Genomic DNA, 72,089 nt, shown 5'->3' with positions numbered 1-72,089 from the left:
TTCAAAGTAAGTTCTTGCATGATGAAGAAAAGATAATGAAAAGTATAAGTAAACCAACATTTAAGAATATAACTAGATATAGAGATTATAGCCAAATAGAATATATAAAGAAAAAAATAGAATATGTTTCTCCAGTATATGTAGGTGTTACTATCTTAGAATTAAGTAAATTACACATGAATGATGTATTCTATAATATTCTACAACCATCCCTCAAAGATCTAACACTTCACTATATGGATACGGACAGTTTCGTTTTAAGTTATAGTGAAGGTAAAGTTAGTGATGAGCATATGGACTTAAGTAATCTAGACATACCTATAAAAACTAATAATAAAGTCCCCGGCAAGTTTAAGCACGAGCTGGGAAGTAGGATTATTGAGGAATTTATAGTATTGTCCCCCATATAACATATAGCTTCAAAAATTATCCTAAAAACACTAAAGAAAAAGGAATAAAGAAGCATAATAATGCTAGGCACATAGATAATTATGATGCATTAATGAATAATACACAGAGAACAGTAGATGAAAGTAGAATACAAAAAGTTGGTGATAACATGACAACAACAAAAACAAGTAAGATTAGCCTAAACACATTTGATGATAAAAGATTTTATGTAAATAATAATAAAAGCTATCCTCATGATGAGAATCTATATCTATTTAAAAGAGATTTAATCAAAATGATCCACCAAGCATCAGTGAACGAGCAAAGCTCGCGGTTTACCAAACTGCTTCGCAGATCATTAGATGGAGACAAAGACCTACTGGTTAATAATATTCTAGAACAAACCATTAATGATGATAGAAAGTTAATTGAAGTTGCTATTATATTATATAACGAGCTTAGCTAATTTTTATAACAAATAATTATAGACCTATACAATCATTACATCCATATGGTTGGTAGTTAGTATATTATAAATCATTATCTGAGCCATATATTTTTCCATAGTGTCTCCCATGATTGTATTCTTATGTAGTGTAGCTCCAGCTATTATATTTTTTGTTATATTCTAGAAATTTTATTATCTTCCCAGCCCCATCTACATATTTAGAATAAGTTGAAATTATTAAATCATCATGATTTGGTTCCTTAATATGATCAATAAACTCATCTATATAATTACAACGTCTTTCACAAGCTAAACATCTTTTTAGATTAAGAGAGAAGCTGTTTTCATTATCCATTTTTTTTACTCTTATTATAATTTTTCAATACATATAAAATGACTAAACTAGATAAACTTATAGAATTAAACAATCTAGCAAAACAAAACAGAAGAAATAGATTAGAAGATAAATTAAAACAACAAGATTATTATGGTGAAAGAGAAGAGTTATTTGATCCTCTAACCAAAACTATCAGTGAAAACAACGAACGGAATCTAGCATTAAGTGAACAAACATTAAGAGCAATAGATTGGCAAAATCAAGAGTTAGATAAACAAACTAGGATGATTGGTGAAACTGCTTCGCAGATGGAGCAAGCTGGTTCCCAGTTTAAAGAAACTGCTTCCAAGATGGATGAAACTGCTTCGCAGATTGGTGAAACGGTAAAGGGGACCCTAAAGCAAACTCAAGATATAGCACCAGTTTATGTTGATACAAAAACAGCCAAACTTCTTCATGACATGGGGGCTCAAACTAATCCTCAATTAAAATTAGAACTCGTAGATTTACCTAGTAGGAGATATAAAATGAATGGTGTTGATATAACTCTAGAGCAGGGTGCATTTTTAGTTAGGGATAATGTATGTGAGTTTTCAGATGGATTTACTGATTTTCCTACTAAATCAAATGTAACATATGATGATAAGGTTGAGGAAGATGAAAACAAAATTAAAAGGTTTTTAAAGGATATTAGATATGATTTAGGAAAAGGGGATAGGAAAAGCGCTAGATTTAGAACAATAAAACGTATAATGGAGGTAAGAGATGATATATTTGGCAGGGGATTAAATGGCAACCCAAATAATTTAGTAGAAAGACTAGAATTATTAATACTAGAAACAAAAGCTGTTGATGATGGATTATATGATGAAATGCTAGATATATCTAAGCAACTATTATCTATGAATATTATTAATCAAGACCAACTAGATAATTTTGTTTTTAACTATGGTAAATGAATAATGATGGAAAAACAACAACAACAACAACAACTAGCTAAAGAAGTATTCAGTCCTCAAATAACAAAGTTTAAAAGACAAAGAATAATACCACTATATAAAGATGAAACCTGGTCAGCTGATTTAATTGATAAGTCATCTCTAAGTAAGTACAATAATAATTATGAGTTTATATTAACAGTTATAGATTTATTCACAAAATATGCATGGACTATTCCTTTAAAGAATAAATCTGGTTTATCTATAACTAATGGCTTTAAAACAATCCTATCAGAAGGACGAAAACAAGAAAAATTATGGGTAGATAGAGGTAGTGAGTTTTACAATAAAACATTTAAATCTTTACTTAAAGAATATGGAACCGGCAAAGCCGCTTCAGGGATAGAGCTATATTCTACTTATAGTGATTTAAAGGCTGTGTTTATAGAGAGATTTAATAGAACATTATTACACATAATAAATAAAGCAATGTTCATCAATGGCGATGGTAATTGGGTAAATATATTAAATGATGCTGTTGTAACATATAACAATAACATTCACTCAACAATTAATATGACACCAGTTGACGCTTCTAATAATCCTGATAAAGTTAAATACACTTTTAGTTTTAAGAAAATTAAACCTTAACTTAACGTTGGTGATTATGTTAGAAATGTAGATAAACCTAATATCTTCTCTAAAGGTTACACTTCTAATTGGAATAGAGAATTGTTTAAAGTGAATGAAGTTCTAAAAACACATCCACCAACATATAAAATAGAAGATATTAATGGAGAGATAATAGAAGGCAAATATTATGAACAGGAACTATTGAAATCTGAGTTTGATTTTGAATCTAATAATAAAGTTTTAGAATCATTAAATATAGACCTACGGCCCTGAGCCGGCAAGCCGGATTTATTTCTTAATATAAATAATGACAAGAAACAGATTCAATCAAGCGAAACATCATATAGGGAATGGAAACAACTTAACACTAAGTAAGGCTCGTGGGTTATTCCTAGAAGATAATGATAACGTTGATATGAAGGATACCTATAAAATTACAAATGTTCATCCTCCTAGAGATGAAAAAGATGTTGTTAATAAAGAGTATTGTGACAATAACTTATTATCCTCTTCTAATAAAATAGACATTTTAAGTGGAAACATAACTGAACTAAGAAAGGGTGACTTTGATAAAGTTACAACTAAAACATTAGAACTAAATGAAACACAAGTTAATGAAGAACTAATTAATGAGTTTATTGAATCAACAAATGAAGTCAGAAATACTGTTAAGTTTTTTAATAAAGTTGCTGCAGATACTATCTCTAAATATAATCAATTAAAGCAAGAATTTGATAATAATAAGTTTAATCAGAATATAACTAACATACAACTAGATGAAATGTTTACTAACGGTCTGAGAGAAATGAAAGAATACAATAAATCTCTTAGAGGTGTTATAGTACAATATATAATTGCTATACTTTTACAAAGTAAGTTACTTGATAATAAAGAGAAAGACAGACTTGAGATGCATTATAGTTTTAATCAAGAAGATATAATGAAAGAAAAAGAAAGAATTTTTACTAATGAAAATAAGCAAAGCAATGACCAATCCAACAGCACCGAGTGAGAGATTACTATATCCAGATTTGTCATCAGTATCAGAAAGATTGATAAACGAAAAGATTCAAGCTAATAATAAATTTAACAACAATATTAACATTATAAAAGATATTAGAAATTATTATGAAACTGAAACCGATAACTATAATAAGAAGTTAAGTAGATATAAGATTAACATAGCTGAGATAACAGAAATAGTATTATCATCAATAGCAACAACTGCAACAACAACATCATTTTCATAAACAGGCATAGGATTAGCTTATTCTATACCAACAGCTTTTGCTACAGCAACTGTTTGTGGTTAATTATCAAAAACAATTAATACTAAAATTAGAAATAAAATTATAAAGTATTCACAAATGTATATTTTAAGTAAACAGTTTAGTGATAAGTTTAATAAACTATATACTAAATAAATGAATGATAATAAAATAGATAATGATGAGTATAATGAATTTGTTAAGTTATATGAGGATTATAAGAAGAATAAGAAAAACAAGCTGAGTATTTTTTTAGATAAAAGATATTGGTGCTTATTAATAACAATGTTTTTAGTAATAATAATATTAGTATTAATATTTATCCGCGAACAGACTTCGTCTGTGGTAAGCCAAGCGGTTACACCAATCGATAAATATATAATCATAATCTTAGTTATAATCATAATCATAAACATAATATAATCATAATATAATCATAATCATAGCTATAATCATAATCATAATCATAAACATAATCATAATCAAATAATTATCTTTTCTTTGTACGTAAGTATAACCCTCTTCCTTTTTGTACTACCTTTATACCCTCTCCAGTTGTTGCAAATTTAATTAAATCAGGTGTAGCCGCTAGAGCTGCTTTAGGGTTTCTAGATGCAGCTGCACTTCCTATTTTACTTGCTATTTCTAATGCTCTTACTGGATTATTAGCAACTTTCTTTCCAAAGTTAACCGTAGCCCTACCAACACTTTTAAAGAAATCTTTAAGTCCTTCTGCTTCTATTGTTGCATCAGATACTGTCATTGATTTATTCCTTCTACATAAAACACAATTACCTTTTAACAATTTAGTACCTTTTGAAGTGATAGCTCCTCTTATATTAACAGTACCACTATAATGTCTACCTCCAACACAATATGAATTAGTTTTGAACTTATTTGAAAGACTCATTTCTATATATAAAAAATAATGGAAGTTAAAAAGTATAATCCCTTTGTTATTATTAAACCCAAGCCTAGGTCTAAGCTTAATTTATAAGCTGACTTAAATTATATCTATGATATTATGTCTACCATCTTATTACCATCACTATTCACACTAATAACCTTTCTAGTTAATACTAATGCATGACATATAACATCTGCAACTGCAGCACTAAATTTAAAATTAAGTTGTATTGGTTGTGGACCTATATGATCCCTTTGATATCTAGTATCGAATACATATATTCTATAATTACTTTTGAATGTTCTATGATTTATGTACGGTTTTATATTATGTGGTAGCCCATTATAATCTTTATTAAAGCTAACAATCTCTTTAAAAGCCTCATTATAATTATTGGTACCATAATTAATATTCATTCTATCCTCAGGATAAAACTCACTACCAATCTTACAATAACATTCAGTAACATTCATTATATCAAATGTACTTGCATCATGAGTTTGCTCATTAACATTATTATTTGCAAAACCAACTATAATATATTGTGGTCTTTCCATACCACTTTCCATACCTAGATCAAACAAGAAGTTAGTAGAATTGGGTGCATTCTTATAAAATGTCTTTCTTTCATAATAACTAAAGTCTAAATTATTCTTTTTACTTAAACCCTTTTGCAGAATAATTCTATTATCATTACTAGGATCAATACTAGGTACACACCATGATATATCGCTAATTTCTATATTACCATCATTAGCAACTGCACCAGGAATAGCATTAACTCTATATAGAGCTCTATCATTATTATTCCTTTTTAATATTAGTTTAAATCCTAAACCATATATAATCTTTTCTAAATCATTTACGAAACCAAATAGATCACTCATCTTAATCATCAAATACATATGTCCTCTTTGTGCAGCAATATGGTCACCTTTAAGTTGACTATCTCTTTTGCCCTGATTTCTAACAAAACCACTCTCATATTCATCACCAATACTAGTTAATAACTTATACATCAATAGATTAAGGTGACAATGATCTATATATTCAATAGTCCTACCACCACTAGTTTCAAGCTTAATTGAACTAAACAATGCCATCATACCATAATTAACTAATCTAATATTAGCATCATTAGCAAATACACCACCAGCATCATCTGATACAACAAACTCTATCTCTAGATATGAATCACGCAAATTTAAGTGATTCTCTTCTCTATTGAGTATCATATTAAAATTGGTATTAACCGTATTCATTGTTGCCAGATTATTAGGTTTATACTTTATAATCTTACTTTTATGTATATAATTATTATAACTCTAAGTTGTATCCAAATTAAAATCCATTTTTATTAGATAAAAAATGACAGACAACTTGATATTATATGAACTACAAAAGATACATGAAGCTTTAACTAAAATTAAAGAAGAGCGTACACTTAACTTTAGAATGATGAAACCAATAGAAAAGTTTAACTTTAGTGAACCTATACTTAATACAACAAAATTAGGTTTAATTGGATTATCTGCTTATAATTCGGTTTTTAATGTGAATAGGAGAAACAATCAATTCTTATATGCTAGTACTGTTATAGAAGATGATGAAGCTTTACCTCGGGCTCTTAGCTCTGACCGTACCTTAACCCTATCTCTACCTCAAGCCCAAACATTACATCTATACTTAATCATAATTATAAAGGAATCCCATTGCTATATTCAACTATTACACCGGGAGCATATGAGTTAACTGATATAGCAGAATTAATAAAAGAAGAAACTGATGGTAATGTTATAATAGAACCCGATAAGAATACGATGAAATGTTTAATGGAAATAAAAACAAGGAGCACTCAGCTTTGATATAGAAAACTCACTAGCCTCATTACTAGGGTTTAGAAAAATAATTTATAAAAAATGTGGATATAAATCTCAGAAAATTATTGATATTATGGGTTTTAGTACTATTAACATTCATTGTAATGTGATATCTGGAGCTAAAGATAATGGTAAAATTACAGACATACTATATACTTTTAATCTAACTGAACCACCAGGTTACTTGATAAATATTATACCAACTAATATCTTATATCAAAATGTAACTAAAGATAGAATAGAATATATTGAATTTCATATTAAAGATGAGCATGGAAGACCTATAGAAATTAATGGCGATGTATTAAGTTTTACTTTACATTTGATTTCGACTTATACTTGTACTTAGACTTAGACTTATCTGCGAAGCAGGTTCCCTGATACTTAAACTAAACTACAAAACTCTCCGATCCCAATTAATTCTTAGTTTACCATTAATATTTTTATTTTTAGTTATATCAATGACAATAGAATTATAAGGCTCTTTCCATACCCTATTACATATATTAGCAAAATCATTATAACTATGTTCAAAATTATTAAAGAAATCTTGATATATCGATGCTAAGACTTTACCTCTCTGTTCAAATAAAATAAATAGATTACAGTTCTCTCTTACACTCTGCCTATCCAGAGAGAACAGGTTTTGATTAAGATATATCATATTACAGTTATAATGTCTACCTCTACAAAAGTATTCATTAATAACTGGTTCTTTGGCTCTAACATCATCGAATATCATTAGTTTCTTTAAGTCTTTGGGTAGTTTATCGGGAGATGGTAAATCTTTTATATCTTTAATAAATTCAACATCTGCTTTGGGGTTTATTCTTTCTATACCATGGTACTGATCACCAGTAGGTCCAATGATGTATAGCTTATCAAAGTATATATTAGCTAGAATTAGTTTTTTTAATAAGAATGTCTTACCACAGTCACTAGGACCAGATATTATACTTCTAAAGTTATCTGGGAATGCGGCTTCAGTAATTATATCATCATCAATTAGCCATGAATATAGATCATCATTTATGTTTACAGATATCGGTGAATTTGCAAAACAACTCTGTTGAACCGCTTCATGGATATTATTAGTAGGACTAATACTAATGCTATTACTATTGCTATTCCTATTAGATTTACTCCTTTGATATTTTTCATCAAAGAGATCTGCGAAGCAGGTTCCCTGATATATAAAATTATCTCTATCATTATCATTATCATTATCATTATTAGCAAAGCTATTTCGTAGATCATTATCATTAACATTATCATTATCATTATCATTATCATTATCACTATCCTTAACATTATCATTATTAGCAAAGCTACTTCGTAGATCATTATCATTATCACTAACATTAACATTATCATTACCATTGAAATTATTAGCAAAGCTACTTCGTAGATCATTATCATTATCATTAACATTAACATTATCGTTAACATCACCTCTACTGCAATTCAAACAAAAACACTCATTAAATATTCCTGGATATTTACATTGATTAACTAGAATATTCAAAGCAATTTTAATTCTAAATCCTCTATCAATAAGATAAATCATGTATAAACAATAGGCCCCACAATAAGATTCATCATATTGTTGTATTCTTTCATTAGAGCCTAGATCAACATATTCTTCTAGGAATAATGGTGGAGTTTCTACACCAAAACTATCAAAGTAATATGTTGGACCACCTTCTCTTCTTATAACTATAACCCAATGTGTACCTTCAGTTGGATGTAGATTTACAATAATGTTGAAGTTATGATCCCTGATACTACCTGGAGTTTGATCTCTCATTACAATTTCAATTGGTGTTAGACTTATATCTTTACCTATATCTTTTATTCTGATATCACTCATAGCATTATTATCAATATTAAATTTATTATTGAATTCCTCAAAAGTTAGGATGAGCATTTTTATATAATAAATTTATTAAATCTAAGTCTAAGTCTATGTCTAAATCTAAATCTAAATCAAATCTATATTTATTATATAAAAATGGAAACAGGTAGTGCAGTTTTTATTTTTATTATCATAATTGGAATTTGTTATATAATATATGATTGAAGACCAAGTAAATATACAAAACTAGAAGAAAGCTTTGGTGGATTTATGAATAGGAGTCTAGTTAGATTTGAATATGAAAAGTCACCATTACATACTATTGTTTATGGTGGAACTGGTACAGGCAAAACATATTTTATTAGACAGTATTTAAAATTATACTCAGTCCAAAATCAAAATCAAGATCAAGATCAAGATCAAGATCGAGATCAAGTTCAAGATCAAGCTAAAATTATAGTTATAGTGTGTAAAGATGACAGAGACTGGATAGATCCTGAGTCTAATAAGTTTTATACTGGGTTTAAAAAATGTGATATAAATATGATCACAAAAAATAATATGCATAAATTTCAAAATTGTGTAATAGTACTTGATGATATGGGTGATAGGTTAAATAAGGATATAGGTTATTATTTTACTGAAGGTAGACATTATAATATTCAAATGATTGTAATGTGTCATAAACCAGCTCAAATAATTAATACAGCAAGAATGAGTTGTTATACTATTTATTTAACAACTTATAATGGACCTGCCCTATTTAAAAACTTTAATGAGATATATAAATGTGAACATGACTTCAATAAAATAATTAGTGAATTAAATAGTAACTATTATAATTATACAGATAGAATGTCAGATGAACTTCGTTATGGTATAATTAAATATAATAAAAGGGAAAATACTTTTATTAATATTAGTAGTAATAGAACAATGATATATGATTCAAGAGTTGGTTTCCTTGATTTAAAAGCTCTTAGTTTAAAAGATGATTTAGAGAGAGAAGATATAAATAAACTTATAGCATATATGAAACCACTAATGATTAATGCAACAGATAGAAATGTTATTAATCATTATAATTATCAGTTTTTTTAATAAACTTCTTACTTTAAATAATATTAAAAATCAGAATGATGTTCTAACTAAAGAAATGATTATGGGAAAGGGTATGAAAATTTTATCAAATATTGGTGGAATTATAGGCGCAGGTTTATTTATATTTAATTGTTTTTATCCTAATTCAATATCAAGAAATGCTGGAACTGTAGCAATGGGAGCAAGTACAATGTTGAGTAGAGTAAATAAATTAGTTAATGTTGGATATGGAGAAGAGTTGGAAGGTGAAACACGAAGCAGTTATACTGATAGTGAAACATGGTCGAAGACCTATCAGGGAAGCAGTTTGGTATACCACGAACTTTGTTCGTATACTGATCAGTGTAACTATGACTTCGTCAATGAAGAGATGGGAATTTTGAATAGAAAGGGAGGAAGGTTTTTAAACAAACTATATATAAATAAGGAAGAATTTAGAGAAGAGATTATAAATTTTGTTAAAGATAAAAAAGAATTAGACCTTGATTTGATTTTAGATAAGAGATGTAAAACTAATACACTCAATACTCTAGGAAATAAATATTTAGCAGAGTGTATCACATCTAAAGATAATACTAAAGATTTAATTGAAATCATGGCTAAATATTACCCTGTGAAGGATTAGGTAAATATTATCTGCGAAGCAGTTTCACTGATAGTTTACCCTATTATAATTGCTTTTACAATGTTTAGAGTGTAACTATAAATGTGGAAACATTGCTGTTTTAAAATATCATTATGAATCATTTCATAAAGATAAAACTGATAAATGTATGTGTGGTAATATAATATTAAGTGGTATTTGTGCTAATAATATTTCTCCGTGGGGTTGTTCTTTAAAAAATGAATCTAGTTCTAGTTCTAGCTCTAATTCTAGCTCTAACCCTAGTTCTAATTCTAGTTCTAATTCTAGTTCTAACCCTAGTTCTAGTTCTAACCCTAATTCTAACTCTAGTTCTAACCCTAGTTCTAGCTCTAGTTCTAGTTCTGGTTCTGGTTCTAACCCCAGTTCTAGCTCTAGTTCTGGTTCTGGTTCTAACTAGACTATAACTCTAACTCAGATCCTAACCCCAACCCTAACCCTAACCTTATCCACAACCCTAACCCTAACCTTAACCCCAGCTCAGAAGTATTAACTAGATGTTGTAATAAGTGTAATTATATAAAACCACTAAATAATTTTGATGAGGGTAAGTATACATGTAGAAGTTGTACTTCAACTAAAGTTAATTGTCCATATTGTACTTCTGTTGTGAGATATGATGGGATACGGGCTCATGTAAAGAAACAACATCCAGATATAGAATTGACTAGAGGATTTAGTAGAAATCTGCAAAGCAGGTTCCCTGATATAACTGATCGGTGTAACCGCTTCGCGGATAAAACAATTAATCCTAGAGCTGTAAGTCCTTTAGTTATTAACCAAACAGAAGAAAGTTGTTCATGTAAATACTATATTTTTGTATCATTTCTTATTAATAATGGAATAAGTATAGAAAAAATCAAAGAAAATATAATTTTATTGAAAAGTATAGATAATTTGAAATAAAAAGTATAAAAAAATAAAAAAATATCAAAAAAGAGGGATTCACTCTTTAAGAGCGAAAAAGAGCGATCTTTTTTACTGGGGATCACTCCGAATAAGAGTGAATCACTCTTAAAGAGTGAAATATAAATTTTGCTTTGATTTTTTGATTTTTTGTTTTATTTTTGATTTTAATTTTAATTTTTATCAAATTTAGAGCTAATTTATAGTAGTGGATAAAACAAGGCTTCCAGAAATCAGTAAAATTTGGCCAGATTCACATGCGTGATTAGCGCTTGGAGAAGGGGTCAAATTTTTGCTGGTGGCTGAAAGCCTTGTTTTATCCTCTACTAAATTGGTGTAATTGGCATCCATAGAAAAATTATATATAATTATTGTTAATCATACGAAGATCATGTATGATTCTTGCTAACGAACAAAAGATCATATATGATTCTTACTAATCAATGAAAGATCATAGAAAGGAATTTCGTATGTCTTATAAGGGACCATATACGTTGGATAATTACCATGAAAATTCATCACAGGTAATGGCATTCAAATTAATGCGTAATTAAATTCAGCAGCATCGCACGACCATTCATCGGAGGCTCAATTCGTCATGAGCTCCTCATTTGGCCATAGAAACCATTTGGGAATCTTGTACGACAAAATATTTACCATATTCAGGCCCCATAACGATAACAATCAAATGATAAAAATTGGCCTTATAGTTGATATTTTTTAGAATCCGCTTTTTGATCAATTACAGTGCTTGCGCGTGAATGGAGTCGTGAAAAAGTGAACTTACTTAACCTTTTTTTATAAAGAAAAACAAAATTTTTGTTAAAAATTTTTGACTTGTCTTTTACATTCAGCGATTTGGCACGAAAAACTATGATTATTTAGAAGAGGCTTCATATAATATTGGTTTCTTTTCTTTTCGCCGTCTAACGACGACAAAGCTTACTGAATATAAACGTTTTCCGACAGTTCCTGAATATGCGTCTCTTCTGACAGTACCTGATTTTAAGTATTTTTTGAACTCATGTCGACGACAGCTGCCTTCATATTGGCATCTGTCGCCCCTTCCCAGGTTGTGGTGCCACAGAGAACCCAGGTTGAGGTGCCATCCGGAAGTGACCCCTGATCAGACCGTGCCAGACGAAAGTTACCTCTGATCAGACCCTCCCAGACCAAACTATCCTCTGATCAGACTAAAGTGCGCTCGAAACACCGTGTGCGCTCTAAGTGCGCTCAAAACTGTCTCTGATCAGACCTTCCCAGACGGAAAGGACCTCTGATCAGACCATAATCAGACCATTGTCCAGACGATTGTGCGACCATAGCCCAGTTCAAACCCAGAACATTGTCCAGACGATAGTGCGCTCAAAATCACTTCTGATCAGACTATTGTCCGCTCAAAAGTTACTCCTGATCAGACTATTGTGCGCTCGAGATCACTTCACCGCACGAACTTTGTTATAATATATTCATTTCATACAAAATGGTGTTTGCATTATTATATTCATCTAAAAAAAGACCATTCTAAAAGTATTATTGCTAAAGAAAAGATAACCCAACTGCTGAGTAAAAAATTATTTAGTATACATTAGTGCATATTTCCAACTCAATGGATAAATTTGGACAGTTTTCCATATAAAACATCGTATTCTACAGTTAAACAAAGTTTCCTCGTAAGGGGACTGACATGTTCAATCGGTTGGACCCCTTTGGTTCTGATCAAAGACATCAGACTCTAGATCTGTCTGTGATCAGAATGCTGCTTTTTGTTGCCTCTTGACAGAGCCGACATCTCTCTGCAAAAAAAAATCAAAAAAAATTCCGCTCGAAATGGTCTCTGATCAGACTAATGTGCGCTTGAATCCGCCTCTGATCAGACCATTCCCATCCTGAAGTGACTTCTAATCATACCATCCCCAGACCAAAGTGACCTCTGATCATACCATCCCCAGACCGAAGTGACCTCTGATCATACCATCCCCAGACCGAAGTGACCTCTGATCATACCATCCCCAGACCGAAGTGACCTCTGATCATACCATCCCCAGACCGAAGTGACCTCTGATCATACTATTGTGCGCTGGAGCCAAATCCCAGACCCTGTAATTTTGGTCTGGGAACACACCGTGTGCGTTGGACGTGGTCTGATCAGAGGTCACTTCCGGATGGCACCTCAACCTGGGAAGTGACGTCTGAAGACCATGCCAGTGGAAACTGACCTCTGCTCAAACCATCCAAGACCAAAATGTCCAATGATTAGACCGAAGTGAGCTCGGAAAAACCGTGTGCGGTCGGAGTATGCTCCGATTTTGTCTCTGATCGGACCGTGTCAGACGGAAATAACCTCTGATCAGACAGAAATCAGACCACTGTCCAGACAATTGTGCGACCATGGCTCATAACAAACCTTGTCCATGGATCCTTGTCCAGAAGATTTTGCGCTCAAACTTACTTCCAATCAGAATATTGTGAGCTCAATAATCACTCCTGATCAGACTACTGTGCGCTCGAAATCACCTCTGATTGCGCTCGAAATAGTTTGATCAGTGAAGGGTTTTCACTTTTAACGAGTCTCTTTATTCCGCTACAATATATTCATTTCATAAAAATTAATGTTTGCAGTATTAAATTCATCTGAGGAAAAGGCAGTTCATAAAGTATTGCTGATGAAAATAAAACCCAACTGTTGAGAAGAAAAATTATTTAGTTTACCAATAGTTCATATTTCTGACTGAAATGATGAGCTTAGACATCTTTCCATATAAAACGTCGTGGTCTACAGTTAATCGAAATTTCCATTTAAGGGGACAGGAATTCTTATCAGAGCTATCAAACTCTGGATGTTTGTCTGGTCAGAATGCTACTTTTTTGTTGCCTCTTGGCAGAGCCAACATCTATCAGCAAAAAAATTACTACAAAATTGAAACAAAAAAAATTGCGCTAGAAAAGGTCTCTGATCAGACCCAATCGCGCTCGAAATCTTCTCTGATCAGACTAATGTGCGATTGAATCAGCTTCTGATCAGACCAAATCAGACGGAAACGACCTCGGATCAGACGATTACCATCCGGAAAATACCTCTGATCAGACCATCTCCAGACCGAAAAGACCTCTGGTCATACTATTGTGTGCTCGATCCAAATACCAGAACCTGTAATTTTTTTCTAGAAACACACCATGTGCGTTGGACTTGGGTCTGATCACAGGTCACTTCCGTCTGCCACCTCAACCTGGGTTTCAATCTCATGTTATGGGATTAAAGTTTTAAGCAGGAGCTGAATACAGTGAGATTTTGCTATAAAAAAACAGGAATTGGAAATTTTTGTCACTGATGACACTGATGACTGTTTTTGGTGAAACTCTAAGAACCAGGGTTCCAGTTCAAAAGCATCTCTTAACTTGTTTATTGGAGACTGTATCAGCAGTCTTAATTATTCAAATTGTTCGTTTGATTTCGCAAACGTTGCTTTCAATGTTTTGACCTAATTTGTACAGAACACTGTCATATACTTAATTAAAAAAATCTGCTATTGGATTTTCAATTTCACCATGACGTTTAAAACTTAAGCAGCTTTAGAGACATTGCACTTAATTTTTGAAATTTGAAAACAGAATGATTATTGATAAATGAAACTATTACAGAAACAACACAATTTTGATGAGCCCAAATTGAAAACATGATTATTGTAAACGAACGATGAAACAAATGGAGCATCACCAATATTCGACATAGTTGGTACCATTGTTGCATTTAAAATTCAATGAAATTACTTGTCAACTCACTTTGTCCGAAACCACATTTTTGATATCGATTAAAGCAATTGAACAATGAGTCGATGTCTTTTGCGACTCGAAGTGGAGTATTGCTGGAGCGTCTTTTTTGATCGATAATTTTTTCAAGTACATTCGAAACAGGATGCAGATTAGCCACACGTGAAAAGTTGTTGTTTAGGTCAAACAATTTTGTAATTTGAAGAGCAAAAAGAACAGATCATTTTTCAGCGAGAGCGATTAAATTTGGCGTGAAAACTTTTTGTATTCTGGACTCTTTTAATGATTTTCTTTACCGTCTACGGTTATATGCCGTCTTAGATTAGTTTTCTGGATGGTTTTTCTGTTAGTTTTGATAACTTTTGATTCATTTGATATCAATTTGAATTAATTTCAGTCAAAGCTGACTTCAGTCTATTTTTGCTTGATATTTTTTTGAAAATTTTTTTGAAAATGCCTGTTTTTGAGTTCTTGGGTGGTGTAAGTAGTATTCATATAGCGCACTAGGAAAGGGGGGTTATCATGCCATGGGGATAATAGGGTATAAATCCCATGCATGATAATAGGGTATAGATTTGCATGGGGATAAAATGGAATGATCCTTAGTCATGGGATAATAGTGTATAAACCTGAGCGGGGAAATACATGTATAGCCGCCACTCAATTCTTTGTCCGTCCGTTTAGTGAACTTAGGCTAAACTTAGTTTCGTATAAATTGAACTGTTATTAAAATCTGAATCAAGGCCTTTCAAATTGAAAGCAGCACACCAAAACAAAATCAACTCTAATTAAACTGAAATCAACGCGCAGTAAAGTCTGTATAAAAGCATTAGAAATGGAGTTTTACGTTGAAACTACTGTTCGCCGCTACTTTCACTGGCTTCATAATCAATCAGAGAGCAAACACTTTGCTCTTCTTCTGAGCTGCTAGCTCTATCAAAATCAACTAATTGGTCATCGGGGATGTCTTCGTCTCTGATATTGCTTGCGTTAATCAGTCCAGGATCGGGCGGCGAATAGTTACTGCCATTGTCCAGTAGTTGATTTAATCTCTCACTGCAGTACCTGCGCATTATTTTAGCAGGGGGTGGTAATGCATTACTCTCAAAGTCCCAATCAACTTGGCTGTCTTTCAACAGTTCGCTTAGATTATCTTCGCTAAAATCCCAACTTATATGACTGTCCGCTTGATTGGGATCGAACCAACTTAGTGAATCACTATCTCCATCGCTCTCTACATATGATTGTAATGAACAATGCCCGAATGGAAGGGTTGATAAACCGTCCGAACAAATGTACCGCTTATTATCAAAAGCAGAGAGTGAAAATTTATTAGCTGTTGCTGTTTTCAAGACGTGATTTTCTGAGGTGCTCGTATTGGTTTTGACGATAACAGCGTATCTTTATACAATTCTAGGGTCAACAGTCTTTGCGCCGCATTGGTGACGCCTTTTGCTGACAGCTTACGACAACCTGAAACAGGTAAATTTTTTTAACTTGAAATTTAACAGTTTTGTCTAGAGGTTACAGTGTTAGTTTTTTGCGTAATAAAAAAATCATTATACTAAAAATATTTATACTAACCCTTAGAAGTTATAGAATAAATTTTGGGTTTGATGCAGATGAATTCGAAATAATGTCCCCACTAAACTCATCTTTAAACTTCAAGACTTTGCACTTATTTGTATCATTATGGAGTGCATGACTATCAGGGTAAGAGGAACTCATTTTTCACATCCTGGGTTTGCTTTTCCAGTTCGTAATATAGATCGTCTGCCTCCACCTTGTATAGCAGACCAGACTGTCCGTATCTGAGTAGAGCAATCGACAGGAGAAATTAGCCCACATAACATAATAGTGGAATCTGTACATGTAAAGTTTTGCTAGGTTGAGGACGCTTGCACCAACAATTGTTGTTGTGTTCCAGTTTATCATTTTCGGCTTCAAGCACATTGCCGCCATGTTTTCCCAAAAAATTTTGAATCCTTGAAACTCGAATTTGGACACTATTTTTTCGGCTCTTTCAGCATTGCGAGTTATTTCGACTTTCAAGCGGCGCTTTTGGATTCTATGGTTTTCCCATACACCGAATTGTTCATTAGTTTGTAGTAGTTTTGCTGGAACTTATTTGTTGCACTTTTGCGCATATTACTGTTAAGAGTAATGTAGGGTTCCAGCCACTGTTCTTGATTGAATTGTAGCACGCGGTGCAGCTTAGTAATGCGCATTCCAAGTTGAACATATAGCAGTAGCAACTTGAAGTGCAAAACATAATGCTTCTTGTCATACATTGTCTGCAGCAATTTAGAAACCTTGGCCTGGGGTATATTGAACCGCTCTTATATGTCGATTTGGAATTCGCTTAGCCAGGCATCTAACACTATCTCCTTCACGGCGCAATGGGATAATCTTTATGTTGGTCGTGAACGCTTACCGGGTATTCAAGGTCCAGCTCAACGAAGTACCCAATGGTCGAATTTGTTAGCATATTCAATATTTCACTGACCGATACTTCATTTGCAAATCAGAGGTCGCCTATGGGGAGAAAGTCTTATTGCATTACATCGCCATATAAATTATTAGCGTCTACGCTAAATCCAAGCGTAGATGGCGCTTCAGGTTTGAACCCTGGCAAATATCGATTATTTGCTTTGAAGTATCGCGTCTCAAATACTGAAGTCATGCCGCCCCTCACCGATGGCTCGATCATTTGTAAGTGTTCCGGTTACGTCATTAACTCCACACGTGCTTTGGTAATTCTCAATGCAGCGTCCTTTGCCATATTTGGTGCTGTAAAGAATTGGGCTACATCTATCCTGTAAGTTTGGTAGCTCAGCTTTCGACAGTACTCTGACCAGCACGCAAGCAACGCAACATCAAGCTTCAGATAGCAATCGTGATAATCCTGCATACTTCTACATTCTAATATCTCCCAAATATGTTTTGCTTTTTTCAATTCCTGGCTGCTGATTGATATTTTCCCATTATCCAAAGTGTTCTTCCACATCTCTAGTGCAGGCAACTCTTGATCTACAAACTTTGATCTGTCACTCATGTAGGAGTAAGGGTAATATCCTTACTGTTTGAGAAGATGATGTTTGGAGTGGGGAATATCGGCAAACATGGACTCCATTATAGCAAATTCCGTTCCGAATCGGGCAGCGTTTCAACCAATTTTTCTAACGATCCACTGAATAATTTGTACGAGTCTACAAACCGCAAGTACTCGTAAATAGGTACAAGTTTTTTGTCAGCCGTCTCGAAAGTGCCCACTTTCACTCCTAACACCATTGTTATATATTTCTCATCAGTGGATGGTATCACCTTGATTGTTGTAGTGGGTTCGCATTCTTGAAGACTTAAACAGATGTGATGCAGGTCCTAATTTTGAATATTATGCCCAATAACGGGAATGAAATTGGAATTTTGCTTCGATCTGTAGCATTGAGGATGAGCCCATCCAAGAAATTTGCCGGTATAATGACAATGATCTAAGTCCTTTTCCTTGTTCTCCAGAAATTCACTCTCGCAAATCCAACATTTTTTTTGTTTTACTCTTCTGAAGAGTTGAGCGGTCACCACGATAGAACGGGTACTTGCGTTTCTGCTCATGTTTACCTTTAGCAAGCTTGTAAATCATTTTCACAAAACTTTGCACGCAATTGACTGAGCTGTCCAAATGACTGAATGTGGGCTGCGGATTGCCATGCTCTATGACTCTTATCGCAAATCCACATGGCTCACCTATTTCAATTGATCGGGTTGATGCACTCTCTGAACTAGCTGTGCAGGACGCTACGGGCTTAAGAATGGATTCGAAATCGAAATAGATAGCCAGCGGAGCAAACAAGGTTGCAAACCAATTGTTGAACTTGTATAAATTTTTGCTGGTTGTTGGTGAATAACAGCTGATGAATTGTTACCGCAAACTTCAACATGATCTTTAAATTATTTAACATCTTTGTGACACAAGTAAAGACAGATCCGGCATAGGTGAAAAATTGACCTGAATTTGATGTTTTTGATGAAGCAGAACAGCCTGCACAAATCTTTGATAAGAACGTAATGGTGTTTATCAGTCTCATAAAGAAGAAGTATGTCAAGAGTGAGACTTGAGGTAGACTTCTTGGACACTCGCATTGGAAACAAAACTCGGTTTTCAAATTCAAAAACGTTAACTTCTACGTCGTTAAGTGTTTTGAACTTATCGATGTCATTGAAACCCATGAGCATTGCAAACTCACCAGCAGGCTGAAGCGATGACATGTTTTGATAGAAATCGGGGGATGTTAGCTTTGAAGTGTCATTTCGTCCTTCTTCTCCCTCAAAATTGTTGTTCTTTAGATAGGAAGCTGCGACAAAGCTGTAAATGAAACAGTTGTTGTCTGTATGGTTCCGTATGATGAGGAGAGAGTTGCATTTTTGTAAATGTGGCGGTAAGTCGATATAGGAAGAGCCGCTGGCCGGTCTGTACTTTGCGCACTTGATATTGACGCAAAGAAATTTTTCAAGCAACCATCCACATCCAGAGGAGGCAAAAGTGAACAACACAGCTAGCATTTTTTCCACCATTTCTACAAAATTGTCATTTGAGAGCCCTTCAGCGTACACAGGAGTCATCAGAGAGTTAGCGAAGATGGAAATACGCTCGTTGTCTTCATCAGGCTCACGAAATAGTTTGAGAAGTAGCAAATCTGCTGAGAATTGAACTTTTTGCGGGCCCATTGATAATTTTTGATCAATTAGCTCCTGAATTCGTTCCTGTTTGAATTTCATGAACGCTTGGAGGTTTCTTGCTAGCACCATTTCGTCATCCGTGGGTCCTATTGAGTAGGACTGCAGACTGCCATTAAAAGGTGACTGATCAGGGGGTAGAGTAGGTTGAAACTCAGCACCACAGACGGGAATTCAATGAACTTACCTTGCATGTTGGGCATAGAGGTGCGAACTGTTGAAGCCGAGGTGGCAAGCCCGACAACAGTTTGTGAACCTTGAATGTTCAGTTCGCATGTGTTGCTCCAGTTCAGACATTTTTCGAGATGTAAACTCACACAAAGAACAGTGATAAGTTGGTAATTTCTTTTCAACTGGATGAAATTTTGTTTCATGGCGAGAACGATTTCCTCTAATGCTAAGCACAGAGTCGTAATACCGACAAGCAAAAGTCATGACGATAGAATGTAAGAACTTGACTTGAACATAACAACTTGAATTGAATTTAGGAAAGAATTGAATGATTCGGATAACTAGTATTGCACTTTGTGGTAATTGCATTCGCTACGAAGAGTGTAACATGAAAGGCACTCTGTATAACAAAGTTGTTTGGCGGGCGCCAAATTCAAATATTTGTATTCGTCAAATTTTATTGGTTGAAACTGGCGGGGAATTTTTGGTTCGAATTTGCATTGAAAACAAACGCAAGAAAGATGTAAAACACTTTGCGATATCGAAACTATGTGCTAGTAGACCCTCAGAGGGGTCATACTGAGTGTTGTTATTGTGAATCACTTAAAAAAATGCATTTCAAAAAGCGGAGACATCTTACTTTCTTCTGAGTTTTTCAACAAAGTACCATTTAAGACCTCTTAAAAATGGGTAGTTAGAGTTGTCCTACGCGTGATGAGCGAATATTGTGAATCACTTAAAAAAATGCATTTCAAAAAGCGGAGACATCTTACTTTCTTCTGAGTTTTTCAACAAAGTACCATTTAAGACCTCTTAAAACATGGGTAGTTAGAGTTGTCCTACGCGTGATGAGCGAAATTGCTCCCCGGGCCGAAAAACATAGGACCGCACTAAAAAAATTGCTCTAAAACGAACAGAAAAAAGTGTTTTTTTTCTGAAGCCTTTTTCGATGACAGGTTTTATGAGAGAAATTGATGCCGTGGGCCCACAATGTGCAAAAATGCAAAGAAACCTGATCTAACATCTTTCCTTGGGGTACTTCATATGCTAATTAATGCCAGATGTTAATGTGACATTGATGACCAGATGTTTTGCAAATCGGTGAAGGAGCCATTTTTCGGCAATGATGCTTATGACCAGAAACATCCAGCATGTTCCTGCAAAAACATCGGTGTAAAAAAAATTCCAACTTTATATTTGAATAATTAGCAATTATGTTGATTAGTCAAAAGTTAGCCGTTAATTAGGCGCTAATTATCTCCGTAACGGTTAAGTTAAATTTGACGAGCGTGATTAGATGTTTTGTAGGACCTCTGCACCATCAATTTCATCTCAAGTGTTTTTTGAAGCCCTCATTTTTGGGGTCAAAGGTCAGAGGTCATCTATCGAAAAAAAAATTTTTTTCAATTTTTTCAAAATTTTTTTTTCACAAACCTGCTTTTTTTACCCTGTTGAACGAGAGCCCAAAGCCAGGAGGTGCTGCTAGAGGACGTTAAAACTTTTTTTAACAGAGCCTAATGACATCATTTGGGTTTTAAAGTGCATTTTTTCGAATTTTATCTCTGACGGATTACAAGTTTCGACAACTTTTCCAATTTATGAATTGCTTTCAGAGTTCATATGCTGCTACTGTTTTGGCATAATGTTAACAAGTCTTTTGAGCCAAAAAGCGCACACATTTTGCAAAACAGAAATTGTGTTAATTCCATATAACTTTAGGCTTAACAAACAGATGCTTAGAAATCTTATTGATTCGGAAGTCTAATTGTGGATTATTTCCACAAAAACTAAACACTTCATAGTGATTGCAGTACATGAATGCCTACTAGGAAAATCAAATCAGTGATTGCGTCATAGGGGAAAGTGAAATTCTTCCCTGAACAAGTCCGAACATGATAACTTAGTTGAATTATTTTTTTGTCTAAGTTTTGAATAGAAACACAAAACGGACATAAAAAAAGTTGTCTTACACTTTTGGGAAATAGAAACGAAGTAACTTGTATAACACACACACGCAAAACTTAACATCTCAAAATTGAAACAATTTTTTATATGAAAGTAAAGTTTCAGGTTTTAATTAAGTTAAATTAATCCAATAACTCCATCAAAGAATTTTCTGTTCGTCGCTTTTTTGGTGCACTGCTAACGTTTGGAGTCTCTGAACAAGTGGGTGTTTGAAAACTGTCGCTCAGAGCCTCTCGCTTTGGCGTTTGAAAAGTTGTTCCGGACAGAACGTTCTCGTCAAAGTTGTCGAACTTGCTTGGAGGGCTTTTGTTGTTGTGAATTCCAGCGAAGAGAGATGGGCTGGTTGTCGGCGTAACAGTTGGACTTGGGTCAACTGCTGGTGTTGTGGGTAGACTAGCCAGTGTTGTCTCACTGTCTGGTGAATACGGTGAAATTTTGATTCCCCACAAGTTGGCCAAATCATCACAAGCTTGGAAAACTCCGAGTTGACTTACAAACAAGGTTACGCACTCACAGTCGTAGTGGTAGAGAATTCGTTTTATTTCATTAGGTAATGTGTCCATATTACAATCTTGAAATTCTGGCAATACTTTTGCAGGTAGGTGGCCACCAGAAGTAATAATAGTGCTTGCGGATGGGTCGGTTTTCTCGGGTAGGGCGGCGATTGCATTTATAAGAAGCTTTGGAAGAAGACTGTATTTATAAGAAGCTTTGGAAGAAGACTGTCATAAACTGTCTGATAAAGTAATTTTCTTTCCCAAGAAGCCTCGGACTCTGCAAGACGTTTAACCGACATTTTAAAAGCTAAGTGTTAAAAGAATTGAGTTAAACAGATTCGAATTTGTTGCTGGAAACAAACTGCAATTTGCCTCAACACATATATGAATGCCGCCAAATTTTAGCTCAGGGTTTCTGTGTACAACTTTTGCAATAGTTTCACGTAAGCTAGGGGGTCACATCTGTTTTTAATTTTGAGCCAACATACACACAAAATTTTAACTTGAGCATACCAAAGATTGTTATCTAGGGTTACATCTGTTTTCAATTAACTGTTGTTATATATTGTGTTGAACGTGTAGTTTCTTATCTGAGGTCACATGTGCTTTCAGTTTGTAGTTTATATGATTGGTTTATGCCTTTGAAATTGTGTTCAACGTGTAAGTTTATTATCTGAGGTTGCATCTATTTCTAATTTCCTTGTTTATATGAGCGCTTTATGCATGTGAAGTTGTTCAAAAGATCACATTCCTGTACCAAATGTTTGCCATAAAAATCGTAATGAACAGACTCAAGTACGCCGTATGCGTACTTGAGACTGTATTTGCCAATCATTTGTTTTTAATAGAGTGTTTGATGACACACGTGTAATCCAAGCTTGCCGCCGCCCCTGAGTTGGAGCGTTCACAATATTTGTCAAGGGAAATAATATCAAGTTGCGCCATGCCTTTCACTTCCAATAAAACACAGAATTCGGCGATTGCTATTTTGACATTTTGAAAACTGATAAGCGCTTGATCAGAGCAACTGTGAAAACGTATGAAAGGACGGGGACCTATGTGTTTCCAAAATTGTTCAAGAACGCGGAAAGCGATTACGAATTTCAGCAGAGAGTTTCTCTAACTGTTCAAGAATTTGAGAACCTGATTGAAAAGTCGGCAGATATACGCTCTCAGTTCACCAAAGAGGAATCAACAAAACCACCTCCAGCAAGAAAACCACGATTCCAACAAAAGTCAGAAGAAATTTCGAAGACCAGCACCAGCAACAAAAATGGTTGAGGCGATGTACGCCACATTACTTTAAACATTTTCAAAAACAGTTCAAGTCTCAGATTGTCAAAGAGAAACCTACCCCTTCTAACACAAATGTTTATGCAGTATGCGCCCATTTTGATTCTGAGTTTTGTGGTTTAGTAACTAACCATTATCACGTTTTGCTTGATACAACAACTTTCGAAAAGGAAACTTTGAAACGAAACCAGAATTTTCCTGTGCCTTGTGTTTTTACAACCTTCAAATTTTTATTTTCGACTGCAACAGCTTTAGAGACTAATTGAGACAGCCTCATAAGAGTAGCCCTGACAGGCCAGCCATGTTTTTTTTGAAACTTTATTATGTGAGAACTCGGTCTCAAGGAAACTTTTGTGAGCATAATTTCCGTTAGCGTTTAAAATTTTTTAGCCCATTGGTAGACACTGTAGAATCAGAGAGTAGTGAATGTAACACATTATTGCAACAATTTTCGAAAAGGAAACTTTGAAACGAAACCAGAATTTTCCTGTGCCCTGTGTTTTTACAACCTTCAAATTTTTTTGTTCGACTGCAGCAACTTTAGAGACCAATTGAGACGTTTTTACAAAGCTCAAACTGGCGGTTGAATTCAACAGCTCGGCAGATAAAGTTTGGGTACTCACAGACAGTACCCAAACAACTGCCAGCTTTTGCCAGCCACAAAAATATGAAAAACAGCGATGCAAAACAAGTGAATATGAATCAAAAACCCTGTGCGAAGATGCCAGTAGTTGCTCAAAAGACGATCTTGTCTGGTCCTCATTCTGGTGCTTTTTGCCAAATTATGGATATTTTTGTTAGTGGATACGGAAAACTGAATATTGATACTGATTTGTTTAGTGTTCGCCTGTGTATGAAGAAAAAATTAAATTTTGAATAAAAAAATAATTGGAAAGGAAGGGTTAATACATCATATGAAAAGCAAAGCGAATTAATTGAGCATCACTCAGTTTTACAATTTTTTGTGAATTAAAAATATATTGAGCAAAAGGAATACAAAAAAGTCCACAAAGTTTTGAGTTTTTACTTTGAATTGGCTGATCCTTCAATAACTGATAAATTTTCACATTTTCTTCTGGAGAAATTATTCTTTGGTAGACATCTTTGTATGACGAAATAGACTGTCCGAGAGGATCAGCAAAGAACAATTGATCCTCTCCTCTTTCTGACACAATAGTAACCAATGGGTACCAAAACTTTCTGCAGTTGCTGCGTTAACAATTAGGAAACTGTTTGGTTTCAACTTTTGAGGAAAATTGTTTGCAGCGAAGACTCCCAGAAATTTATGCTTGAGTAAAGCACATCTTTTGAGTGAAGATCATTGATATCATCTTCGTTCATTTTTAGTTTGTCAAAATGTGATTCTTTGATACTCTTCTTGCACTATCAACAAAAATTGTACTAGCTTTTTCACCAATAATGAAAATTTCAAAATTGTTTGGTAAGGCCACAGAAAATTTTAACTCAACAGAAATTGAACAGTTTGTCAGTTCAGCTTGAATAAAGTCATGGGATGCTTGTTGGGTACTGGTCAAATGAAAAACCATTATGAAAAAGTTTGGGTAATCTGTCAAACTTATTCCATGTCCAATACCAATGTAAGCTAGATCCGATATTGTATTAAAGTAAAGACGTTTGTCGTCAGCTGTAGAGATTGGACTATCTGCAACAGGTAAACCGTTTCGATATACATAAATGTGCTCTAAGTTGAATTTTCTGAATTGAAATAGATTTTGCCGGTTGTTACCCAGAAAAGCTTCATTTGTTTTAAGCAGATAGTCAGTCGGCGGATTGGTTCTCTCGCAAATAGATCTTCTTGTTTCCAACTGTGTAGACCCGTTGAAGCCAGCAAACGTTTTTTTGAGGGTTTCAAGGTAAGGATAGGACTCGGGACTGCTCAAAAATGGTTTTTCAATGGCGGACACAACAGTGTCATTAAAGGTCATCTTCTGCACATCCAAATTAGCTTCGACCATTTTTACTTTGTATTGTTTTGGAGCATCATCGGACATTATAACAAAATCATCAATTTAGCGTCTGAATGCAATTTGAAGTGTCACACCACTTAGCAGATGTCTGTCGCAAGTGAAAAAGTCTACAGCAATTTTGCCATAGAATGTGCATTCAGCTGATTGTCTCACCAAAAATTTTCTTCTGTTCACTTCTGCAGTTGATAGCGTTCCCGTGTTTTCCTCATAAGAGTAGCCCTGACAGGCCAGCCATGTATTTTTTGAATCTTTATTTTGTGAGAACTTGGTCTCATTGAAACTTTTGTGAGCATAATTTCCGTTAGCGTTTGAAAATTTTTAGTCCATTGGCGGACACTGTAGAATCAGAGAGTAGTGAATGTAACACATTATTGCAAAAGTAGGGAGAATCTGTTTTTGTAATGTCAGCGGCGGCTGTAGCGTCATATTTCAAATCAGCTTCAGAAGACTGGACAATTTTACATTTAACTTCGAGAAAAAAATTTTGTAAATCAATGAAGTTGTTTCTGTCACCAGCGACTTCAAATTCTACTATGGGTCCATTTGGGCTGTAGATTGGACCCAATTTTTGACAAAAACTACCATAAAAAATCACCAGTATTGAGGGTTTTTCAAATAAATCCAATGAGCTGTGAATTGCTTATGATGGTAACAAATTAGCGATCATCGTTCACTATAGCAAAAAAATCCGACCGACTTCTTTTTGGTGCTCTATGCGTTGAAACTGTCTTTCTGAGTTTCTCGCCTAATTTCATTGGCTTGCCTCGTATTGATTTCCTCCGACGCAAAGTAATTCGCCGAGAGCCTCCTGTCTGCTTGTTAACAGTTTTTGAAATTGTGTTCTTAATTGCTTGTTTAGGAGATTTTTTGTTGCCCACTACATCCAGAATCTCTGGTACACTTTGTTTCAGGAGCTCTTTTTTGATACGTTTAGCAGTTGGCAAAATAAAGCGACGTGCTAGGGGCAGTGCAACACGTCCAATTCCTGCAGCTAAAGCGCCAAAACCACTTCCTCTTTGTCGATAATGTCCAGAGAAGTGAGGCAAAGACGTCGCTTGATTAGCATTGTAAGAATGAATTTTATTGGGAAAACTTTTTGAATTGTAGTGTTAGAATAACTTTTCCAGTTCCCCAAAACGGAACTAATTGTCTTGTTTCCGTCCGCAGTTCAATTGAAATTAATTGAATTGTGTTGGTCAAAAGTTTCTTGTAGTCTAAGTTTGTAAAAACGATTCGATGAGTTGGTTCAAGCTCACATACCCTACCGTTTTTCAGACATTGTTTCGAATCAATGACTCTCAAAAGAGGTGCCTTAGTGTCACCGACGCATTGATATTCAATTATGTTTGTATAGATGAAAATAAGATGCTTTTCAGAACAAAGATCGGCTGGAAATTCCCCATAATATGCTTTTGTCTCATCACTTTTCATAAGCCTGTTTTCATTTGGATTCATTTTGCACCCAATATGATTTCCATTACTGTTAGGAATACCTTCAAAGCAAATGATTCTGGGGATTTCTTCACTGGGAAGTGTAATTTCCTCATATTTCTCTAGCAAAATTTCGTTTTTTCCAGAGCTCTTAATTTCTCTGAAAGAAAAATGGGGCAATCCAACTGTGCGCTTTACTGTGGTAAGAAGTTGCGCCACGGAATCAAATGTTCCCGGCATAAAAGCAAGTTTTTGCCCCCTATAAGGTTTAGAAATAACATTGGCTCCAGAAGTCATCTTTTGGGAATCTTCATAATCTTCTAAGTTGTACACAGTCAGATTTCCGTTTACAATATTTTCAATTTTATTTGGGAATATGATTTCACTTAGCGCCACTCGCCAATCACCTGAAAGTTGAATTTCGCCATTAAAAAAATTCCGAAATCAGGCAAGTGTGTTTGAATCAAATATTTCTTTTGAAGCGGATGAAACAACGTGAACTGTAAACTCGTCTTCAAACCGGTTATTGGACATTTAGAACGGGAGGGAGCCTGACAAGTTGTAATTCTAGTTGATAAAACTTCCCTTGAATTGGTTCGTTGTCAGCGTCGACTAAAGAGTATGTTGGTGGTTTAATGTAGGTATTCCCGTAATTTCAAAGACTTCTTCTGTGAATGATTGCTTGTAACTCTTCCGGAAAGCTTTGTCCTTTTTAACTATTCTCACGAAATCCCCAACGTAAAACTTGGGCTTCTGAGTTGTGCTGTTTTGCGCGATCAATGACACTAACCGCGGTACATCCTTTTTCGGTAACTTTATTTGGGGCAAGTTTGCTTACCCGATTTACTCTTGAATTGATTGTTTTCACAAATTGGTCTAATTGGTCAATGTAGGAAAATGTCCACTTTTCTTCGAGGTAGCAATGAATTATCTTTTTGAGTGACCTAATGTTCCTCTCTGCAAATGCAGACTTCTTTCGCTGAAATTACTGTATAAATGAAATCCACGTTTGTTGCAAAATTGTTTGAAAGCTACAAGAAACTTTTTACCATCGTCAACCAACACTTTTTCAGGCTGCTTATTTTTGATCATCTTTTGAAATGCTTCAGCTGTTTCCGTCGCGTACATTGTTTTCACGGGTTTCACACGTAAATATCTTGATAGACAATCAAATGCTACCAAGAGATATTTTATGTTACGGTTATATTTTGCTAGCTTGTCAACGTGCGCCAAATCCAATGACCAAATTTCATTTATGTCTTTTACAAAAACTTTCAGCCTGGGAAATTTTAATAGAATTGAACGGTACTTTGTGAAAGACGGTTTTGTCTCCGAATAGGACTGCACTTTGCCTAATGGCAGCTTGCTCTGAGTATGTAAGCAATTTGCGCTTCCATAGGAAGCTGGCCCCTTTAAATGATGCTGTTCCAAACGTTTTACTTCAGAAGAAGAAAGACCATTTCTTTTGACTGGTCTCTTTTTTGTCTGTCGTTTCGTCACTTGTTTCTTCGTAATCTCTCGTTGGGGTTGATTTGGATCCACTACTGCAGGTTTTTTCTCGGCTTGGGTAGAATTCTTGTTCACTTTCCGACGAGTTTTCCGAAGATTTGCTTGGCATAAGTGTTTGCAATAAATGCGGTGATATATCGAGAGCAGTCAAAATTTTTGAGTACTTTTTAATGTTAATTTTTTTGTGGTTTGCTGCAAATTATACAGAAAAGTAGAAACTTTAACTCCCAGTGGTTCTTTATTGATATGAAGTACATCGTTTCCTCAAATGGAAATGACGTCAGATTGCTTAATGTGTTCGAGTAAGATTTCAGATCGCTTAATTTTGTTTTCTCCATTGGTTCAAGTTCAGATATTAGACTCAAACTGAGAAAGTTTTTGTTTCTTTGATATTGGTTCTATCTCACTGTCTTCGCTGACTGGTTCTGATATTTCTTCCTTAGTAGCCTCCTTGTTTTCGTAAACACTGCTCATAGTTTCAAAAGTCTTTTCTTCTTTTTGTGGTTTCTATGGCTAAAAGTTTCATCTTGTGTTTCAAACTTGTTTGAATAGACAGTAGTGTTTTGAATGATTCCTCGTAACCTTCTAATTTGGTTTTATTAACTGGAACATTTCCATTGACAATATTGAGTAAGCACTCGCACAGGAAATTAATGAACTTATTTGGAGCTGTCTTGATTATTTTTCCTACTCTTGAGTCCGATGTATCTAGCATCTGCGGCAGCATACATAGTTCTTTCTCTCTCATCAGTTAAGTTGGTGATAACAGCTTTAGCTGATGAAAGATGGAAAATTGATGGACCTGGAGGAACAATATTTGAAGAGTAACGTAGGACGTCGGATGTTTTTGGATCTAAGTCGATTAATAAATGACCAAACTGCTTCCTGATTGCTAGCTCATAACTTTCCTCCAAAAATTGTGTGTTTTTCAGTTGTCGACCAATAAAATTAACTTGCGGTGTGTCTCGTGGTGATTTGAACAAAATTATATGTGTTGTATTCAAATCAATTGTTCTAGACCATTTGCTCTGTTGAAACAAGTTTTGTTTAACATATATTACACTATTGTTTCGTTGTCGCCCGGCAGTTTCTAATATAGAAAACTCTTTGTCGTTGAAAATTTCCTCACATGAATCGTCAAAAACAAGCAGACAGTTTTCTAACTCTGAAACGAGTTCAAAACCAGAAAACTGTTTGAATTCTATGTTCAATTTCTTCTCTAATGACTGATATTTTGGCTGATCATGCTGATAAAAATAAAAGATTTTTTGAAACTCTGGGGAAAAAGTGCCATGTAGTAACATTTTGAAAATCAGCTCAGTTTTTCCGCGACAAGATGGCCCGCAAACAGCCATGAACAACCTGTCAGAGGTTGAAATTATTTTGTTCATAACTTGGGATTAGGAAGAGCGTACCCAATTGTGCACGAGAGTAGAGAAAACCAAAATGTTGATTCTTCGCAATCAAGTTTGAAAAACACTAATTTGATCAGAGAAACAGTTATGAGAAATATTATTAGAAAAACTTGTAACTATTATTATTATTAAAAAAATATTATAAAAATATACCACTTCTGATCGAGGTAATCTCGAATTACAAAACCTCTAAGACTGTCTTTCTTGGTGTTCAGCGTCAAAAACCAAGTCAGTTATGCCTCCGCCCGAATCTAACTGATCCTCCGTTTGACTCATTTTAAAAAATTTATTTGTGAAAAATGAATTGCAAATTTATTACAAAAATATTCAGCAATATATATTTCATACAACACATATTCAGAGTCTTTGTCATCATTTCTGTAAGTGATTGTATAGTTTGCATTTATTGAGTCTACTTTATCTCTAAAAAGAATGGACTCTACATCGTTTTCTTTCACCCGCTGCGCTTGATTTCTTTGGGAAGACTCTCATCGTCCAGAGACATCAGAATTGGTACTGCACGCTTGGGCATAGGTAAAGGCGTTAGTTTCAGTCTTTGCATTTTCTCTTGTATAGACATGGTACAATTGAAAGTACTCCACGAGACAAAGATATTTCTTAACAGCTTCTATTTCAGCGCCACAGCACACAGTCTGCTGTTTTCTCAGAATTGTTTGTCCACGAGAGTCAATTCTTTCCTCATTGACTAGTGTTACAGTCAATTGATTGTCGGGCGCTATGCAACTGTAGACTGTCAAACTTGGAGATAAACTCACTTGAAGCAATGACGGATTTGTCTTCTCTGGACGTCGATTCATTCATCAACCAGTGATAGAACAACTGGGCTTTCTTCCTCGCGCATTGCCTGCTCTTCTGTCTGTTTGGGCAACTCAGTGCATGTAGGTTGCAAATAGGAATTTCTCGATATAACTTCAAATGTTCAACTTTTAGACAAGACAATGTCTCTAATTTTATTACATTTTTCTGAAGTAGTTCCGTGAGAGTACTTATTTTATTTTTGCCCATGGCGTAAAATACCGCTAATGGAAATCGAAGAATAATGCTGTCTATGATTTGTTGCAAATAGCAGTAAGGATATTCTCCCGTTTCCCACAGAAGACCGTGCAAAGACTTAGAAACCCACTGGTAAGACTTTTGATCACTTGAAGAGAGCGTTCTGTATGAATTGGGAGGTAGAAAGGAAATTATGTCGATAAAGTTCTCAGTAGCAATAGCAAGTTATTTAACTATGAAGCCGGATTTATTCCGAAAACCTTCAAAGACGGGAACAACCGCTCGTGATTTCAGCATTCCAACATACTGAACAATTGTCCTTTGAAAGTTTTCACGTAAAGACAAAATGCAAGGCCGGTCACGTGACCAAGGTACTCGTTTGTGACTGGACAAGGTAAAACGTATGAATAACCGGGTCCTTTTTTGCTAAACTCATAAACGAAGCCCGCAGCGGCATGAAGAATAGCATGCAATCTCAAAATTTTGAAAGATTTGAAATATTTGTCCAGCTACGAATTAACAATACCAATTATTCCCCCATATTGACGCAGTTTAAGAGCAATGTCAAGATCATTGTTGGGATCCAAATGCAAACAAGTTGCTAAAAAGTACCCAAATCTTTCTCCATAATCAGGATAAATTTCTTTCAAAAATAAATAGTTTTCAAGAATACTTTTTATGTCTACCGTCGCAATCGTTGATGTCATTCCCTTCCCCAATGCTTTTCAAAATGAATTTGTTTTTTCCTTACATGCCTTCCGAATAGTTTTGTCCTCGCGCTTCACTCTTTTCTTATATTGTTTCCGTACATGTAAATATAAACACTTTTGTCACCATGCAAATAATCCATACGCTATTATCCTATGTAATAATCCATACGCCATGTAACTAAATTTAGACTATCCCCATGTATACCCTATTATCCCATATTTAAGGATCATTACATATTATCCCCATGCAAATCTATACTCTATTATCATGCATGGGATTTATACCCTATTATCCCCATGGCATGATAACCCCCCCCTTTCCTAGTGCGCTATATGAATACTACTGGTGTATGCACTCGGTTAAGAACAATCAAGGGTTTTTTAGCCAGATTTTTAATTTAAGAAATAACATCTTCTGCTGTATTTAAAAAGATTTTATTGCCTTTTTTTAATGTATTAGAACTTGTAATTGAAATTTGTTTTTAGATTTGGTTCTCTTTTTTTCAATCTCATCTTTTTTTCTTGTCCTTGCGATATGTATGCTTTAACATTTACTAAACTTTTCAGAGAATGTGTTCTATTGAGTAAAAACTTGTCAAAAGTTTTCAAAAAATAATCACATTTTACTATTCACTTTTATTTTGTTTCCTCCGTATGGTGTTTCATATTGAACGGAATGATGAGCTGAAAAATATAAATTTAGTTATTGGTTGGCTAGAGAACAAGTTATGTTTTATTTTGAATCGATTCCAAAGCTTTTTCAGAGGTCATTTAACACATTGTGATGACTTATGAAATCAAGTCGGAATGATGATGCTGATCAAGGTGAAACAGATAGAGGAACGGAAAAGAACAAACGGTCTAATGTTTTTAAACGTTTTTTTCTTATTTTAAAGTAGAGTATGAAAACGCTGTTTGAACAAAAATTTTTGCTTTCAGGATTGTAATCTTTGTTCACATACGGCAATTCGGTTTCTTTTTTCTCTGATTTTCGAGGTTTTTGATCAAGATTTCCCCAACCTGCTTTTCCAAACCAATTCCCATTTATTTCCAGGTCCAGTGTTTTCCTTAGCCAATGCAATTTTTTTTGCGAACTATAGTGCAAGACTAATCAAGCTATTTTTATTTTGTTAAATTTATAGTTCTCTATCAGCTTAATGTACTATATGTTCCATTATGCTTTGGCTCGATCTAGATCATATATAATTAAATTTATATTCTTTTAGCGGAGCTCTTTTTGAACTCATATGCTCCTTCACTTGGAGAAATAAACTAAAAAAATCCTTGCCTTTCATTAAATTGATATTTGAAGCAGAATGTACATAATGCATTTAACTCAAAATTTAACTCAAGCATCATTAAAATAATGGTCGAGAACCATTGTCACCAAAAAAACCTGCTTTTTCTTCTCGGTTTACTTATCAAGGCAATCATTTGAACCTAATGTGGTTGTTAAGATTGATTAGTGGCCACTTCATACTGATCCAATGATATCAACTGCAGTCATACAGCAAGAGTTAAATCTAAAGTTTTCAATTGAGCATAGATTTCCTTTAGTTCCCAGTGAACAGAAACTTGGTATACCTTGATAAGACAAGCCAGGTCTTGACACTTCTCGCAAAAGTCGAAAAATCTTGCCAAGATCTTGAATTACCAACATTCCATGGTCGATCGTGATAAAATCTTGGTAAGATCTTATCAAGATAGACCAGGAAAACTTCTTGACAGTTCTTGCTAACACTCATTATCTTTTCTGGTTGCTGCTCGACGTACCTCACACACCAATTAAAGTTCAAGTATATTTACTTTAACGAAGTCAAGGTAATCTTTTGTTAAGATAAAATTAAGTTAACTTCTACTACAACTTTACCATAGTTTGAGCTGAGGTAAAGATTTAGCTTGACTTTGTTTAGGTAAAAATACCTTAAAATACCTTAATTTTTTTCTAACGTTCTACAGTATATAGTTGCAGGTTTACCAAACTATAATTTAACGCTTGCTAAAAATATGTTTTTCTGCAGAAAAGAGAAATTTTGCTAAAATCAATAATTTGTATAAGGTGTACAACTATGTACATACCGAGCTTGCACCCACTTAAAAATCCTTTATACTGGAAAAAGTAAGCTCAATTTTTGGTAAATAAACCAACGGGAGATAAATTTTCTGACAGTTTTTGATAATTCTTGATAATTCTTGCTTAATCAAATGATTTCGTGCAAAAACTTGTTTAAAGGCGCAAGTTCGTACAAATCTTGATATTTTCATGGTAATGTGTTGACTTAGGAATGAATTGCTTCCATTAAAAGTAATGATGCTGTGTGATGAATGACAGAGCCTCCGAAAACGTTTTTTCACCTGGTCGATTGCTGGCATGACGCCTACAACGGTCTCTTTAAGTAAACGTAAACTTGATACCATGAGTCTTCGACTAAAATATTATGTTCAGAATATCACAAATAGCTTTATTAAGTTATGTGCTATATTGCAATGAGTGTACTTTCTGTGGAACGCCTAGATAGTCGGAGGGATATCATGGGCACATAGAGTCATCTTTGTACAAAAACAAAAAATGTCAAATATTTTCTTTAATTCTTTAATTGTTGGGTCGATCCTTGAAAGAAGACGCCGTACAACTTGTCGGCTCTACCAAATTTACTTTTAGTATTCTGAAAAATTTTGAGTTCCGAAGTTTTTTCCAAATTTAGTTATCAAATATGTACATTTAATTGATTTAATTGAGTCCCAATCTTTAACGCAAACTACAAATCAGCCTCTGAATTGCTTTCTTGTACAACGCACTTTGTAGTACGTCATCGCAGCTGCTGTAGGCGTAACTCCTTTTTCTCGTACAGTTAAACATGTTTGGTACAAAAAAAACTTGGCAAAAACTAAGCTGAAACAACGTTTTAGTTCAATGTTTCTTCACTAAATTTTTAAACTTAGGTTCTGCTTAATTTAGGTGGAAGTCCCGCGTTTCATGAAGCAGTGGGTGACACAATTGGATTGCTAGCGGTGGGTTTAGACCATCTTATAAGTGTAAAACTATTGGACGAACCTACAAACCGCACTATGATGACAATCAACAGACTTATGTCATCAGCTATCATAACTCTACCAACTGCGATGTTTGCACATGCACTTGACCGTTGGGTCATCGACTTCTTCCTGGGTAGAGTGAGTGACAGCGAGTTGAACAAGCATTGGTGGTACCTCGTCAATAAGTATCAGGTTCGACAGTTACACTTTGTGACATTACGCGTTCAATGTCCGGAAACGCAATTTTCAAAAATTTCTGCATTTTGTGGAAACAAAAGCATTTAGAGCGCGTTACTAGCGATAGACTTTATTGCCCCACATTTAATAGTAATTACTTCCAGCGTTGAGAATTTCGTCGGATTCACTTACTTCGCCAAAACCGATCAAAGCCCTACGATTTCTTCGTCCTTTTGATCGTAAGAAACGTCAGTATTTAAACGTAAGAATCGTCAGTTTTCGTCGGTTTCAAAGCGTAACAAGCGTCGGTTTTCGTCGGTTTCAAACGTAAGAAGCCTCTTTCGTCCGTTTTAAGCGAACGAAAAATTGGTTTTTGGCAAAAATTAGATGATATTCTTTTAATTTGGTCTCAATTGAGACCAAATTCAAAGACTTAACTGTTCTTGGGAAACATGATATTGTAGATTTTAAAACCACTGATTGTCTTCCTAACCCACGCTTAATATCGAAAGGGACATTTCTGAAGTTAATCACCAATTAAACTTTTTTCATTTCCGTAATTAGAATCTGTATTCGTTGGAGAGGGGTAATTTTGAGCAAAGATGAAATGAAATGGCCTAGTGTAACTCGTTTCTGCACAGTGTTCGAACTCGTAAAACAAGGGTCGACAAAAAGACCGACAAAATCCAGTATGTATTTGCTACGTATTGCCGAATAGTTTTTATAATGTTTCCCAAAAGTTACTGTATATGAAAATATGCAGGCATAGGAGCGCCAACTGTAAAAAAGCACCAAATTGCAGTGAGTTTTTTTTCGGAAAAGCTGTGCAAAAACTAATTTCTGGGAGTTTTTTCGTAAGAATTAAGCTTTATGGGTCCTGGAAAACGTTAACAAATTAATACCCGCCCAATTTCCATCGATTTTCATTTCAAAAATTTTGCACAATTTCAACAAAAATTTCTTTTGGGTTATGAAGATTTATTTTAATAATTTCCTGCCTTTAGTTCTAAAGGCAGCTCTAAGCAATGGATCAAAGTTCTTTCAGTCGGTATTACTAGATATATATTTTTATCGTCTCAGCAAACGTATTGAAAACATTCGGTTAAAATAACTCTAGCTGTTTTCTTGCATGTTATTTTATTATAATTTAATGATAATAATGAATAATGATAATAGTAAATTAAAAAAAAAACAAAATTAATAATAGCAATTGCGCAACTACTAATAATAATAAATTTAATAGTAAATTAATAATAATACTAATAATAATAATAAAAATAATAATAATAATAATAATATTAACAATAATAACAAAAATAATAACAATAATAACAATAATAATAATGTTAATGTAAATAAAAACAATAATAATAAAAATGATAGTAGTAAAAAAAATAAAGATTATAGTAATAATAACACTAGTTTTTTTAAAAAAATACCAGTAAAAATAATAAAACTAACAATGATAATATTAACAATAAATTTAAAAACAAGGAATAATAGCAACAAAAATATAATCAGAATATTAATAATAATAATAAAAACAAAAATAATAATAAAAATAATAATAATAATAAAAATAATATCAATTATAAAAAAATAATAGTAATAATAATAATAATAATAATAATAATAATAATAATAATAATAATAGTATTAATAAAAAGAATATTAAAAGTAATAATATAATAATAATAATTTTAAGATAATAACAATAGTAAAATAAAAAAAATAATAATAATAATAATTAATTAAAAAATAATAATATCGACAATAATAACAAAAATAATAACAATAATAACAATAATAAAAATGTTAATGTAAATAAAAACAATAATAATAAAAATGATAGTAGTAAAAAAAATAAAGATTATAGTAATAATAACAATAGTTTTTCTAAAAAATACCAGTAAAAATAATAAAACTAACAATTATAATAACAACAATAAATTTAAAAACAAGGAATAATAGCAACAAAAATATAATCAGAATATTAATAAAAATAATAAAAACAAAAAAAATAATAAAAATAATAATAATAAAAAAAATAATATTAATTATTAAAAAATAATAGTAATAATAATAATAATAATAATAATAATAATAATAATAATAATAATAATAATAATAATAATAATAATAATAACAGTATTAATAAAAAGAATATTAAAAGTAATAATATAATAATAATAATTTTAAGATAATAACAATAGTATAATAATAATAATAATAATAATAATAATAATAATAATAATAATAATAATAATAATAAAAATAATAATAATAATAATAATAATAATAATAAAAATAATAATAAAAATAATAATAATAATAATAATAATAATAATAATATTAATAATAATAAAATAATAATAATAATAATAATAATAATAACAATAATAATAATAATAATAATAAAAATAATAATAATAATAATAATAATAATAATAATAATAATAATAATAATAATAATAATAATTGTGGTTGACGAGACCACTGTTGTTGGAGCTGAGCTTAAGGCATAACAAGCTTGCGTAGTTGGGGAAAATAGAAACAAAACACTTTCTGTTGTCTTAGTCATTTAATAGTTATAGTTATAGTTCTAGTTCTAGTTACAGTTTGTCACGTGAGAAAAAAGAGAAAAAGGGGGAAATAACAAAAAGCAACACACAGAAGTCAACGTAGTAGCCGCAGAAAACGGCTGAAAGTATAACTCAGCAAAATATTGCAAAAAAAATTGTCTTGAGCAGTAAATAACGTGTTACTGTGTCTTGAACTAGAAATATTCCTGAGCAGTAAATTGTTACTGTGTCTTGTATTCAAAATATTATTCTTGAGCAGTAAATTCTGTTACTGTGTCTTGCATCAACGAATTATTGGAGCTGAAATTCAACTGTTACAACCCCAACTTCTGGTATTCTCAACTTGTGAGTACAAACAGCAAACGCCAACTTAGGTTTAAATTTAAATATTTTTGCACAAACAGGTCTTAGACATATATCTTTGTCTTCGATTTGTTTTTTCTATCGGATTGAACTGGTATACATAAAGAGATCCCGTATTGTGTGATCTGTAGCAATCCAGTTCAAATTGATACTTGAAAAAACTAAGATTAGCCAATAGTTACGAACTGAATTTGTAATGCAACGGTAAGTACAGCAGAGCGGATATACAGTTACAAAAGCAAACTGCATCAACGAAGTATCCGGACAGATTTTGTAACCACTCAGAACGAACTGGCGGTGTAAAACTTTCTTTGTGAAACACAAGGAGAGCAGCCGTTACATTTGGTCCGCCGACCCGGACAGTGGAATAAACTGCTGTCTAACCCAACAGTCGAAGTGAAGAAGTAATCGACGAACGAGAACAAAACTTAACGAGTAATTCAACAACGCAAAGCCAATTAGGCAAAGCGAATAGGAACGTTGAAAAGCAAACTCAATTAAAGCAAACAAACAAAGGAGCTGTAGAGATTCAAGCTGCAGTCCCGAAGTACACAAGAAGTGACTCCGTCACAGAGTCCAAGCGTTTTGGATCGACAGATCAACAACTTGCGAAACAACTGGTTTGAGAAACAGGAAGAAGGTTTTGAGCTCATTGAGAAGCGAGATCGACCAAGCAAGCTCAAGACTCTTTATCAGCAGATACTGCAATTGGACGACAGCATTCAAAAACTCGTGAATAAGAAAGCTGAGACTCTCCGAGACCCAGATATTTCTTTAAAACGCAAACTTGAGAGAGAAAAATACTTTCAGTATTTGAACGCAGAGTGGTTACCGTAAATCCACGGAGAGACAAACATGTCAAGCCAGCAAAGCCAGTCAACTCTTCATGCCAATGAAGAGCAACCGCCTGCGAATAATGTGCATCAGTTAGAACAAAACGTTGGAATTCCAGAGTTTAACCAAAACCATGGTAACACAAGCAATGCAACGACAAATACGGTTACACGGACAATCAACCAGGATACAGAGAACGCTTCGGAAGCATCTTCAGTGAAACGTCAGGTTGAAGAACGAATAAAAGAATTTGAAATTGAGTTTGAAAGAAAGTTGTAAATCAAACGAGCACAATTTGATCGAAAGAGGTTGGATTTAGAAATGCAAATGAAAGAACTAGAGATGCAACATCAGCTTCGGGAAAAAGAGCGAGACCTAGAGCGCCAATTGCAAAAAAACAGCGTTGGAGAAGGATGACTTCCGTTCTCAATCGACTAAGGCTCGTGACAAGTCACCTTTCAATTGGACCCCAAAAGGGAGAGATGTCTCGGAGTGGGCGAATTCGATGAACGACACGCGAACGCCAATTCGACCAAGCAAGCTCAAGACTCTTTATCAGCAGATACTGCAATTGGACGACAGCATTCAAAAACTCGTGAATAAGAAAGCTGAGACTCTCCGAGACCCAGATATTTCTTTAAAACGCAAACTTGAGAGAGAAAAATACTTTCAATATTTGAACGCAGAGTGGTTACCGTATATCCACGGAGAGACAAACATGTCAAGCCAGCAAAGCCAGTCAACTCTTCATGCCAATGAAGAGCAACCGCCTGCGAATAATGTGCATCAGTTAGAACAAAACGTTGGAATTCCAGAGTTTAACCAAAACCATGGTAACACAAGCAATGCAACGACAAATACGGTTACACGGAGAATCAACCAGGATACAGAGAACGCTTCGGAAGCATCTTCAGTGAAACGTCAGGTTGAAGAACGAATAAAAGAATTTGAAATTGAGTTTGAAAGAAAGTTGTAAATCGAACGAGCACAATTTGATCGAAAGAGGTTGGATTTAGAAATGCAAATGAAAGAACTAGAGATGCAACATCAGCTTCGGGAAAAAGAGCGAGACCTAGAGCGCCAATTGCAAAAAAACGGCGTTGGAGAAGGATTACTTCCGTTCTCAATCGACTAAGGCGCGTGACAAGTCACCTTTCAATTGGGCCCCAAAAGGGAGAGATGTCTCGGAGTGGGCGAATTCGATGAACGACACGCGAACGCCAATTCGACCAAGCAAGCTCAAGACTCTTTATCAGCAGATACTGCAATTGGACGACAGCATTCAAAAACTCGTGAATAAGAAAGCTGAGACTCTGCGAGACCCAGATATTTCTTTAAAACGCAAACTTGAGAGAGAAAAATACTTTCAATATTTGAACGCAGAGTGGTTACCGTATATCCACGGAGAGACAAACATGTCAAGCCAGCAAAGCCAGTCAACTCTTCATGCCAATGAAGAGCAACCGCCTGCGAATAATGTGCATCAGTTAGAACAAGACGTTGGAATTCCAGAGTTTAACCAAAACCATGGTAACACAAGCAATGCAACGACAAATACGGTTACACGGAGAATCAACCAGGATACAGAGAACGCTTCGGAAACATCTTCAGTGAAACGTCAGGTTGAAGAACGAATAAAAGAATTTGAAATTGAATTTGAAAGAAAGTTGCAAATCGAACGAGCACAATTTGATCGAAAGAGGTTGGATTTAGAAATGCAAATGAAAGAACTAGAGATGCAACATCAGCTTCGGGAAAAAGAGCGAGACGTAGAGCGCCAATTGCAAAAAACAGCGTTGGAGAAAGATGACTTCCGTTCTCAATCGACTAAGGCGCGTGACAAGTCACCTTTCAATTGGACCCCAAAAGGGAGAGATGTCTCGGAGTGTGCGAATTCGATGAACGACACGCGAACGCCAATTCGACCAAGAGCTCGCTTTGACGTCAGCCCTGAACGGAATAAGCAGAGGCATTACCCATGGTACCCAAACTCTCGTGAACGCTCAGTAAGTGCTGAAGAGCGGGATATATCGCCGATAGCTGGAAGGCACTACAACAATGGACATTCAAGCAGTAGTTTACCAAAATTGAGGTTGAACAATTTTGACGGAAACCCGCTGGAGTGGCCTGAGTGGTCTAGCTTGTTCATAGCAACAGTAGATAAACGCATGATTCCCGACTCAGAGAAAATGAGCCATTTGAAGACTCTGCTAACAGGCAAAGCAAAATCTGCAATCTCGGGAATGGGCTATTCTGGACAGTTTTATAGTGCTGCCTGGAACATTTTAGAAAGAAAATTTGGAAGACCGCATGTAATTATAGATGCGCAGCTCGAGAGCCTTCGAAAAGCTAATCAAGTGAAACCTCATGATTCAACCAGCCTGATTAATTTTTCTGTTATTGTATCTAACTTCGTGAACGTGCTTAAAGAGTACAAACATATTGGTGACTTGCAATCAAGTTCGACATTGTACATGGCAGTTGATAAGCTACCACAGGTTCTTAAAGAAAAATGGTGGTTCTACGTCGATGACAAAGACGAGGACTGGCCTGACCTTATCATGTTTGAAAAATGGCTATCACGAATGGCATTCGTGCATGAAGGGTTTTCAGCGTTTAAAGGGGAACGCAAAGAAGAAGACCGACGCAACGCAAATAGAGAAAAACAATTCTCGAAGACATCGAACTTCAGTGCAAGTTCAAACCCGCAAGAAACCAAGCAAACGCAAAGCGATCAGTGTCCATTAGCCGATGGCACTCATAAAATTTGGAACTGTCCATCATTCAAAAACATGAGTGTGAATGATCGATACGTGGCAGTGAGGAGAGAACGCTTATGTTATGGATGTCTGGGAAAAGGACATGCAATCAAAGATTGCAAAGTCAAATTGTGCGGTATAAACGGATGTACCAAAAAGCACAACAGACTGCTACACTCAGACAACCGAATGGACGAGGGTATTCACGCAGTTAACGTAAGCGCAGCAACAATCAACCAGAGTAACCAAGTTACTAGTTTTCTTCAAATAGTTCCGGTATCGGTTCAGAGTGGTGGTAACAGGCTGACTACCTATGCTTTCCTCGATAGTGGGTCAACAGTTTCATTCATCGACCAAAGTGTCAAGAATCAACTACAAACCAAAGGCACGGACGTTACCTTGAACATAGCTGGCATACATGGGACGCAAGATTTGAGGACAGAGAAGGTTCCTATCACAATAAAGGGACTAAATTCAAAAGTGCATTCAGTTGAAGCGTTTGCACACCCATCAATCTCGTTGGGAAACACAAGATATGATTACAAGGAACTGAAGAACAAATTCAGACACCTGAATGTTCTCACAAACAGAAGATTCAACCTGATGGAAGTAGGCATCATTCTTGGACAAGATGCCTACGAAATTCAACGTCCATTTGACTATAAGATGGGAACACGAAGTGAGCCTTTCGCCGTCTTAACAGAATTAGGATGAATAGTCAGTGGTCCCATGACAGGCAAGAAAAGTCAAAATGTTTGTCATTTCGCCTGTACAGAGGATGTGAAAGTGGCCGAAAATATACAATCATGGTGGGACATAGAAACTTATGCTTCCAAAATAAATGTGTTAAGTCAATCAAAGAAAGAGCAGCAAGCTCAGAAATTTCTAGAGAGCACGACAAAGTTTACAGGCGAGCGGTACGAAGTGGGCATGCTCTGGAGTGAACCAGAACCCAATCTTCCAAACAACTACGGCTCGGCCCTTGGTCAGCTCTACTCACTGGAACGAAGATTCCAACGAGACCCAAATTTAAAAGAATTGTATCAACAGTCAATTGATACAGATGTTGAAAAGGGGTTTGTGAAGATCCTTGGTAAATCGGAAGTCAAAGGCTCTTCCGGAAAGGAATGGTATTTGCCACACCATCCAGTACTAAACCCCAAAAAACCGGGTAAAGTTCGCCGTGTTTGCAACGCTGCAGCAAAATACAAGGATGTATGTCTAAATGACAAGTTGTTAGCCGGAGACGATCTACTACACGGATTGATTGGAACAATATTCAGCTTTCGAGAGGGACCAATTGCCTTAACCGCAGATATTGAATCAATGTTTCTGCAAGTGCAAGTTCCTGAACGGGATAAAAGCTGCTTGAGATTTTTGTGGCGACCAACAATGAACGAACCTGTGCAAATATACGAGTATCAACGTCATGTTTTCGGAGCAAAGAGTTCACCAACATGTGCCAACTACGCTCTGAAGCGAGTAGCGATCGATAACGAGGACGAGTTCCCAATTGCAGCAAAAACAATCCAAAACAACTTCTACATGGACGATTTCATCAAGTCAGTCGAAACACCTGAAGAAGCAATCAAAGTTTTCAAACAACTGCAACCTCTTCTCTCAAAACATGGATTTGAACTGAAGAAGTGGATTACCAACAGCGACGTGGTAACCAACGCAATCCCAGAGGACTTAAGATCAATCAGCAAAACAAAGCAGGTTGAAGTAGAACCCAGCCAGGAAGGGTCCTCAGTGCTTGGGCTTCAGTGGACGATTACCGATGATAGTCTACAGGTTTGTAGAGGTACAGGGAAAGAAGTTGAGACCCCAATCGCCCAAAGGAAGATCTTATCTCTAGTTTCTTCAGTGTTTGATCCTCTTGGACTGTTTGCACCATTCAGTGTCCATATGAGACGACTCCTGAAGAGCATTTGGACAAAAATTGGACAACATTGGGACAACTCAGTGGAACCTAACGAAGAAGAAGAGTTTCTGAAGTGGAAAGACCAGCTTCCAGAAGTAGCAGAAACCAGCATTGATAGAAGATACTTGAGCACAGCCAAGGACAAATGGGAACTTCATGTGTTTGCCGACGCATCTGAAGATACAATGTGCGCAGTGGCATACCTACGTTCAAAGCCCAAAGAATACTCAGCAGACTTAGCATTTGTAATCGGAAAGTGCCGAGTTGCACCGATGCGACACCTTTCCATACCACGCTTGGAACTACAAGCAGCAGTGATGGCGGTGAGACTTAAAGAACAGATAGTGAAGGAACACGAATCGAAGGTTCACAGTTGTAACTTTTGGACAGACTCCACTACTGTTCTGCAATGGAATCATAGCTCCCACCGTAAGCAACAGGTGTTTGTTGCAAACAGAGTGGCTGAAATTTTGGACACAAGTAATGTTTCACAGTGGAATCATGTGAGTGGTATTAACAATCCAGCTGACATCGGGACACGAGCAATCAATGTTGAAGAACTTAAGAGAAGTGAATGGCTCACTGGGCCGGCCTGGTTGAAGCTACGAGAGAATGAATGGCCTGAACAGTTGAATTTAACTTTTGCTTCAGACGAACAAAACGACGAAATGGTCTTCTCAGCAAAGGTTGAAGAGAAGAAGCCGATGATTCAGTGGGAACGATTCAGCAATTACAATCGACTAGTAAATACAATGGGATACATACAGCGTGTATTCAAAAAACACAAACCGGCAACAAAAACACTAAGTGTTCAAGAAAGAGAGGATGCACAAGCAAGCATATTCAGACTACTGCAGCAAGAACAGTTTACTGAAGAGATGAAATCTCTCAAGGCTAAAAGGGAAATTCCAAAAAACAGCAAAATCCTCCAGTTTTCACCATTCATGGACCAGCAAGGACTTATTCGTGCTCAAGGCTGAATAGGTAAAAGTCATCTGAACTTCGAAACCAAGCATCCAATACTGTTACATTGGAAGCACCATATAGTTGAATTATTCTTGCAAAATGAACATAAGAATAATCACCACGAAGGTACTGAACATGTCAGAAACATAGTCCAGCAAAAATTCTGGATCCTAGGCATACGAAATGCTTTGAGATCGATCAAAAACAAATGCATTAGATGTCGAAAGGGAAAAGCCCGAACAAAGGCACCAGTAATGGTAAATCTACCTGAAGAACGATTAGTGGCATCGACAGTGTTCTCGAATGTGGGCGTAGACTATTTCGGACCATTCACAGTAAAGATTGGTCGAGGAAACGAAAAGCGTTGGTGCTGTCTATTCACATGCCTTACTGTACGAGCGGTACACATAGAGATTGCACCAAAACTAGACACTGATTGTTGTCTGAACGCAATTATGCGATTCATTGCACGAAGAGGCAAACCGGTCAAAATGATTAGCGATAACGGGACAAACTTCGTTGGAGCTGAAAAAGAACTGGCAGAGTATATAGCAGCATGGAACAAGGTGCGAATTGAAGAACATCTGATTCAACAAGGTATCAGATGGAAGTTCAACCCACCTGCATCACCACACTTTGGAGGAGTGTGGGAAAGACTGGTTAGGAGTTGCAAGAAGGCAATGTACGCAGTGCTGGGCAATCGATCGGTCACGGAGGATGTTCTGTCAACCACGATGTGTCTTGTTGAACAGACGCTGAATGCTAGACCGCTGACACAAGTCAGTTCTGATGCTACCGATTTAGAAGCTATTACTCCAAACCATTTCCTACTTGGCAACAAGAACCTTTGTTTACCGTATCTCTCAAGTGCAGAGCAATTTGTTGATCATAGAAAGCTCTTCCGACAAACACAAGCTTACGCAGACCTCATCTGGGACAGATTCCGTAAATAATACTTGCCAACGTTGAATAGTCGAAAAAAATGGAAGACCACAACGGACAGAAGTCTTCAGCAGGGTGATCTTGTGTGGTTAGTGGAAGACAGTGTCAAACGTGGATATTACAATCTGGGTCGAATAACCGAAACCTTTGAAGGGTTCGACGGAGTGATTCGATCAGCGAAAATCCGAACAAAGGATGGATACTACAAGAGGCCCGTAGTGAAGCTCGCTCCAGTACTACCAAGTGACGATGATGTTTTCACGAAGGAAAACAGGGCCGGCTATGTTGGAGCTGAGCTTAAGGAATAACAAGTATGCGTAGTTGGGGAAAATAGAAACAAAACACTTTCTGTTGTCTTAGTCATTTAATAGTTATAGTTATAGTTCTAGTTCTAGTTACAGTTTGTCACGTGAGAAAAAAGAGAAAAAGGGGGAAATAACAAAAAGCAACACACAGAACTCAACGTAGTAGCCGCAGAAAACGGCTGAAAGTATAACTCAGCAAAATATTGCAAAAAAAATTGTCTTGAGCAGTAAATAACGTGTTACTGTGTCTTGAACTAGAAATATTCCTGAGCAGTAAATTGTTACTGTGTCTTGTATTCAAAATATTATTCTTGAGCAGTAAATTCTGTTACTGTGTCTTGCATCAACGAATTATTGGAGCTGAAATTCAACTGTTACAACCCCAACTTCTGGTATTCTCAACTTGTGAGTACAAACAGCAAACGCCAACTTAGGTTTAAATTTAAATATTTTTGCACAAACAGGTCTTAGACATATATCTTTGTCTTCGATTTGTTTTTTTCTATCGGATTGAACTGGTATACATAAAGAGATCCCGTATTGTGTGATCTGTAGCAATCCAGTTCAAATTGATAGTTGAAAAAACTAAGATTAGCCAATAGTTACGAACTGAATTTGTAATGCAACGGTAAGTACAGCAGAGCGGATATACAGTTACAAAAGCAAACTGCATCAACGAAGTATCCGGACAGATTTTGTAACCACTCAGAACGAACTGGGCGGTGTAACACTTTCTTTATGAAACACAAGGAGAGCAGCCGTTACAACTGTGATAGAAACCAAGTTATAGAAAGTACTAAAAAATGCTACTCAACTACATTTTTTATATCTATACATAATAGGTCCTAAAGAAACAAACTGATTATTTAAGTTTACGTTACGAAAGTGTTGTACATAATTGACTGACTCTTGATGATTGCATTATTCATTTCAGTGCCAATTGGTACTTTTGTTACTCTCTACTAACACGCGAGAGAAACGATGCAGTTCTGCCTGAAAAATGCTAACAGAAAGCTGTAAATTCAAATTTAAATATTTCTTTTTTGTCCGCGCGTTCAATTCTACTTAACATGGCGCAGTCGGCAATTGCTCGTTCTCCACTTGGAGTGGTTTTCTATTGGGATAAGGGATGACAACCGGAATTAGATTGGGAGAAATGGTTGGCCACAGTGAAATTGGCCAACAAGGTTAAAGACAACATACAAGTAGATTAGCTCCTTCGCCCCTAACCAGAGAGCGAAGAACTAGATTACCTAGCAGTGCCACACTACGAACCAGCACTACTCGACGAGAGCACAGCCGACAAATAGCAAAGTGAACAAAAATTGTCAAAAGAAGGACAGAATGGCAAAACGTAAGAAAGGATATAGAAGAAAACGGACCGATAGTCGCTAATACACCATGGGAAGGAGCAGACACAAAAGCAAAAAGCCTAGTATTTTTATCACTAGGAGAAGAAACAAACAAACATCTTTCATCAACGCTTTCCTCACACAGACCTACAAAAAATGCACGACTGGAACAATTAAAAGAAACATTTGTTTAAACACGTAACGAAACATTAAACAGATTGAAGTTTTTAAAATGCAGACAAAGAGAAAGAGAACCACTGGAAGTACTTCATTCAAGAATAAAGAAACAAGCAACATTATGCAACTGGGAACACCTTGAAGAAAGCCTTGCCAAAAGTATGTTCATCCAGGGACTGAATAATAAACATATCCAAATGGACTTACTATCGGAGGACAGATCACCAAGCAAAACACTTCATTTTGTATTAGCACGAGAAAGGGGACAAGAACACCAGCAGGAGATGAAAATAACATAGTCATCAAACAGCAACATCACCCCATGGAACAACAACGTACAATTAATCAAAAGATCAAACAGAGCACCATTACTAGGAACAACACCGTTGGGCCAAATACAAGATTAAGGACTGTGTGGAAACAACTTTCTACCCGGTCATTTGAAGTTTTGCCTGGCTAAAAACGAACTTTGTCGCATATGTAAGAAAAGTGGACATTTTGCAAAACTATGCAAGTTAGACACCAGTAAAGTTAGTTAGGTTAATCATGTTACTAAAGTTTATAATAACAGGATCATTTTGAAATAATACATGAAATTGTACTAATGCTGAAAATAATAACAGAAACAATGTGAGTTATGGAAAATAACATAATATTAATAATTTAAACAGCACAATTTGATTGAATTGAAATAGTAGTTGAAAGATAAGGTTTCTTACAAACGAAAGTCAAGAAGTCCATAATAGTCAATAAAAAGCTCAGCCAAAACCATTTTGGAGAGTACATACAAAATATCCAATATCTTTCCTATAAGATCTCACAGGTCAGCCACTGTCTCTCAGGATCTTGTAAAATAACTATCATCCTAAAAGATATTGCATTAAAAATTTTTTGCAAAAAAAACTTTAAGATCTTAGGCAGTCAAGTTTCTTTTATTGAATTCCGGTGAAGCGCGCTTTTTCCTGAGCAACTTAACGCTTCTTGTTTGAAAATTTTGGACGATTTCGGATTAAGTGATGTATCTTTTAACAAAATCATAAAAATCGATAGATCTGTTTTCGTTGTTCTACATAAGAAAAAAGGTTCTTTTAAACGTTCTTGTTCTAAAACAGTGGTTCTAATTTGGTTTAAAAATTTAAAACACTTTATTACATTCTCGATTTAATCAACTTGTTTGTTACTATTATTCTTTTTATTTTATTATCTGTGATTAATATGGTCTATAATTTTTAAAATATTATCTCAATTTTATTGTTTTATTTCAAAATCAGTTTTTTTGTTATCATGAACTCTAGTAAAAGTGATTATCTAATTAACTTCACTTGAGTCAATATAAATTTTGTTCATCTGCTAACTAAATTATTACCATCACTATTGAATGGGGATGTTAATAATTTCGTCAGATTTTTAACAATGACAATTTAGACACCAGTAAAATCATGTAACCAGGTTAATCATGTTACTAAAGTTTATAATAACAAGATAAATTTGAAATAATACATGAAATTGTAATAATGCTAAAAATATTAATTGAAACCATGTGAGTTATAAAAAATAACATAATATTAATGAAAGAAACAGCACAATTTGATTCATCTAAAAGTTTAATAAAAGTGTTGTTGGTCTTTATCCCGAATTAGAGCCGCTGTTTTAGGACAAGAAGGCTTAATCAAAAACGCATTTTCCTGAGAAGAGCTAAGAAAGCAGTTCTTTCAGTTTTTTCTATTTCGCTAAAATAAACATCACCAAATCAAAACGCGCCTGAGAGTTTCACGCCTAGAAATCTCAAATTGCTCAAGAAAAAGCGCGCTTTATTGGAAATCTTTTGTATGAGCATAAATAGACTCCAGGTTGTTCAAGATTTTGAATTTATTTTGCAAAAAAAAAGTTATGATGCAAGATCTTGCAGGACAAAAATTTTATTACAAGATCCTAGAAAAAATGGCTGTCTTGCAAGATCTTGTAGGACAGATAAGGGTTATGTTGCTTGTTCTTTTCAAATTCGTTTCGGCTGACCTCCTTCTTGTTGGATGTCTCAGACTTTTTATCTTTCCTTTCGATCAAAATTTTTCTTAGATAGGTTTCCATGGTTTTAAGGTATAATTTGATGCAAAATTACAATTGTTATTTGAATTTCATTGAAGTTTAGTAACTAAATAATAAATGCTATAATTTGTCCTGGAGTGAAATATTTTCCAATCTTGAGAAAAACAAATACTAATTTTTGAAATCTCTCGGAATTTTTGCACTGCTCTTTTAGTTTTTGGAATTTCTTTGTTATTAGAAGCCTGACTCATCGTTGATGAGAAGATTAACTCATTATTGGTTGTCATTTTCTGTTATAATGGAAAAAAAGATCAGAGACAGCGTTCTTGTCTCATTCTGATCTTGATTAATCATGTTCTCATTTTTTTGAAAATTTTTAATATTAAGTGTTATCTTTAAGTATTTGCGCAAGACGAACGAATACCTATCTGACAAAAACTTGCAAGACGATGTAACGTTCAGCAATATTCCGCCAGATTATTATAACAGAATCTGTTACTGAGTAAATAAAAGAGCAGCGAGAAATCTATTCAATCTATCAAGCGAGAAAGTAATACGTCATTTCTTAACCATTTAAATGCGCACAAAATCTCTTCTTTTATACGTAGGAAGGTCGTAAAACGTTCATTTAACATAATTTTCGTTGAGCCTACTAATATGCTAAACCGATTGCGCTCTTTTTAGGCTTAATATTTTTATGTTTCGAAAACGTATTGGTGACCAATCTGAGCAGAAAATCGGCTCAGACAAATTACCTGATAGCAAATATAGCTAGATTTGCCGGGCCATTTAGATGTGCTTTTTGCCTTGATATGTGTAAGATACAGTTTCCATCTCGACTTTATCGTAGTTTGATTATCTCGGCGAATTAAAGTTACGAAAGACTGCATTTTTTCAGCTTTATTTCTGGTGCCATGCACCCTCTTATTCGTGTTATTTAGCCAAATTGTTGTGATAAACTCCTTCAATAGATTTAACCGCGCTTCAAGTGAAAGAAATTCTTACCTAAGTTCTCATTTGCCAATCATCCGTGTGAATTATCTCTATGTGGAGAAATTGCGTTACTTGATACGATATTTGTCAAGAACGTCTTGAGGAGTTGTACTACTCTTGCTGCGCTAGTTAAAGCATTCAACTTCATATTTAAGACGTCCTATTATTTCGCCAGTGCTGCGTTGTCAAAAATTAGATCCTACTGTACATTTTCTATTTTGGCTAGCATTTTATGCGATCTTGATTGTGATTTCCAAAAAGTTTTAAAACTTGTATTAGATTTTTCTATCAAGCTGAGAAAACGAAAAAATTAAAAATTTGATGTTTCGAAAGTGCCAATTTTTGAAATCTCTGATTCTTTGCGGCTGAAGGATCATTTGATCCACTTGATTTTCGATCGATCTTCTTGGTTTAGCAGCGAATTTAGAATTTGGAAATACCCAAGGATCAAGACCAAAATCAGTTGCGTAAAATTGCAAGCCTTCTGAAATGTGTGCAGATTTTGTCCTAGTGCAGATTATTTACCTGGACCCAAAAAGTGCAAAAAGAACTGCAGACGAGCTAGAAATTTTGATGACGTTCAGAGAGGAAACGAGCAATAGCAATCAGCTGTTAAACCTGGTGAAGCAGCCAAAACTGTAAGATTCATGTTTGAAAATCTTCTCATTTTGAAAGAAAAAAGTGCAATCACATCGTGTCTTGGGTGTCGACTTCAATAACTGTAAGACAGAACTATTAAACATCTGTACAAACTTTTTGACCTATGTTGATGTTAAATTTATTGATATTATAGAAGCCGGCAAATCTGGCCTTCCAGAACCCATTTGCCATCCTATATAACAAATTTTTTGAGTTCACTGGTCACGGATAACCTATCTATTATAATTTTTTGAGTTTAAAGACCTCAATTTTTAAAATTTTTGGCAAAAATGCGATAATTGTATTATTGCGTTATAGCTCACTGAATTTGGTTTCAGAAGGCTATAAACGTCTTAGGTTGCGCGAATCAAAAAAAAAGTTTGAAAAAATTGACCAAATTTGAATCATTGGAAAAAGTCTATCCGATCATTCTAGCATACTCATATAGTAGTTAGATAGATTAAAACGTTGTAAAAAAAGAAAGTTTGGTCGAGTTTTTCAAACTTCACAAAAAAATTAGGTAACTCAAGGTTCGGAGTTTGAGCAAAGCTCACATCAGTCATGTTGTAACAACATTATATGGTTTTTATATTAGCTGCAAGTTCACTGCATCACGCCATAAAAACTTTGCCTCAAGCGTTACAAGACCATTATAAACAAAGAATTTACGCATTACCGGGTCTGAGTTTCAATCCTAACGCGGTGAAAGTACGAAAAACTGCTCAGTTCCAATTGAGTCATTTCTTCCGTGATAAAAAGAGGCTAGTTATATGGCATGATGTGGTGAACAATTCATTGTCCCGTCATCGCAGTAACAACAATAAGCCTTACACCTTCGCAGCTTATTGAAATGCTTGAAAAGTATCAGGAGCGCATAGAAGCTATAGTGTATTACCCCAGATAGGGAACTCCTGATGTTTACGATCAGCTCAAGCGTATTACTCTAATTACCATTCACATAGTGAAAGACATTGTGTCTAGACGTAAACAGAAAGATCTTAGTTTACTTAAAGAGTACAGAGCGTTACACCAAAGGCCTGCGCTTGAGCTGAAAACACTCACTATAGTGTTAGCCCATAAGAACAACCTCCGGTGCTTAATAACATGCTCCCGACCGAAAAAACTTTCAAAGCGCCGCCGTAAAACGCTCCGCGCCCGTCATGCGTTCGAGGAGGCGGAACTCACTCAAGTCTTTGATAACCTGAATGTCACTTAGTCTTGCGTTGTTGTGGGAGTCTACCCGCTGACTGGCGGTGTGACTTAGTTAAATCACGAGTTACGGGTTAGTTTGTGGTTGGTTCTCTCCGATAGCGCTTTACTAAAAGTTTTGCTCTCCCCATTCTTTGAGTTATTCACTACCGTCGGCTTTCCGTAGGTTATCTGGTTTCATTTTCCTGTTCCGTCCTTTTTGTTTCCGTGTCACCTTGTTTCTTTCTATCCCCTGCTTATCTGTTGTATGATGTAGTATGTTAAATTTTGCTGTAGTAAAATTTCTTTCTGCTAGTATGCTGGTTTGTTGTTTAGTGTCGTTCCTTGCTAGGGTGTGACTTAAGTTCATTATGGAAATACGGCTGGTTTGTTTCGTGACATTCACCACACTTGTTTGCTAGCCATTTCTTGTACCTTAATTAGTTTTGGTGGTATGCACTTTTGTTGTCTGGGTATGGTGGTTTGCTGGGATGTGACCTAAATTTGTTCTGGAGTTACGGCTAGTAAATTTCCTGACCTTTTCGACTTTGGGAACACTACTTCGTTGCCGTAAATTATTCTAATGTTTTGTTGTTTTGATGCCGTAGATAAAGTCCCATAATGTTTTGTGCTAGTTTACCTGGCAGTAGCTTTTATCCCTCTTTCTAGGGTGTGACTTAAGTTTATTCTGGAGTTACGGCTAATTTGTTTGGTCGAGTTTGTTGCTGTGTGGTCTGCTAGCATTGACCTTCCCGCCTCCTCGCTTGTGGCTTACCGTCTCCCTCCCGTGCTATCGCTATCCCGGTTTTCCGTCCCGTCGCGCGCGACCCGCAGGACGTTGCTTTCTCGTCCGTATCGTTTTCCCGTTTCGTCGCGCGCCGTCCGCCCGACGTTTCCGCCCGCCCGTGCCATTTTCCCGCTTTGTAGCGCGCTGTTTGCCCGACGCTCCCGTTCGTCCGTCATGTTTCCCTTTGCGTCGTGCGTTACTCGTTTGGCGTCTCTTCCCGTCCGTCCCGTCACCTGTTCTGTCCCGTGTCGCGCTTTCTGCGCTCACCTTTCTTTCTTTCTTTCGCCGAGTACTATTGTACACGACGAACATCTTTGCTCTTTTGGCGGTTTGATAGGCAGACCGTCACACTACGGTTCGGTATAACCCATTTGTGTTGTTAAATGTGTGTGTGTACTTTATAATAGTACTAAATTAAACTTGTGGTTCCTGTTTTGATAAGATCATGACAACATTGCAGGACAAATTCAACAACCTTTATAGTGCGAGGGCAAAATTAGAGGCGGAACTTAATAACATCTATGGTGAAATTAACAATGTTGTTCGATAAGCAAGACAGGAAAGTTAAGATCTAACGTCTGATTGTGAAGTGCAAGGATGCTTTTACCAGAGTAGTTGATAAGAATGAAGAGCTCTTTGATCTGGCACAAAGGACTGAAGATCCAGACGCTGCCTGTAAGAACCTTGAAAAATGGTTAGAGACTGTAACAAAGAAAACTGATGAGTTCATTGCTGCTGCTCGAGGGTATATCAATTCGGTCCATGACAAAGAGACAGCAGAGCTGTACACCTCTCACCATTCAAGATCAGGTTCACATATGACTTCCTCAAAAAGATCAAGTCAGCGTCAACGAGACTTAGAACTATCAAGACTCAAAACGGAGGAACTTGAGAAACAACATGAGGAAAAACTTCGCATTGCTAGACAGCGTCTTGAGATTGAAAAACAAACGAAATTGCGGGAATTGGAAATTGAGCAGCTTGAGGAGGATCATTGCAAAGAAGTAGCTGCTGCAGCCCTTGAGGAAATTGATTTGATAGCAAAATCATCAGCAGAGGGGTACAGGCAAAATGAGTGGACTCTTTACGGAAAGAAGTTCAGTCAAGAGCCAGAAACTTGTTCAAGATTGGGTTAATTCGTCACCGCCGGGAGCATGGCTGATGTTGCAAACGAACCGAGTTTGCACTTTTCTGGTTCCATCGCCCAATCAAACCAAGCAATTGTCCAACGACCTTCTTCAACTCAACTTCCAAACTCACACTCCAATCTCAATACACATAGTCAAGTTGAGGTCAACATCAACCTCCCTGTCCATGAGCCGCAAGAACCAAGTAGTAGAAACAATGTAACCAATGAAGCACATAATGCAAACAACATCATGCAAGAGCAGCAACAGCCTCAATATACGCCTCCATCACCACCAATAAACATTGGTATGACAACTCAACTAAACGCCCCAAACACAGCCCGACAACTGTCTCAAGCAACAATGCACTTCGATTGGTTACAGTTAGATCATCAATTCCCTCCCAGGTCGAGCATGCCGGGACAGTTAAATTTAGTCAGCCCTCCGCATTCACCATCTTTAAATGCAATTGTTAATGTTCCGCTAGCACCTAATTCGCCACAAGCACACATAAATGTACCAGCCCCCATCCCCGGTTTTAAACCCCGTACTACCACATTTCCAGTTAATCCTACCAACATTCCGCTTTCCTCCTTTGCCGCCACAAGCACTCCCACAACACGCCACTAAGCCCGTGGCGAATAATGTCAATCTGTTACCCCATTCTCCACCTGCACCATTCTTTTCCTCCGCAAACGTTTTTGTACCTCAATTAATTCATCCACCACCCCCACAAAAGAGTTTTTACCCCAAAATTTTGTCCTTATAACCCACGCACCTCCTGCTGCTCCGGATCCAAACGTCTGGCGTTTTCCGGCAGCAGTCCCATCTAATGCAGTACCACTTGTACGTACATCTGCAAACTTATACACCGCAGAGCTGGCCCCGTAAATCAACCCTAATATCACTACATCGCTCCGCTCCTCTCATGTACAAGCAGCAGCAGGCGCTCAAAATTACGTAGCATCAGACTTCCTGCAAGCGAATCCATTTAGTACTTCCACAGGTACCTCCACCACCTTTGTAACTCCGATCATTCCGCCAATGTATGGAGCTACCGTTCCGAACCCGTTGTATTGGGGTGGCGCGCCGCATCCCACACCTTCGGCTCCTTCTTTGAACTCTGTGGATTTGATAAAGCAGTTGGCGGACGCAATTACTTGTAAGAAGAACGATCCACTGCCCGAGTGGAAGTTGTCACAGTACAATGGTGATCCCCTGCAGTGGCACGAATGGTTGTGACAATTTAAAAGCGCCATAGACTCACAGTCCTTGACTGATGATGTCAAATTAACATACTTAAAAACTCTTGTAACTGGAAAAGCTAAAACTGCCATTGCTGAGTTCGCATACTGTGGTGTAATGTATACGGATGCACTTAAGACACTTGAACGTAAATTTGGCCAACCACAGGCAGTAGTCAGTGCACACTTAGAAAAACTCAGCTCTTTTCCTCCATAAAAAATGCACAATGGTGATAACATCATAAACTATTCTGCAACAATTTCAAGTCTTGTTGGGGTCTTTAAATCACTTTCATATGACTTGGACCTTAAGAGCGCCTCACTTCTTAACACGGCTCTGCAAAAGTTGCCGCCCAATCTAAAAGAGTCTTGGTCACTCTTCACAGTGAAGAAACATTGGGTTAATCCAACACTCCTTGACTTCAACGATTGGTTGAAGGAGAAGGCCAAGGCACACGACTTAATGAATCAAAATTTATCAAAGGCAAGAACTGAGGATAACACCAACTCAAAAGTAAAGACCAAAGTTGCCTCAAGAATTTTTGCTGCTAATACGCAATCTAAGGAAACTCAGAGACCAGCGTCAACATCGGCAACGCCTCCAACCCCTCGCTGCATTGTGTGTAAAGGTAACCACCGCATCTGGGAGTGTAGGGTATTTAAAGAAAAGTCTCCCACTCACCGAGCAAAGGTAGTAGCGGAAGCAAAACTGTGTTTCTCATGTTTGAGAGAAAATCATATGTTCAGGCAATGCCCAAATCCTAGGAAATGCAGGAAGGACGGTTGCAACAGCTCCCATAATACACTTCTTCATGGAGCTGAGAGGCTTTATCCATCCAAATCCCCATCAAACAACAATAGTAATTCTAATGCTGGCGCAAGTCAAAGTAAACTTTCTAGTGTCCAATCATCGAGTAAGACCACCACTTTGTCATCTGTGAGAAATGTGAAAGGCCTCCTTCAGGTGACTGAATTACAGCTGAAGAGCTCTTCTGGTAAAGATACCACGGCTTTAGTTTTGTGCGATACCGCTTGCAGTAACTCTTGGGTTGTCCAATGACATGCAAATAGACTTGGTTTGCACGGTACAGCACTGAAACTAACAGTCAAGGGTATAAATACCGAGGAGGTTGTAGACACTAAGTTAGTTGAACTATTTGTAACACCACGCGACAACCAAGCATTTGAACCATTTAAAGTCAGGCCTTACGTAAAGGAAGATTTGAATAGAGGCGCCGATGTGATCAACATTGAAGCACTTCAAGAAACATAACCGCACCTAGCAGTTCTAGATCCGGTTACATTTTGCTATGGAAACGTTGAGATGATACTTGGAAAGGATGTGTATCACGCCATCCGAACGTTAGAGTACTTCGCTGCCGACGAGAAGTGCTCGCCCTTCGCTGTTCGCTTACCCATAGGTTGGGTTCTAAGCGGCCCTCTACCGTCGTCTTTGGGTTTAGTCTCGACTTGTTTTAAAGGAAATATGGAGCAGGATATTGAACTTGCTAGTCCGGTAAAATCTTGGTACGACATGGAGTCGTACGGCGCACTTAAGCAAGTAGACCCACGATCCACCTCGGATGCGCGTGCGCATGATATACTTGAAAACACCACCTTGCATAATGGAAAAAGGTACAATGTCGGAATTCTAGGGGCTGAAGATAACATCGAACTGCCCAACAATTATTTCTCAGCGCTTGTTCAATTAAAATCTTTGCAAAAGCGGCTTGCGAAAGACCAGACTTTAAGGGAAAAGTACTCGAATACCATCAAAGAGGACTTAGACAAAGGCTACGTAGTAAGTGTCAAAGATGCTCATAAGGTGGAAAGTCGCTCGGAACGAGAGTGGTACCTACTACACCATCCGGTTGTTAACCCGAACAAGCCGGGCAAGGTCCGTAGGGTACTAAACGGAGCAGCTAAATTCTCTTAATAAGTCATTACTCACCGGACCTTACTTACTGCAAAACCCAATCTATGTACTCCTACGGTTCAGACAACATCCATTTGCCGTATCCGCCGACATCGAGGGAATGCTCCTCCAGGTTGGAGTGTTACCATGTGATCAGCCATCATTACGCTTTTTGTGGCGGGAGGACCCCACATCAATTGTTGTGGTACACCAGTATACAAGCTACATCTTTGGGGCAAAAGATTCGCCCACCTGCGCCAACTACGCACTTCAACGCACGGCAAGTGATAATGCTAAGGAGTACCCAGAAGCTGCAACAGCCGTCCTTGAGAACTTCTACATGGACGATTAGTTAGACTCAGTGGAATCCCCCGAGAGGGCCATCATTAGGGCGAAGGAATTGGTACATCTTCTCCATCTAGGTGGGTTCAAGCTTACTAAGTTTGTAAGCAATGTACCAGATCTGGCTGACCAAATTGATGGGTCTGCTCAATCAACTGAACCGAAGGTCATCGTTTCATCCAAGGAGGAACCAATGCACGTGCTTGGGCTTAAATGGGATCACAACAACTATACTCTGGTTGTGAGCAGGGGTACTAACAGCACCATCACGAGAAGTTTAACACAGCGCTTGGTCCTAAGTCTTGTGTCAAAGGTCTACGACCCAATTGGTCTTGTCGCACTGTTCACTGTTGGTGCTCGGTTAATCTTGAAAGACATTTGGCGTGTCAATGGACAAAGTTGGGATGACGAGTTACCTAAAGACACAGTTGATAGATTCCTTGCCTGGTGTGTTGAACTGCCGCGGTTAGCTGAGATCACTATACCGAGAACTTTCTTTTCAGGACCGTTCCAACATCTCGAACTCCATATGTTTGTGATAGCTCGCAAGACGTATTCAGTGCAGTAGGTTTTCTTAGGGCTCAAGTAACTTGAACCTCCAGGGAGTTTATGACAGAGCTGGCGTTTGTCTTGGGCAAGGCCCGTGTTGCACCTATGAAGGTAATGACAGTTCCGAAGTTGGAATTACAATCCGCTCTCCTCGCTGTCCATTTAAAAAGGGAAATCTGTCGAGCATTAACGGTTACTGTGGACAAGGTCTTTATGTGGACAGATAGTACCATCGTCTTGCAGTGGATAAACTCAACAAACAAATACCCCATCTTCCTTGCAAATCGTGTTAGTGAAATCCCGGAGAACACCAGCGTTGACCAATGGAACCACGTCGCCACTTGTGATAATCCGCCAGATGCTGGCACGCGTGGTATGTCCAATGAAATTTTGTAAACAAATAGCTTGGTGAGGGGTCCTGACTTCTTGATAACTAAGCAATTCCCTTTTGTACCAAATACTGACGTCGTTGATAACATCAAGCTCGGCGTTGTAATCAAGCAACAAAATGATGACTCAATCTCATCTCTAGCCGCATCCGTAACCAAGCCCCCTAAGGAACAAAGCATTAATCTAATCCCATTTGATAAGTTCAGTTCTTATCAAAAACTACTATGTGTCACTGCATATGTGCTAGGTCTTTTACCACCTCATGAAAGTTACCGCACCGTAGACGGCAGCATAGCAGACCCTGTTGAGCTTGACGAAGCCGAGCGTCATCTCCAGTACCTGGTTCAAGGAGAGTCCTTTAATACTGACAGAAAGGATCTTCTTGACAATAAATCCGTTAAGAAGAGCAGCCGCAATGCTCAGTTTACTCCGTTTATTGGGCGTTATGGTCTCATCCGTTCTTCTGGTCGACTCCGATGGCTAGTGGAAATTGACTTTGACACTAAGCATCCTATCGTGCTGGATGCGCGTCATACTTTTGTTAAACTTTTTCTGCGGCATACTCATTTGATGAACCATCATCAGGGCATCGATTACTTAAGGTCAAAGTACAGGAACGTTCGGCCATCCTCAAACTACATTCCACACTGCGTTCATTCAAATCAAAACTGCGTCTTGTGTAGAAAGTTCCGTGCAGCAACCATTCAACCTATCATGGCAGACCTCCCAAAGGAGAGACTCGCATACCAGTCTCCTCCCTTTACCAACACCGGGTTTGATTACTTCGGCCCATTCTACGTCACAGTTCGTCGGACTACGGAGAAGAGGTGAGGATTTCTCTTCACTTGTCTCACTACACTACACGTGCTGTCCATGTTGAAGTCGTCCCGTCCATGGACACTAGTTCGTGTGTAATGGGAGTGGAGCGGTTCGTCTCCCGTCGGGTTTCTCCTGCTATGATTTGGTCGGATAATGGTACGAACTTCTTTGGAGCGGAGAAAGAGCTCCGTGAATGTATGGAAAAATGGAATACGCTTAAGATTGCCAACGAACTTGCACATAAGGGCATTAAGGGGAGGTTCAATCCACCCAGTGCGTCACACCAAGGTTGCATCTGGGAGAGGTTAGTTCGTAGTTTTAAAAGAGTACTGTACACTATCCTCGGTACGCGTCGCCCCACAGATGAGGTGTTGAACACTACTTTTTGTCTGGTCGGATACGCACTGAACTCACGTCCCTTAACGCCCGTAAGCGCCAACCCGTCCGACCTAGGCGCAATAACACCTAACCATTTTCTACTCGGTAACCAATCTACCGGAATTCCGTCTATCGTTGGCGTTGACGAGTTCGATCACCGTAAGCGGTACGCCCGCGCACAGTCCTACGCCAATGCAATTTGGGCACGTTGGCTTAAGGAGTATGTACCTGCGCTGAACCGTAGAGCTAAGTTGCAAACGCCTGCCGAGCATCACCTCAAGGTTGGTGATTTAGTTTAGATCGTTGAAGAAAGCAACCCTAGTGGTTACTATCCAACTGCTCGGATTGAAAAACTCCGTTAGGGCTCCGACATTATTGTTGTTTCACCATTAGAAAATTTTGAAGAGTATGAACAGGAAGAAAGGTGAAATTGATGTAATATTCAAAATTTTGAACCCAACACATTCAGCCGCCCACGTCCAGATAGTAAGATCATCGGTATCAGTAAACAAAACAAGAATTTGGAATATTTAGAGGATGTTACTGAGTAAATAAAAGAGCAGCGAGAAATCTATTCAATCTATCCAGCGAGAAAGTATTACGTCATTTCATAACTATTTAAATGCACACAAAATCTCGTCTTTTTTACGTAGGAAGGTCGGAAAACGTTCATTTAACATAATTTTCGTTGAGCCTACTAATATGCCAAACCGATTGCGCTCTTTTTAGGCTTAATATTTTTATGTTTCGAAAACGTATTGGTGACCAATCTGAGCAGAAAATCGGCTCAGACAAAATACCTGCTAGCAAATATAGCTATATTCACCGGGCCTTTTAGATGTGCTTTTTGCCTTGATATGTGTAAGATCCAGTCTCCATCTCAACTTTATCGTAGTTTGATTATCTCGGCGAATTAAAGTTACGAAAGACTGCATTTTGTCAGCTTTAGAATCCAAAGTTTCGAATCCAGGAGTTCTAACAGAAAACACAGCTTTTTATACAGTGAAATATCATTATACCCCCAATGATTCTGCAACTTTCATCGCGTAAGATCTGATAAGATGCTGACCAAAAATTTTTATCTTGTAAGATCTTATCGAGTCTTACACGTTAAAATTCTGCCCTACTAGAACTTTAATCGTATAAGATCTGATAAGATACTTATCAGATCTTATAAGATAATAATTCAATTTATCGAATTGTTATCTTTTAAGATCTGATAAGTATCTCAGCGGATCTTACACAATAAAAGTTCATGTAAGGCAGTTATGTTATCGTGTAAGATCTGGGAAGAATTCAAGGTCGTGTGTAATTTCAATTTAACCGTATAACGTAGTCAAGTTCCTATGAAAGTTGAAAAATAATTGAATAATTGGTCAATTAACCAAGTTTTAAACAAAAAATTTTTGTTGATTCTGCTTTGGCGGCAGTTTTTTTCTGAGTCCTAACTAGGTAAGATGGCTAAACTTAGCAGTCCAAGATAGTTTTGGTCTTTGAAGAAATTTTTTCAATCTAGTTTGATAATCATGGCCGCAGAAATAGCCTCTAACACTCGAAAAACTGTTTTCACAATATTTTATAAGTCTCAAAAGACAATATAAGATAATTATTGTTGTCGCTGTGACACTTAAGTGTTGCATGCTGTAGCTTTTCGGCTACAGCTTGAAGGCAACTCTAAATTGTCTTCAATAGGAAGAACATGTCATACTTTTTTATTGTATGCCAAAAATTTTTTATCGTATAAGATCTGATAAAAATCTTTTCAACAAGATGAGCAATAGCTTTCCGAATGTTTATCTTACAAGATCTTATAAGATTTTTATAATATCTTGTACGATACATTTTTTTCAGGCAGAATTTTTATCTTGTAAGATCTGACAAAAGTGAACTTTTATCGTGTAAGATCATATCAGACCTGAAAAAAATGACCTTGTAAAACCTGATAAATTGCCTTACAAAGTCTTAGTCAGGCGATGCTAATCTTATGAGTACTTATAAGACAATTTTGTGAGAAATTTTTAAGATCTCAGATGATAAAAATTCTCAAATGTCTGGGGTATACAGCAGTTTTGTTCAGGGGCTCTCGACTCCAGATGGTGAAACAAGAGGCGAAGAGTATTTTGACGTTATCGCCCATGGTCACATTGCATGGACTTCCAACCTTTAATTGCGCGATACTTGATAGGAATTGCGCATCAATTCCAGTTCCTGGAAGCTATTTGCAAAGACAGCGGAGCTAGTTATAAATACCTTGTGGATTGCAACATTGATAACAAACCTGAGGCAACCCAGAAGTTCAGAGAAATGCTGAGCAAAGGCAAAAGCGTCTACTGGCGAACACTGTTGGAGGTATAGTTCTTTTTGCAAAATTGAGATAAAAAGTGAAATTTGGAAAACAAATTGACAAAGTTGTTTTGCAAAACATATAGTCTTAATCCAGAAATTGTCATTGTTAATAATAAGGAATCATCTTTTTATGGTATTAGATAGACAAAAGTCGCGTTTTATCTGCGGTAAAACAGATAAACAATATTCTTCATATTTTTGTTTTCTTAGGATCAAACCCAAATGACGTATTATGACGTATTAGGACGTACCATGGTTATGACGTAATGAACTGATTTCATTAAAGCAGACCCTAAGAACGACTCTTCCCAGGTTGACCAGACTTGGAAAACTTACTAAGGCCTTACTACGGCACCGTATAAATCTTAGAAAAAAACTTACTAAGTCTTGTCAAGTTTCCTACGGCACCGTACTACGGCCGTACTAAGATTTATAAGGTGCCGTAGCAAGGCCGTAGCAAGATTAATAAGGTTTTTAAGTTAAAATAATAGCTGGAAAATTGTCGGAAAAGGCTCTAGTCAAGTTGAATAACCTTGTTGAAGACTTTTGAGACTTTTCCAGTATGTTCTGGGTGTGTTTCCCTCCTCCTTTCTCATCCGGGCTGGGGACCGGCTACGGCGGAATTACAAACTAAAGCTATAGGAAAATTGAGCAGAGCACTAGCTAAAAAAACTAGGCCCGAAAAGCTCTCTCCAAAACAGACAACTATAATATAAAATAAAACCTGTAAAATTGTCGGAAAAGGATCCAGTCAAGTTGAATAACACGACTTTTGAGACTTTTCCAGTATGTTCTGGGTGTGTTTCCCTCCTCCTTTCTCATCCGGGCTGGGGACCGGCTACGGCGGAGTTACAAACTAAAGCTATAGGAGAATTGAGCAGAGCACTAGCTAAAAAAATACTAGGCTCGAAAAGCTCTCTCCAAAACAGACAAATTTAAAATAAAACAAAATCTTCAAAAATCCAAACATTTTTTTGCAATATATGAAAATGGCCGCTATTTTTACGTTAATTAAGTTCAAATATTCGATACAATCAAGGGAAAACCATAAATGGCCAAAAAAACGAAAAAATCCGAGATTCAACATAACTCTAAATTTAAGAAGATTTTCGAGAGAAGACTTTTTAAAACCTAGAGAAAGTCTTTCTTTTTCTGGAGCCTTTTCTACACAAATTATAGTTCTTTTTCGACTTAGACACGTATACTAGTGATAACTAACAGGTTCCCAACGTCATAGGGCCAAAATAAACCCAACTAGAGATATATTTGCAAAAAAAGGCTATAAATTAGAGGAGTCAGTGCACGTAACAAAGCAAACACGAAAACAAAGAAAAAAAATATAATACAATTTGTGACCCAATTTCGTCGAGTTCATAAGTGTAGAGACTGGGTAGACTAATGATCAACGGTCAAAGGCTACGAAATTTTGCTCTGTTTGACCGAGAAAAAATAAAAATGAATCCACTTTTTCAAAAAACGATTTTTCTTCAAAAATCTTAACATTTTTTGCAAAATTTGAAAATTGACGGAACTTTTACGTTAAATGCAATTCAAAAAGTTCGTACAGTCGAGGGAACACCATAAATGGCCAAAAAAACTAAATAAGCAAGATTCAACAGGCCTCTTAAATTTAGAAGACTTTCGAGAGAAGACTTTTTTAAAACATAGAGAGAGCCTTTCTTTTACTGGAGCCTTTTCTACACAAATTATGGTCTTTTTCCGACTTAGACACGTCTACTAGTGATAACTAACAGGTTACCAACGTCATGGGGCCGACATAAACCCAACTTAGAGATATATTTGCAAAAAAGAGGCTATATATTAGAGGAGTCAGTACACCTAACAAAGCAAACATGAAAACAAAGAAAAAAGATATAATACAACTTTGTGACCCAATTTCGTCGAGCTCATAGGTGTAGAGACTGGGTAGACTAATGATCAACGGTCAAAGGCTACGAAATTTTGCTCTAGTTGACCGAGAAAAAATAAGAATGAGTCAACTTTTTCAAAAAAAGATTTTTCTTCAAAAATCATAACATTTTTTGCAAAATCTGAAAATTGACGGAATTTTTACGTTGAATGCAATTCAAATAGTGGGTACAGTTGAGGGAACACCATAAATGGCCGAAAAAATTAAAACATCCAAGATTCAACAGGCCTCTAAATTTAGAAGACTTTCGAGAGAAGACTTTTTTAAAAACATAGAGAGACCCTTTCTTTTACTGGAGCCTTTTCTACACAAATTATGGTCTTTTTCGACTAAGAAACGTCTACTAGTGACAACTAACAGGTTACCAACGTCATGGGGCCGAAATAAACCCAACTTAGAGATATATTTGCAAAAAAAGGCTATATATCAGAGGAGTCAGTACACCTAACAAAGCAAACATGAAAACAAAGAAAAAAGATATAATACAACTTTGTGACCCAATTTCGTCGAATTCATAGGTGTAGAGACTGGGTAGACTAATGATCAACGGTCAAAGGCTACGAAATTTTGCTCTAGTTGACCGAGAAAAAATAAAAATGAATCCACTTTTTCAAAAAACGATTTTTCTTCAAAAATCATAACATTTTTTGCAAAATTTGAGAACTGACAAAATTTTTACGTTAAAAGCAATTCAAATGATGGGCACAGTCGAGGGAACACCAAAAATGGCCGAAAAAAATAAAACATCCAAGATTCAACAGGCCTCTAAATTTAGAAGACTTTCGAGAGAAGACTTTTTCGAAACATAGAGAGAGTCTTTCTTTTACTGGAGCCTTTTCTACACCAATTATGGTCCTTTTTAAACTTAGACACGTCTACTAGTGATAACTAACAGGTTCCGAACGTCATAGGGCCAAAATAAACTCAACTGAGAGAAATATTTGCAAAAAGGAGGCTATATATTAGAGGAGTCAGTGCACCTAACAATGTAAATATGAAAACAAACAAAAAAGATATAATACCACTTTTTGACCAAATTTCTTCGTGCTATTGAGCGTACAGACTGGGTAGACTAATGGTCAACGGTCAACGTTATGTAATTTTGCTCTAGGTGACCAAGAAAAAATAAAAATGAATTCACTTTTTCAAAAACGATTTTTCTCCAAAAATCCTAACATTTTTTGCAAAATTTAAAAATTGACGGAATTTTTACGTTATATGCAATGCAAATAGTGGGTACAGTCGAGGGAAAACAATAAATGGCCGAAAAAATTAAAATATTCAAGATTCAACATACCTCTAAATTTAGAAGACTTTCGAGAGAAGACCTTTTCGAAACATAGAGAGAGTCTTTCTTTTACTGGAGCCTTTTCTACACCAATTATGGTCCTTTTTAAACTTAGACACGTATACTAGTGACAACCAACAGGTTACGAACGTCAAAGGGCCGAAATAAACTCAACTTAGAGATATATTCGCAAAAAAAAGGGCTATATATTAGAGGAGTTAAAACACCTAACAAAGCAAACATGAAAACAAAGAAAAAAGATATAATACCACTTTGTGACCAAATTTCTTCGTGCTATTGACTGTACAGACTGGGTAGACTAATGATCAAGGGTCAAACGTTACGCGATTTTGCTCTAGGTGACCGAGAAAAAGTAAAAATGCCACCGCTTTTTCAAAAAACGATTTTTCTTCCAAAATCTTAACAATTTTTGCAAAATTTGAAAATTGACGGAACTTTTACGTTAAATGCAATTCAAAAAGTCCGTACAGTCGAGGGAACACCATAAATGGCCAAAAAAACTAAAAGAACCAAGATTCAACAGACCTCTAAGTTTAGAAGAGTTTCGAGAGAAGACTTTTTTAAAACATAGAGAAAGCCTTTCTTTTACCGGAGCCTTTTCTACCTCAATTAGTGTCCTTTCTCAACATAGACACATCTACTAGTAATAACTAACAGGTTCCGAACGTCATAGGACCAAAATAAACCCAACTTAGAGATATATTTGCAAAAAAGAGGCTATATATTAGAGGAGTCAGTACACCTAACAAAGCAAACATGAAAACAAAGAACAAAGATGTAATACCACTTGGTGACCGTTTTTCGTCGTCTTAATAGGTGTACAGACAGGGTAGACTAATGGTCAACGGTCAACGTTATGCAATTTTGCTCTAGGTGACCGAGAAAAATTAAAAATGAATCCACTTTTTCAAAAAACGATTTTTCTTCAAAAATCCTAACATTTTTGCAAAATTTAAAAATTGACGGAATCTTTACGTTATATGCAATTAAAATAGTGGGTAAAGTCGAGGGAACACCGTAAATTGCCGAAAAAAATAAATTATCCAAGATTCAACAGACCTCTAAATATAGAAGAGTTTCGAGAGAAGACTTTTTTTAAAACATAGAGAAGGCCTTTCTTTTACTGGAGACTATTCTACATAAATTATGGCCCTTTTTCGACTAACACACGTCTACTAGTGATAACTAACAGGTTCCGAACCCCAAAGGGCCGAAATAAGTCCCACTTAGAGAGATAATTGCGAAAAAAGAGGCTATATTTTAGAGGAGTCAATACACCTAATAAAGCTAACATGGAAATCCAAAAAAAGATACCATACTATTTAGAAAATCAAAATCTGTGGTGTCCATCAGTTTTAAGAATGAGTAGATTAACCATCTAAAGATTTACATTCCCAAATTTGGCTATAGGGGGCCGAGAAAAATTAAAAATGACCACTTTTTTTAAAAAATCGACTTTTTTTCAAAAATCTTAACATTTTACAGAAATTGTGAAATTCCGCGGAATTTTTAAGCAATTTGCAGTGCAAAAAGTAGGTACAGTTGAGGGAACACCATAATTGGCCAAAAAAACTAAAATATCTCAGATTCAAGAAGATTCTAAATTTAGAAGAATTTCGAGAGAAGACTTTTTTAAAACATAGAGACGGCCTTTCTTTTACTTGAGACTTTTCTACTTAAATTATGGTCCTTTTCCGACTAACACACGCCTACTAGTGATAACTAACAGGTTCCGAACCTCAAAGGGCCGAAATAAGTCCCACTTAGAGAGATAATTGCGAAAAAAGAGGCTATATTTTAAAGGAGTCAATACACATAATAAAGCTAAAATGGATACCCAGAAAAAAGATACCATACTATTTGAAAATCAAATTCTGTCGTGTCCATTAGTTTTAAGAATGAGTAGATTAACCATCTACTGATTTACATTCCCGAATTTGGCTATAGGGGGCCGAGAAAAAGTAAAAATGACCACTTTTTTTTCAAAAATCGACTTTTCTTCAAAAATCTTAACTTTTTACAGAAGTTGTGAAATTCCGCAGAGTTTTTAAGCTATTTGCAGTGCAAATAGTGGGTACAGTTGAAGGAACACCATAATTGGCCAAAAAACTAAAATATCTCAGATTCAAGAAGATTCTAAATTTAGAAGAATTTCGAGAGAAGACTTTTTTAAAACATAGAGAAGGCCTTTTTTTACTGGAGACTTTTCTACATAAATTATGGTCCTTTCTCAACTTAGACACGTCTACTATTGATAACTAACAGGTTCCGAACGTCATAGGGCCCAAATAAACTCAACAGAGAAATATTTTTAAAAAAGAGGCTATATATTAGAGGAGTCAGTACACCTAAAAAAGCAAACATGAAAACAAAGAAAAAAGATAAAATACAAATTTGTGACCCATCTTCATCGTGTTCATAGGTGTAAAGACCGGGTAGACTAATGATAAACGGTCAAAGACTACGAAATTTTACTCTAGGTGACCGAGAAAGAGTAAAAATGAATCAAATTGTTCAAAAAAGAATTTCTCTTCAAAAATCCGAACATATTCGCAAAATTTGAAAATTGACGGAATTTATACGTTAATTGCAATTCAAACAGTGGGTAAAGTCGAGGGAACATCATAAATGGCCAAAAAAACTAGAACACCCAAGATTCAACAGACCTCTAAATTTAGAAGAGTTTCGAGAGAAGACTTTTTTAAAACATAGAGAAAGCCTTTCTTTTACTGGAGCCTTTTCTGCATAAATTATAGTCCTTCCTCAATTTAGACACGTCTACTAGTGCTAACTAACAGGTTCCCAACGTCGTAGGGCCAAAATAAACCCAACTTAGAGATATATTTTCAAAAAACGGCTATATATTAGCGGAGTCAGTACACCTACCAAAAAAGCAAACAAAAAAACAAAAAAAGATATAACACCACTTAATGATCTAATTTATTTGTGTTAATAGTGGTACAGACTGGGTAGACTATTGATCAACGTTCACCAATTTTTGCTCTAGGTGACCAAGAAAATGAAAATGAATCCACTTTTTCAAAAAATGATTTCTCTTCAAAAATCCTAACATTTTTTGCAAAATTTGAAAGTTGACAAAATTTATACGTTATTTGCAATTCAACTAGTGGATACAGTCGAGAGAACGCCATAAATGGCCAAAAAACTAAAATATCCAAGATTCAACAGACCTCTAAATTTATAAGAGTTTCGGGAGAAGACTTTTTTAAAATACAGATGAAGCCTTTCTTTTACTGGAGCCTATTCTACATAGATTATGGTCCTTAATTTTCGTACTGAACAAGCTTTTCTTCCCACAAACTGTATAAGGGAAACATTGACACGTCAAAAACAAAGATTTTCTTAAGTGATCCGGGAGAAAATGATAATTGAAAAGCTTAATTGTACAAAAAATCATTGATTCCATCGAAGTTTTGCCATACATCCTTACGCATATAATTAATACACCTAAATTCACTTTAAAAGAACTGCTGAATTGAGAAGAGAACGCAATTAACATTGATTCAAAGATAACATCAAAATTCATCATGCTCAAAGTGGTCCATAAAACAGACAGACAAACTTTATCATCGACATCAATTCTTACCAATTTGTTTTTTATTGAGTTTGCAAACACTTCTTGTTGATAACCCGAGTACTCAACAGCGACAAAGCTAATGACGTCAGGTGGAGCTGAACATTTTTCAACGCCGATAGTTTGCTTTACATTGAACAAATTCACAAGACAAGTAGAGTTTTCGGACTTTTCGAAAACAACGATTTCACCAAACTTCAGAACTGAACAGTCCTCAAAGCTTATATAGGCATTTGCATTGGTTGAGTACGTTAGCGAGTCCAACTTCAAACAGTTTACTTGCATTGTTGATCGAAGACAGTCATCATCAGGGTTGTAATGCAAAGGTAAAGCAGTTTCATCCACAACGCGTCGCTCAATAAACTCTTTGCTTGTATTCCCCAATGTTTGAGCAAATCCAACCAAATTATCCTTCTTTAGCTTGGTTGAAAGAAGTTTTTTTCGCCTTAAATATCATTCAGTTATGAGATCCAGGTAATTGACAGTACCAGTAAAGGGTCTACTAAGAAGATGGTTGTCGGATTCAAACATGAATGCAGATGTGCACCACAAAGGTCCGTAATTCCGGACTTGCCAGCATAAATGGTTCAAGAAGTGAACATTTATTGTAAAACAATATTCATCGTATTGGGCCACAGTTAGGTCGAGAAACTTCTTCATCAGAGGTTCCGCTTCATCCCAATAACAAGAATTCGTAAGCAGCAAGCGAATTGAGTAACTCAACAACATAAAGCGAGTGTAGGCCTCCTTGCTCACTTTACCGTATAAAATAGGAGGACCAAGGTAGAGGAGCCAGTCCTTGCACTCGCTTGCTTTGAAGTTTTTGCAGGTCAGTAAGCAATGCTGGACATCTTCTTATTTCAAACGGAACCTAAACAAAATTCACAATCCGCATATATATATATATATATATATATATATATATATATATATATATAAATATATATATATATATATATATATATATATATATATATATAAAAATTCCAAACCAAAAAACCAAAGTTAAAATTTTAAAAACTGCAATTCTCAAAAGACGTGTATGAACAGAACACTACTGTTTAAAAGACTTCCAACGTTCTACTAAAGCTACTCACCTTTATTTTGCTAACGATTCTTTTCAATTCCTCTCGCATCTGAACTTTAATCTCTTTTCTAAGTAAGTCAAGGACAACGCGCGCAACTCCTAGCGCAACCTGATGCATATAATCTATCGGAGCAGATAACGGTAAATTGGGCACAAATTTTGACAACGAGCTCGGGCCCTTAACACCTCGTGATGATTTCAGTGACGGATTAGTGGTAACAGCTCGCAAATCTGCGTTGTAATCTTCTATAGAACGCATGCCATAGGGTTGATGGGGATAATAGTGTGTTTTACCAATTCGTGTACCAGAATTATAGCAGTAACAGCAACCGTAATAACCATTAAAAGATATCCAGTTCAGTACAGAATATTTTGCAGGAGTATCAGCCACAATAAGAATTGGCTTTGGAATGACAACAAACGTCTAATTAGACAGTTTAAGCTCGAACTGTGCCATTTGCTCACCAACAGTCTTCAATGGAAAATTAAAAGACTTTCAAATATGAAATTCAGATCATTCTGAAGCTTGGAAAAAGCCTGAATGACAAGTGAAAATTTCATCAGAGAAAAGTAGAGCGAAAAATTTTGCTGCCTCTTCAACACGATACCAAAACCCGTGAAAAGCAACTGGTTTTACTTGATGAAAGGCATATGAAACAAACATTGAAAAGCATTACCTGCAAAAAATCAGGCCAGTCTGGTTTCTCTGTAGCAAACCACAGACCGCAGAGTAAAATGTTGTTGAAGGAGGAACGCAAAATTGGCGGAAGATTTGCAACAGCGCACCATATAGGCCAAAGAGAATTATTTTTTTATTTGATAATTTTGACACCATCTGTGTTCAGAACCAGAAACACCATTAGTTTTCGATTGTCCCTACATAGTGCTCTTGGTAGAATTAAATCACTACCTTCCTTCTTTTCGTTTTCGTACTTTTCGATATGCACGAAATTGCGACGCAGAACTTCCTGGAGCTCGCTTTGGAAATTGAGCACATGCCATTCCCCGTTTGCACATTTTTTCTTCTTCACAATGTGATTTTCCATACGCAAAAGGTTTCTTCTTTTGAGAGTTTTGAAAGCTGGTACCTTAAAATTGGGAAAAGCCAAGCGAGTTAACTGCAGCCATTCAACAGCCTCTTTGTCAGATGTTCCATGCTTGGTTATAATACTCTCCACACAGTGAACAAAGTTTTCGCATGAAGATTGAGATCCAGCACCCAATGCTTCATAAACCTCTTTCTCCTCATAATCCTTGTTTTGTTCCGAACTATCGTCCGACATATACTCTTCCGCTATATCCTCGTCCACATCATCGCCACTGTCAAATAATTGAGGACTGTTCTGGATATTTTCTGCATTTTCAGCGGCACTGGGACATGGAGAACTTCTTGTAGGATGTTCTATTATTGACACTTCACTTGCTTCACTTTCACTGTTTTCATCGCTTAAATACCTGAAATCAGCAATAACCTGCGCTTAACATTTCGCATTTTGAGAACCGTTGCTGCCTGAATCCATGGAGCTGGTGTTCTCAACTCAAATGAAGGTTTTTCTGATTCCATTTCAGATGGCAAAACAGGACTTTCAACAGGATGCAAATCTACATGAGGACATTTGCAGTCTTTGTTGCATTTGCCAAAAAAATTCTGACCATAATACGTCGACAAAGTTGTCCCATATAAAATTTCGAAAATGGCTGAAATCTGCACAGCCTTTTTTCCATTTAACTCAACTGCCAAGTACTCACAATTTGGCCTGCAGCAGTGATTAACAAACCTAGCGGGTCCTACCATTACTCGGCTACGTTTGGAGCCTTCACGAGGAGCCATTACAGACAAATTAGAAAAAATTCTCTCTTCGGCTTCAGGAATGAACTCTAAATAGTCATACATATTAAGTCGTTGACCTTTTGAAATTGAAGCGCTGCCGGAGTAACATAGCCCATAACCACCAAAATCATCCGGCTTCAAATTGATTTGAGCTACTTGGAGATTGTCATACGCTTTTTGCAGAAAATTATGCATTTTTGTTGAATGTCGATCTTCTCTTTTCTGTTCGCAATACAATTCGTCTGGAATCAGGTCAACAAAATTTTGAATTTCAGGACTAGAGAACCCAAAACGCCGACAGATCTGACCATCTATCTGGCAAAGCTGAAGATGCCTTTTTTGATTACTCTTCA

Source organism: Convolutriloba macropyga, chromosome 15 (genome assembly GCF_964194025.1).
Source record: "Convolutriloba macropyga chromosome 15, txConMacr16.3, whole genome shotgun sequence".
Taxonomy (NCBI): Eukaryota; Metazoa; Xenacoelomorpha; order Acoela; family Convolutidae; genus Convolutriloba; species Convolutriloba macropyga.
The sequence above is the reverse complement of the archived record's forward strand: the minus strand, read 5'-3'. Positions refer to the sequence as shown.